A 72,089-nucleotide genomic window follows, 5' to 3' on the forward strand; every position below is an offset into this window, starting at 1 on the left:
GCCTACAATCTAATGTCCTATTTAATTGATGATGAAGTCAGAAAAGAAAGGAGGCCTTAAAAATAAATCATGCAGGGAGTTTCAAGATGGCGGAAGAGTAAGAAGTGGAGATCACCTTCCTCCCCACAAATACAGCAGAAATACATCTACATGTGGAACAACTCCTACAGAACACCTACTGAACGCTGGCAGAAGACCTCAGACCTCCCAAAAGGCAAAAAACTCCCCACGTACCTGGGTAGGGCAAAAGAAAAAAGAAAAAACAGGGACAAAAGAATAGGGACTGGACCTGCACCAGTGGGAGGGAGCTGTGAAGGAGGAAAGGTGTCCACACACTAGAAGCCCCTTCGCGGGCGGAGACTGCGGGTGGCGGAGAGGGGAAGCTTCAGAGCCACGGAGGAGAGCGCAGCAACAGGGGTGCAGAGGGCAAAGTGGAGAGATTCCCGCACAGAGGATCGGTGCCGCACCAGCCCGAGAGGCTTGTCTGCTCACCCGCCGGGGCGGGCGGGGCTGGGAGCTGAGGCTCAGGCTTTGGTTGGAGCGCAGGGAGAGGACTGGAGTTGGCGCCGCGAACACAGCCTGAAGGGGGCTAGTGCACCACGGCTAGCTGGGAGGGAGTCCGGGAAAAAGTCTGGAGCTGTCTCTTTTTGAATTATGGTTTTCTCAGGGTATATGCCCAGTAGTGGGATTGCTGGATCGTATGTTAGTTCTATTTGTAGTTTTTTAAGGAGCCTTCATACTGTTCTCCATAGTGGCTGTATCAATTTACATTCCCACCAACAATTCAAGAGGGTTCCCTTTCAGAGCCCATATTCTTAAATGTGACATGACACCACCTCGCCACCTTAACCCAGGTTATCTTATTAAATCAGTGTTAACTACTGCAACAGTCTTAACCAGTCTATGTGCCTCATGTAGCTACAACTCACCTTGTATACCCCTCCAAATTGATCTTCTTTCAGTACCCTTGATTCTACACAAAACCGCAATGGCTTTCCCAACATCCTCAAATTAAAATTACGTCCAAATTCCCCAGCCTTTTTCAAGGATTCCACAATCTGCATCTCAGCTCAAAACCATTTCCCCAGACTCTGAACTTAATGCTATGTTATATGAACTTCATGCTCCATTCAAACTGTACTACTTGCCATTCATTGTGTATGTCTTCTGCTTTTTTCCTGTCTGCATTTTTATTCATGCTATTTCTTCCAACTAAAATGCCCCGTGCCTCTTCTTCTAAGTAGAAAACTTTCTTTCTTTTGAAATCAGTAACTCTCATTGCACTTATTACAAACCTCCTTGCATTAATTTCTGTAGTTATTTATGTTCACACCTTACTGTAAATGGTACATTCCTTGAAGGTTGGTACCAAGCCTTCTTCATCACTGTCATCTTTATAGGACTTGCTACACTGTGTTATACATAATAGATGTACAATAAACAGTTAAAGAATGAACACTGCATTTTAACAAAATATTAATTACAAAATTTATTTTGTAAAATTACAAGTATGAAACCTCCCATACACAGAAAATAACCAATTTTCTGTTTAAATTTGAGATCCACCCAAGGTAAGAAAAAAGCACCTCAGATCTTTAAAGTCATACAGTTAATTTAAGAACCAAGCACACAACTGTGTTTGACAATAGTGAGGTAAAAATCAAATTAAATTCTCATCTTTACAAATCCTTTTCATTACTATAAAAATTTTTAGTACAGGTTAATACCTAAATATAGTTTATTAGAATCTTCTAATGCCCTGAATTTAGTAATATTTTAAAAATAGCACTAATATATTTTAAAAATGGAATCAAACTTTCCTCTGCCTATGAGCTATTTGTCTATCGTCCACATACTCCACATATGTCACTTTCAATATTAATTTACTCAACAAATATTTATGGAATGCCTATCATGTGCCAGGCACTATTCAATGCCCAGCAAAGGTCTGGCATAGCTCAGTATCTGAACTACACACATTCTAGTGAGAAGATATAGACAATAAACAAGAGGGTGAAATACACAATATACAACACATTGAACAGTAAAAAGCTGCCATGAAGTAAAAACAAAGCAAGAAAGGGAAGAGAGGGAGTGCTGGGGGTGGGGCCTGGGGAAAGGATGCTACTTTATTATTATTACTTTTTATTTTTATTTTATTTTTTGCAGTACACGGGCCTCTCACTGTTGTGGCCTCTCCCGTTGCGGAGCACAGGCTCCGGACGCGCAGGCTCAGTGGCCATGGCTCACAGGCCTAGCCGCTCTGCGGCATGGGGGATCCTCCCAGACTGGGGCACGAACCCGTGTCCCCTGCATCGGCAGGTGGACTCTCAACCACTGCGCCACCAGGGAAGGCCGGATGCTACTTTAAATGGGGCGGTCCAGGTAAGGCTCACTCATTGGAGGAGAGACCTAAAGGAGCTACCTAAAGGTAGCTACCATGGGAGCTAGCTACCCATACAGATATCTGGGGAAGAGGAAATGAGGCGAAAGGAATAATAAAATACAAAGCTCCTGAGACACAGCATTCCCTCTTCTACTTTTCCACTAACCCAAAGCATCAAAACAACTATTGGCTAAACTTAAGTCTATGTCTTAGCCTCCTGCTACAAAGATCTTGACACTGGTATTTCAAATAGCAATGAGAACACGAACAAAATAATTAAACAAAGGAATATAGAGTGAAAAGGAATTAGAAGAATGTGAAAAAAATGGTTCTTAGTGGATTCTGAGCTAAGTGTGTGTGGTATAACCAAAATGAATTATCAATGCCTTTAGAAATGTTCACAATTCCTCTGAACAGTAAACAAGTTGTATACTTTTATTTCAAAAATAAAAAAGCCCCAAGGATTATGAAGGCTATATACTGATCACAACCAAAGTAGTGTTAGTCACTTTACTAGGTATCTTAAAAGTCTTAAATTTTCAAATATTGCTGGAGAGCCTTATTTTTTTAATTTTATAATGCAAATTCATGGAAGTTTCACCTTAATGCCTGACATCACTGAAACAAGTTTAGCTAGAGAATACAGGCAATCCCCTCTTTGAGGTAAGGATATAAAGTACAGAACTCTATTATGTCTAGTAGCAATCACTTCATTTTCCAAACTAGGCACTCCAGCATTAGGTTAAAAAGCTACTATAATTTTTCAGTAGAGAGAATGGAAAAAGATCGAGTAGGGCTTCCCTGGTGGCGCAGTGGTTGAGAGTCCGCCTGCCGATGCAGGGGACACGGGTTCGTGCTCTGGTCCGGGAAGATCCCACAAGCTGCGGAGCGGCTGGGCCCATGAGCCATGGCCGCTGAGCCTGCGCATCCAGAGCCTGTGCTCCGCAACGGGAGAGGCCACAACAGTGAGAGGCCCGCGTACCGCAAAAAAAAAAAAAAAAGATCGAGTAGTTACCTGAGAGTTCCAGAATGCTTCTTAAAAAGATAAAACCGTTTAGTTGGCTGGTTGCTATGAGAGCTGGAGAGACAAAAGACAAATGAGATTTTATTATACAATAAGTCATTAATTTTATGATCAGTTTTCAAGCCTATGCTTAGTTTTGAATAAAAGACCATGATTTAAATTATAAAACTCTATTAGCATCTCTGTTTAATTCAAGATTTTTATCTTACATTTCATTTTCCCTGTGTGTTTTCGAACAACATATTTCCCTGAGAATAATCTTAAATGATCATACGTCACCATTATAAAAAAAAAAACCTTTAGAGTTAAAAATGCAAAGAGCATCAAGTTAAGTTTTTCAACTGTTAAGAGTTGAGAACAACTTAAAAGGTATTGGCTAATAATGTATTTTGCTATAATATAAATTGTTATGAATAATAATTATTACTTTCTAATCTTGATATACTTAGCCCAGGGGACCAATCTGAATGATCCTGGAAGTAAATGTTTCTTGGGCTAAATGACATTACTTACCATCAGTAAAATGAAACATTTAAAGAATCTTTTGCAATTACTAGGAGAGCTTTTAAAGAACGCGAATTAAAAACAGAGCTCATGAGTTAAAACAATACTTTCTCTCCGCACAGAACAGAAAACCACTAACCAAATTTTGCAGCCAATGCTAATAGCTTTTATACCCCCTTTTAAACTGATAAGGAAAGCTTTCCTGTATTAGAAAGTCAGGCAGAATTAGCTGGGATTAGTGTAGCACAGTATTACTCAAACTGTGGTCCATAGACCAGCAGCATCCGTATCACCTGGGAGCTTATTAGGAATACAAAGTCAGCTCCCACTCCAGACTTACTGAATTAATCTCTGGTGGTGGAGCCCAGAAATCATTTTCAACAAGTTTTTCAGATGATTCTTATGCAAGATAAAGTCTGAAAAGTACTAGCCCTAGCTTGCACTGACAGACCCAAACCAGACAACACATCAAGTCAATGGTTACCCTTAGACACACAGTAACTATCATCAGCATACCATGTATACATGGGAAAAGAATGGCTACCTATAATGCCAAGAAAAAATCCTCAGAATAGGTGCTATGGTGAATACAAAGAACTGCTCTCTCAAGTAGGTAAGACAGACACGTATTTAATATGAGGCAGAATAGCTGAATAGTACAGAACTCAAAGAAACAACTGATTCCTACGAGTGGCTGTGGTGATCAGATACTTCACAGAAGGTAAAATGAAAGGGAAGGAGAAGGGCATTCCAAAGAATTAAGGAAAAGTCACTTTAGATATTGAATATGGGACAAACTATACATTGGGGAAGATTAATTAATCTGGGAGGCTTGACTTCTGTATGATTACAGAGTTGGTATGGGCTGAGAATAAAGATACTCAACCTCTGAGAAAAATGAAGCTTCTGTACGTACAGAGCTTAATCCTATGACAAAAGTCCACACGGGTCGGAGTGAGGGTATCCAATTAACGGAGAGGTACTTGAGGCAACCAGGGAAGCAAGGCACCAATGAAGTAGGGGAAACAGAAGAGAGAGCTTCAAGGCCCTTAGAAGAGTAAAAGTGGAAGATTTCAGTTCTGTATGAGGCTAACGATGAGTAAGCAATCAGTGTGTGTGATGACAATGCAGTGCAGGGTTGGGGCTAACTGGAAATTAGAAAAAGGCTATGAAGGAAGCCTGGAGCCAATTGGGAATATTTTGGGATAGAATGGGGTTAGAGGTCCTACAGGACAGTTGAGGAGCCTATGGAAAATGGGAAAGGAGAGGACAGAATGATCCATGGGTTTAAGAAACACCAAAGATAACTTCCAATTTAATCTCTTGGAAATTAGGGGCAGAATTAAAGCCCCACTGGGGCAGCCATGTGTTAGGCACAGAATAAGAGACCAGCATTCTCCCCAGCAGTATACTGAGAGAAAGGTTGGCTGTGGTCTGGTTTGGAACAACTGAGGTATGGGTGCAGAACCACTGCAGTAGTTGTGAGGCAGAGTGGTAAATTACAGAAGATGGACTTTCAGGAAGGCATGATGAATGGTGGCAGATCAAGAGAACTCCATAGGCTTCAGAAACTTAAAGTCTATTATTTCCAGGTGATGCTCCACATTTATGGAAATAATGCGTGGAAACAGACTGAGCTTAAAAGGTATTGGGGTGATAAGAGTTTGGATCCTAGACAGACAAAAATGTTTGACTTATTTGTGTCCTGTATAAATGCCAGTGAGTTAAAGGTGAAAATATGTATCAAATAGTTAGAGATGAAGAGTTGGATCTCAGGAAAACTCAGCACTGAAATTGGAGGATTTACAGTTGAAAGGTAAAAGATAAAACTCTGAGAGTGGTTGAAGTACCAAGAAAAGAAACGTAAAGAGGCAAGAAGAGCTGAAGAAAGAAAAGGTAATGAAATAGAGGAGTAGCAAACAAGAAAAAAATGGTGGTAATAGTTTAAGAGAAGTTGAGAAGAGTTTCAAAAGTGAGTGATCAAAAGTATCAAATACTCTAAAGAAGTCATGGAGGAGTAAGAATGAAAAGCAGTGAGTACACTGAGTGATTAGGACATGACTGATAACCTTCAAAGGGGCAGCTTGAACTGACAGATGGGGGTGATACTCAAATTACAAAGGGTAAAGAAACGACAAACAAGATAGTAAAGAACACTCTTTACAAATGTTGACAGTAAAAGGAAGATAAGAAAATATGCAAAGTAAAGGCAAATCTCCCTCATCCTAAAAAAAAAGAATACCTGAAAATATTTGCAGGCAGAAGGAATGTGGTAGAGAGAAAAATGAAATGAAGGTGCATAAGATTATGGAGGAAATGGAGGAGATGAGGGGCAGGATTAACTTTGAAAAAGAGGACATATCTTTTTCTGAGATTAATGTTTGGATGAAGGAAAACAAAAACGAGGTAGAAAGAGGTTAACCTTGGGAAAAATGAAAAGGATGACCTCTGAGTAATTAGTAGGCAAGGTTAACAACTGAGAGACTAGAATAAAATCTTGAAGGTACTGAAAAGGATTTAAACATGTTGTAGACAAAAACAAAGAGGTATTTTTTAAAAGACAGGACCACATTAAAGTTAAAGATCAGAAATTCAGAGCTGACTGAATCAAGCACAGTTTGGTGGTCTAGAATTGAGCATAGAAAAAGATCAAAAAGGATAAGAGAGTCAAGGATAGCAAGGTTAAGCATGATTGAAGATGTAAAGGATTCTAGAACAAAAAACAAAGCAACATTCAAAACAGATGAACTTGAGGGTGAAGTTGACTATACAATTGGATTGGTGATGCTGGACTGGAAAGAGGGGTCAAGACTGAAAGTCCTGGGGTAATGAGATTTCAAAACGAATGAATATTGTATATGATGAGGTAAAATTGGATGGTGGTAAAGAAGGGGGTACAACACCTCAGAGGTAGATGTGAAGTGCTGGCATTAAAGAAGTCAAGGCAACATGATGACAGGCTGATCATCAAGGGGAAACAAAAAAACTGAGAGCTAAGTTCTGAAGGCATTAAAAAATGTGGGCAAATCCTTGAAAGTGGTAGTTAACTATGACCATAAAGTAATGTAGAGGTCTTGTTATGATTTGCAAGAGAACCACTTTTATTGGTTATACCTTATTTCTGACTGAAAATAAATGGAACTACCTCAATCTGAATAATCAACTTAGTATATTTATATCTGAATAATTTTTGTCTATTAAAAAAAATCTATCCCGAAGGCATAAAGTACCAATGAGGTTCAAATGAAAGTAATGAGGGCTCTGAAGTCTTTCTCTAGCAATAGAGTACATGGTAGGTGCTCAAATAATGTAAATAGAATTGATATATGAAAAGAAATTCCAACAGTAGCATCATGACCGGAATATCCCTGTACTCTCTCATTTCACATTCATCAAATGAATGCAAAGATAGATGGCTTGAAAGACAAATGGACAGACAGATGGATGAGAGAGAGAGAGAGAGAGTGCGAGAGAGTGAGCATGTGAGCACCGATGATGTTCCTAGCGTCTTTGACAAAGCTGAAGTCTCTAAAAGTTGACTGCTTTGAAGTGGATAACACTCACGTGGTTCCATGTATTTATTTGATAAATATTTTGGAAAAATTTTAATTTTATGGACCACTTTTTGAAAGACTTTGAAAAATAATTTCCCTAACAAACCTATTCTAATTTCATTAGTCTAACTGTTCTTAAAATTTTTGTTCCACTAATTTCATGAGTTATTATGCTGGAAAACAGTATTGGGTAATATCCTAGAAGTTCCCTGTTGCTAGATCTTTTTAGATCCTTGATGTGACAAACTGGCTTTGTTTTCAAAAACCAAATATCTAAATATTAAAAACGCATGAGAAATATTTTTAAAAAATAAAACAAACAAATAAAAAAAAACCCCCAAACCAAATATCTTGAATGGCAGTTTTGACTGGCAGTGTACATGTTTAACTCACCTCACCGTATGATTTATAAAGGCTTTGTTACAGTTTGTTTTGTATCTGCAAAAATTACAGTGGATATATATTGAAAAGTGGCTTGCAAAATCTTTTATTTTGGAACGACACTCAATGCACTTGTGAACTCCCCGAAGACACCTTATGGAGACAGGAAAAAATATATTGTAAAACAAAATAATATGGTAAAGCCTTATTAATGTTTTATTAATTGAAGCCAAGGTGTTTAAATTAAATCTTTAAATAGAGACTTATAATTTGAAAATCTGCTTGGAAACAACAAGCTAGAATAAGTAAAAAAGTCTAATACCAGTTAATGTTTCCTTGGAATAAAAAGGATCACGTTAACAATTCAACTATCACAAGATATAAGCATAAAATATAAGATTAGTGTAAAAGATGACAATTATACAATAAACTCAGTAATTCAAGTTCTGTTCAGCAGTTGTAGAAAGTACCTTTTTATTATCTTCTTGGCCTACATGCCAGATAAGTGATTATCATGTAAATGTGCATACCTAGTGATATGCTAAGCTATATTAAAATAACCTTTAATATTTAATATTAAATTAGGATTGTATATCAGGAATAAAAGATATTACCTTAAGTTCTTCAAAACTATGCCGATTTTATTCTTCTTGTTGCACTCTTTCTTTTGCTTGTGATAGGTTTTTGCTTTATATTCAAATACATCTCCACCTTGACTACTTGCAGTGGACGTAGTTGCATAAGACTTTCTTGTCTTGTATTTACTTTCATAAGGTTTTGTAGGATCTTCAGCAGTTTCACTTGTAGACTTTGAAGGTGAGACCTGAAGAGAAGAAGTGCTTGGAGTATCCTTGGAAGATGTAGTTGATAGACTTGAACGAACAGGTCCAACTGAAGCTCGAATAGTAACCTATAAAAATGAAGGCAATATATATTTTTAGAAAATTAAGCATCACATTAATATTAAAAAGATCAAACATTATGCAGGCCATAATTGGTTTTTGACAAGGATGCCAAAACAATTCAGTGAGGGAAACAATAGTATTATCAACAAATGGTGCTGGGACAACTGGATATCTACATGCAAAAGAATGAATTTGGACCCCTACCTCATACTAAATACAAAAATTAACTCAAAATGTATCAAAGACCAGACTGTAAGAGCTCAAACTATAAAACTCTTAGAAGAAAACATAGGAGTAAATCTTCATGACCTTGGGTTAGGCAATGATTTCTTAAATATGATACTGAAAGCACAAGCAACCAAAGAAGAATAGATAAATGGACTTGGTAAAAATTAAAACTTTTGTGCTTTGAAGGACACTATTAAGAAAGATAAAAGATAACCACAGAATGAGAGAAAATATTTGCAAATCATATCTCTAATAAGGGACTTGTATACAGAATATATAAAGAACTCTTACAACTCAATAAAAAGACAAATAACCCAATTAACAAATGGGCAAATGATCTGAATAGACATTTCTTCAAAGAAGATATACACATGAAATAAGCACATGAAAAGATGCTCAACATCATCAGTCATTAAGGAAATGTAAATCAAAACTCCAGTAATGTATCACCTCAGACCAACTAAATGACTATAATGAAAAAGACAGGTAGCAGCACGTGTTGACAGGATGTGGAGAAACTGCAGCCCTCATATATTGCTGGTGGGAATGTACAGTGGTGCAGTAGCTTTGGAAAACAGTTTGGCAGTTCTTCAAAATGTTAAACATAAGAGTTATTATATAATCCTAGGTGTTCCACTCCTAGCAATTCCACTCAAGAGAAATGTACACACAAAAACTTGTACATGGGCTTCCCTGGTGGTGCAGTGGTTAAGAATCCGCCTGCCAATGCAGGGGACATGGGTTCAAGCCCCGGTCCGGGAAGATCCCACATGGCACGGAGCAACTAAGCCCGTGCATCACAACTACTGAGCCTGCACTCTAGAGCCCGCGAGCCACAACTACTGAAGCCCGCATGCCTAGAGCCTGTGCTCCGCAACAAGAGAAGCCACCGCAATGAGAAGCCCGCGCACCGCAACGAAGAGTAGCACCCGTTCACCACAACTGAAAGCCCGCGCACAGCAACAAATACCCAACAGAGCCAAAAATAAATAAATAAAAATAAATAAAAATTAAAAAAAAAAAACTTGTACATGAATTTTCATGAGAGCATTATTCATTACAGCCAAAAAGTGGAAACAACCCAAATGCTCATCAACCTATGAGTGAATAAATAAAATATGGTATATCCATACAATGGAATAATATTCAGCCATAAAAAAGAATAAAGTACTGATACCCAAGTACTAATACAGCCTTAAAAAGGAACAAAGTACTGATACAAGCTACAATATGGATGAACCTCAGAAACATTATGCTAAGTGAAAGAAACCAGTCATAAAAGACCGCATATTGTATGATTCCATTTGTATGAAATGTCCAGAAGAGGAAAACCCACAGGGATGGAAAACAGATTAAAGTTTGCCTGTTGCTGGTGGAGGGGAAATTGGGAGTGACTACTAATGGTTATGGGGTCTCTTTAGGGGGTGATAAAATGTTCTAAAATAGATTGTAGTGATGTTTTCACAACTCTGTGAATATGCTAAAAATGCTAAAAACCCCTGAATTGTATACTTTAAATGGGTGAATCGTATGGTAAATGAATTACATGTCAATAAAGCTGTTACCAAAAAAAAAATCACTGCAATACAAAAAGTTAAACATCAGGGTATAAACTACAATCAGGTAAGTCTCGCATTTATTCTAAATGGTCATACCAATTAAATGAAATTTACCCTCAGTATTTATTTACTGTTGTAATACTAGTTTTGTATTGATAGCATTTATATGTTAACACAGATAGTAATGGGTCAGAAGAGCACATTCCATGGCTATTTTATGCTCTGATATAACTAAATAGCTTTGGTAAATATAGAGGTCAAAATTTAAATCTCAAATCCTGAAATAACTCTTTGGTAACTATAAGACAGATCTCCAGAATCACTGTTAACACCTGAAACTTATATAATATTGTACATCAACTATACCTCAATTAAAAACAATAATGCACCCCCCCAAAAAAACCAGATCTCCAGTAAATGTGACCTCTCTCTGGGGGTTCTTTGGGCAAAGGTTACTGCGGAGGTTACATCAATTCATCATACAGCATGGAGAATTTAATAATATTCAGAATTTTCTTAGAGGGAACTAATATAAAATTTCTAATTTAATATTCAGAAAAAGAAATGTTTGATTATACCCATTGGTTGATAACGAAAAACAGTCACCTATATGTTTGGTATCATACAAAAAGCACTGAAGTAGGAGTCAAAAGACCTGAGGTTAATTTCAGTACTACCTCTTCCTAGCCATGTGACCTTGAGTAAGTAACTTATCCTCTCTAAGCCTCATCTGTAATATGGGAATAATACCTGCCTTCTCTACCTCACTGGTTTGCTACAGGGATTAAATAACAGAATGTATGAAAAAGCACATGGAAAGCTTAATTCTGAAGTGCTAACAAGACATTTAGTCTCATTTATTAATAATATCATAATTATAGTATATAATTATTACCATTATTATTAATAAGGGAAGATACGAGAGAGGATTGCACTGCTTATGTTAGTATTCTGCGTGTCTTGTTCCAGCATGGAATGAATGGACTACAGGGAAGGATACTGGATAGCTTCTCTCCCTCTAGAGCTTCAGAGCATTGCTTTACATTATTTTAATGAACTCAAATAGCAGACATACTCACATCAAAGTTTAGTACTCAAATATAAGTACTAAATGTTTGGGAATTATTTCACTTTGGATTGTGCATCCCTCTACTGGAGCAAATAGTCAAAAGCTGACTTTACATAGAAGAAGTCAAAGAAAACAGATGTACATAAGGCAGAGGGAAAATGAAATTTGTCGTCAGATGTGTGTTTGCTCACTTAACAGTGCAATGCTAATTAAGAGAATTTGCTTCTCTAAGAGTTGACTCAGTAATACCAACTTCAACAAACTACGGCATTCAAGGCATTATGACAGATGTTGGAGACACAAAGATAAACATGATTCCTCACCAGCTGAAGCAGACATGTACGCTGCCAACTGGAAAAGCTCAAAAACAGACTATAGAATATTTTTTTAAAGTATTTTTTTAAATTAATTAATTAATTAATTATTTTGCTGCGTTGGGTCTTTGCTGCTGTGCGGGCTTTCTCTAGTTGCGGCGAGCGGGGGCTACTCTTCGTTGCGGTGAGTGGGCTTCTCATTGCGGTGGCTTCTCTTGTTGTGGAGCACGGGCTCTTAGGTGTGTGGGCTTCAGTAATTGTGGCTCACGGGCTCTAGAGCGTGGGGTCAGTAGCTGTGGCGCATAGGCTTAGCTGCTCCGCGGCATGTGGGATCTTCCCGGACCAGGGCTTGAACCCGTGTCCCCTGCATTGGCAGGCAGATTCTTAACCACTGCGTCACCAGGGAAGTCCCCAGACTATAGAATATTGGAACAACACAATGACTCAGTCTACAGTTAATATAGTTGCACTCACTGCAAAGGAATATGCTCCAATATAGCACATTTCAATCAACTCAAAAAACAATGGATAGGGCTTCTGCCTGCCAATGCAGGGGACACGGGTTCGAGCCCTGGTCCGGGAAGATCCCACATGCCGCGGAGCAACTGGGCCCGTGAGCCACAGCTACTGAGCCTGAGCGTCTGGAGCCTGTGCTCCGCAACAGGAGAGGCTCCGACAGTGAGAGGCCCGCGCACCGCGATGAAGAGTGGCCCCTGCTCACTGCAACTAGAGAAAGCCCTCACACAGAAATGAAGACCCAACACAGCCAAATAAATAAATTAATTAATTAATTTAAAAAAAATGGATAAAAGATTTTCTTTCCAAGCATAAGAATGATAAAACCTAAAATTAAAATTTTAATGACAACCAGAAGTCAATTTTTAATATTATATTGAATAGATTAAAACAGGCAGGGGTTTATTTCTATTATCATACAATGTTAAAACACAACATATTTAAAACTCACTTTTGTACCAGGAGGCAATCCTTCTAGCTCTTTAGGCTTTATAAATGTCCGATGCTGGGTCCTGTGATCCAGTTTCTCTTTGTAGGTCAAAAATTGTAGTCTGCATTTTGTACAACGATGAACTCCTTTCTTCTGTTTACAATAAATATTAGAAATAATATTAGAAAATAATTTCTGCCACCACAAATCCAGAGGCCTGAAATTGCTCTTAATAGCTAAAGAATTTTAAAACCAGAATTTTACCACATCCTATCATAAATAATTCCAAAATATTTCATTTTTTACAAGTACTTCTTGCATTAGTATTTGAGTTTCAAAAGTATTTGTTATCATACAGGCAATCAATATGATAATTATATCAATTAGATTACAATGGGACAAGTCCTATACTATTTGTAGTGTGAGTTTACTTAATTATTAATTTGAAGTATAAACTATTCAAACATATGATATCATGAAAATGAGCTATATTATACTTTTATTCTTGGAAAGATCAAATAATTTTTGTTATTTCCATTTGTTTCACAAGTTGGTAACATAAATTGAACTTTCTAAAACCAAACAAATTTAACCAGACACTCCCAAGAAAGTTATGCTATAGAAATGGTTGTATATGTCAGTGTTTGTCCAACAGAACTTTAAACAGTGATGATAATGTGCTATACTGCACTGTCTGATATGGTATCCACTGCCACATGTGGTTACTGAGTGCTTGAAATGTGGCAAGTGCAACAGAGAAATCGATTTTAAAATTTCATTTAATTTTAATTTTAAATTAATTTAAATTTGAATAGACGCATGTGGCTAGTGACTGATATTGGACGGCATGGTTACAGAAGCATAAATCAGAACAACTGATCTGAATTTACTATTTGAGAACCCCTTGACTATGTTCCTTCTGAAACCTGGTCATATTATTACTTTACCAATAGGAAACAGGACCGAAGAGAGATGTAAGGCACTTGGCTCATAGCTAGTTAGTGTTCTTTCTACTACATACTAGCAACTGCAGTTTTTTTGTATATGCTGTCATCAATTAAAATATGTATTGTACATTCATCGGTAAATTTGGAACAACGTACAAATATAAAAATGTTTTCTCTAAAGCTGTATCTCCACAGGTTCATCACTATTTGCATTTAAAACACAAATAAACATTTAGGAAAAATCAAATGAGGTAACATACATTAAAGTACCTAGCCATTACTGGTGCACAGCAGGCATTTGATAAATAAAAATTCCTTACAAAGTTCAAAGCAATAGGTAAATATAATGTACTTGTATTACTATTTAAGTTTCATCTTAAGAAGTATGGTTAATTGGATCATATCATAGGTACAGCCAACATAAACAGATTCACCTATATGTACTCAAGAGAGGGGAAAGAGGGGGGGAAAAAAACTCAGTCAAGAAGCTGATAGCAAGGTAACATGACAGAAAGTTCCCCAGATATAGGTCCCAGAAATCTTTTCTCTACCTGTACCTATATCTCATCCAGTTTCATGACTTTAAATAGTATTCATCCAACTGCCTACTCAACATCATTACTTGATATCTAACATGCACTTCAAATCAACATGGACAAAATTAAACTCTAGATTTTCCCCCATCCACCCTTAAAAAAAATCTGTTCCTTCCATAGTCTTCCCAATATCTCAATATATGGGAACATCATTCTTGCAGCTGCTCAGGATGAAGGAATTTGGTCACTCTTAACTCTTTCTCTCACACCCCACTGATAAAACCTTTCAGCTCTACCTTCAAAAGCATAATCTTTCCACTTGTCATCACCTCCGACCACTGCCACCAGATGAGTCCAAGTCACTCACCCGCACTCTCTCACAATAGCCTCCTACCTTCTTGCTTCCACTCTTTCCTCCCAACAGTCTATTCTCTCCATAGCAGCCAGAATAATCTCTCACATGCCTAAACACTCCAATGGCTTCCCATAACACTCCAAAATCCTGACTCTGGCTTACAAGGCCATATACTATCTTCCCCGCATTCTATTGCTACAACCTCATCTCCTACTACTCTTTCTCCCACTTGTTTACCATGCTCCAGCCACACTGGCCTCCTTGTTGCTTCTTGAACATCTAGATATATGCTCACCTCACTGCCTACTTACTGTTCCCTCTGCCTGGAACATTCACTCCCAGATAGCCACATGGCTTAATCCCTTATTTCCTCTGGAGAGACTTCTTTGACCACCCCACATAAAAAAACAGAAGCTACTCTTTCACCTCCTAAGCCCTGGCATTCCCTATCCTCATGTATTTCCTCCCTATGGTACTTATTACCAGCTGGCATACAGATACATTCAGACATAATACATATTCTCATTCTCTCTCCCACCTGCCACTATAATGCAAATTCCAGAGAGCACAAACTTTGTTTTGCTCACTTCTGTAAAACAGTCCCTGGCATATATTAAACAGTAAATAAGTATCTGTTTAATAACCAGTAAGGCAGGCAGCAAGAGACTGACAGAGAGTGCACATGAGAAGCAAGCACAATTAAACTAGTTCAAAATGTCTGCCATTCCATTCAATGAGCATTTGCCCAGAGCCCTGAGATGGGGACATTAACCTACTATTCCCTTAGATGGACTCAAGTCTTTCATATCTCTCTTATGCATGTATACCTGTGATGTGCTGAGAATAATACAGTACGTTTTTAAAATAACATGATGTTCAACCAAAAAAATGGTGACCTATTCCAAGGATAGAGACAAAAATTGTGTTGAACTTTTTGACAAGGATACTATATCTTTTGGGCGATTTGAAGGTTTTCAAGGCTAATTCTGACTCTCTGTAATATCTGCCTTTAGACCTAATGTCAGTGAAGAATGACTCTGAGGTAAAAGCTTGGGCCCTAGGTCAATTTTTGGCTCTGCCAACTATCAGAGAATGTGACACTCGGCAAGGTAACTTACTTTCTATAAAGCTTTGTTTCCTTATCTATGAAATGGAAATGATCGCATACCTGCTTTGTAGAGTGGTTGTAAGGATCAGACAAGATAATGCAAGTAAAAGCACTAGTGGCTGTCGTACAGCAAGTGATTAGTATATGTTAACTGCTTGTTATTACTATAAAGATCTAATGAGGCTATTTAACACATCTGAAATCCTTCATCCTTTCTTAAAAGTTGTACAAACTGTCCTGTTAGCGCTGAAATCACTCAATACATAATAATCTATTCTTTTAAGGAAAAGGTTACAACCAAAGTCTTTAAAAAGAATAAAATGAGCCATAGACTCAACAATTCTTATGGTCTAAAATTGCCCTAATATCATCTCAATTACAAGCTTATAATCTTGCTCAGCTATGGTTTTTGAGTCTTTTGTGAACAATTATATTCAAACTGAGAGTCTTTCCTCTATTGATTGCTGACTGCCTACCTCTTAGGTACTCCAAGCTTACAAAAAAATTGGGCACCCATGGTGTGTCAGTAGTCCCAAGACTACTCTCTGGTTTGATGATTCGATAGAAGGACTTATAGGGCTTAAAAGCTGTTATACTCACAGCTCTGATTTATTACAGTGACAGGATACAGAACAGGATTAATAAAGGAAAAAAGTGCATTGGGTGAAGTCTGGAGGATACTGGCACCAGTTTCCAAGTGCCCTCTCCCAGTGGAGTTGCATAGGACATGCTCATCAATCCCCCAGCAACTAACTGCAGCAACAGGTATGAAGTTTTTTGGTTTTGTTTTGTGTTGTTTTATTTGGTTTTCCAGGGAAGCTCTCTTTGAGTCTTAGAGCCCAGGTTTTTCATGGGGTTCAGTCACCAAACCTTCAGACTCCAGAAGAAAAGCAGGCATTCACCATAAACATATTTTTGCACAAGACCTAGAAAAGCTGGTACCACATGGCTCAAGGTTCCAGGCGTGTAAAACACTCATCAATTAATAACAAAGGCTCAGTTTCCAGAGTTAGCCAAGGGCTAGTTATGCAAGTAGACTCTTCTGAAAACGTGCATATTTGAGCAACTCAGACCTGCTGGGTTAACGCTTTCCTATATATGTGGCAAGTTAAGACATACAACTCACGGTATGAAGAGTGACTACAGATCAGGTTAAACCATTTAGGAGACACAGTCCACATAGCAAGCCCATCCATCTCTTTCTTACCTTTCTAAGCATCTATTACTCCCTCCACATCTACAACTCACTCTGGAGCTTAGTAAAGCACAAGAGAAAGAATTACGTTAAAAGCTTCATAATAAAATAGAGCTACTGCTTTATATCTCATTCTTTCTTTCAAAATCAAAGGTCAAAGGATGAAATACAGAGTACCAAGATCAGTGTTTCAAAAACTCTATTCCTAAAGAAATGTTAGTATGTGTTGTGCAAATAAAGGATTCAATGGTCAAATAAGTTTTGGGAACAACATATACAATATCACTTGCTTGGAGATTTATGATCTTTAAAGCATTTTTTAGCATGTTAAAAGCTCTGAAAAATCCTATCAAAAAATAAACAAAAAACTATTCATTTTGTAAGTGCAGCCATTTACTGAATTTCTTTTTCCAGGAACAATTTTAGAGTAGAACATCTATTTGACGTCTGATGGAACATGGGGGAAACTCTAGAATAGAAAGATTTTGCCAGAGTTTAACAGTGAGGTGACATACCAGGATAAAAAAATAAGCATGTTGCCATAACACAGGTGATCTTGAATGCATCTGCATATTCTATATTTATGATTTTTTCCAATTAACAACTATAAGTTGATTTCATGATTATCTAATGACTGGAACTGAAAGCAATGTTAGCACAAGTGCTGAATAAAATGGCCATGATAACGCATTCAATAATAAGGAAATGTAATGAGCTGATCAGTGAGGAGGCAACACCTCATTACATAATCAGATTCAGTAAATTCATTGACTTCTGATTTTGGCAAATGTATGACTGCTCTTTCAAGCACTCAAGAATAGGCTCACTGTTATCAAGTTTTCAGCCCAAATAAAGGATGGTCTAATTGTGTCAGGAAAAGAACCAGCAAGCATAAAATGAAAATTCAAGGGAAAGGTGCAAGCACTAGTACTGATATTCCAGAAATTACAAAAGCAGAACTGGTAAAAGTCATCTAAGAAACAAGTTATAACCTAAACACTGTTCTTTGGCATAGTTCACATATCTAGAAATGTGTCATTGCTGTTTCCTTTGTCACTGGCTGCTACAAGAGACCATCCTGGATCACTGATGACAACCACATGTCTTCTCATAATAAAAAGTAGGCTAGGGAATTCCCTGGAGGGCCACTGGTTAGGACTCTGCGCTTCCACTACAGGGGCCTCTGGTTTGATCCCTGGTCAGGGAACTGGGATCCACAAGCCGTGGAGCGCAGGGGTGGGGGGGGGGAAGGTGGACTAGAAAGTGGAGATAAAGTTTGAAGAGAAAGAGGAAAACAGAAGATTGTGAATCCTCAATCTTATCTTCCTTAGTTCAAACTTATTCTTTTCCCTGCTCTTTAAAATCATTCCCATTCTCACCACTCTTAAACCCTTGAAATGTCCAATATAAATATTCCACTCATCTTTCCTCTTCCCCTCCACACTAGGCTCCTATTTGTACCTACCTTTCAGAATTTTCACTATCCATGAGCCTCATCATCACCAGGAAGCAGACAAGGAGAAGAAGTGGAAGTTTCACAAGTATTTCAGCATAAATTATGAATTAATGGTGTCATTTGGAAAAACTTTGCTTTCCTTCTAGAACAAATCTAACCAATGTTCTAAGTTTATATATATAACCTTTTCACTAAGACAAAATGAACAAATAAGAACTGCTAAACCTCACCTGATGCTTCATGTAATGATTCATGTAGGGGGTTGCCATTCTACTAACTTTGAGGCAAAATGGACATAGCAAGTTCTTAGTATTTTCATGGGATGCTCTAAAATGAGTTTCTACATCAGAAAATGTTGATGATCTAAACTGGCAAACCTAGAAATATAAAGAAGATTTAATTTAACTTGAAAATTTGTAACCGATACGCAATTATATCAAAGTAGCCACAATAAGTCATTTGTTTAGAGTAACACGATGTAGTACTAATTCAGCTCTGCTGCCTATACAACCAAGGATCCTGATACTGCAAGTAATACAGATAATCTCTGAAGCAGAAAAGTTGTCTTTCAAACTTTAGGGATATTCCTAAACATCAGTAGATTCCCTTCTTTTCAGATCTACTACCCCCCATCCCCATCCTGACTTGAATTTTCAAAGTCTGACACCTCTTGACCGATAAAGTTTTTCCTGTTACATCAAATGAGGATCCTCTTCTTTGGATTTTTAAATAGCATCCAGGCTGTAACAGAGGCAATTTATCTTTATCTTGCTATCTTACTGGGGACCCTTGAAATTCTGGAAAAATACTGGCCCCAAAGCCTTTAGTTGAGTTCCCCGTAACTAACAGTATTTCCGATTTCTCTAACACGTCTATATTCTTCCCTACAGGGTAAGAAAGTCAATATGTTTGTCTTTCTCCAGCAGGGCTTTTTGTTTGTCTAGCAGAGGGGTCAGCAAACTATGGCCCACAGGTCAAATCCAACCCACCACCCACACATACATGAGTTAAACCAAGAGTTTCAACTATTGAAGAGGGTCTTCATTTTAGTAATTCATTTTTATTTAAAAAAAAAAAGAACAATACTATTTCATGGCATGTGAAAATTAAACACCTAAATACACAATAAAATGTGTGTGTACCTGGCAAACATACGGCATTTCACCGGGTTTATGAGTGTCCTTCATATGTTGTAAAAGAGTATGTTCTGTTTCAAATGATAATTCACAGATTTTACAAATAGCTGAAAGTGGAAAAAAACACATTACATCATTTTAAGGATGTATAAATCAAAGATTCAGTTTGCACATCCATAACAACAGCAGCAACAAGTAATAATAATAATAGTGGTGATGGTGGTTCCAACAATTCTAGTGTGGTTAACTTTGTAACGCTGTTCTAAGGACTTTACTTAGTATTAGCTTGTTTCATTCTCATACCATCACTGAGAGCTGTACTGTTAATTTTTATCCCCATTTTTTCAGATGAGGAACCTGAGGCACAGAAAGATTAATTAAGTTGACTGACATCTCACAGCTGTATTAAGAGGCAGAGCTGGGATTTGAATCCAAGCTAACTCCAGACTCTGTGATTTTAACTATCACTGCAGTTACTTTTCTTATTAGAGTGTAAATGAAGACCATTAATTTTATATTTGCAAACCAGGGAATCTGAGTTTTGTAATTTACTTCCTACATACAATGCGTAAGCTATGCCAAGGAAGTTTCAATTTACAAGAGGGACTTCAATTTTAGTAAGTAATTTTATTGAAAAGTTTATACAAGTTAAAATATGCTTTCAACTTTGCCCCCAAATTACAAAATCTATTTCTTATTCTTATTTTTCCATCAGAATTCTTAAGGATTCCTCATAGGTTAGATAATCAAAATCATTAATGTTCAGGATTTTAATAAAATTGTGACTTACTAGAAAACTCATGGGGAGTGTGTGTGCTCTCAATGTGACACTGCAGCTGGAATGGTGTGGGATACTGACGGTAGCAGTGCTGGCAGGTGGTGTGGTTTTCCCAGCTCTCAGTGTTCTGCTTCTCAAGTTCCAAATGATGTTTCATGTGGTTCATAAACCTATAAATGATTGTGAACAGGTTCAAATATTCAAATTTATAACCAAAGACAAATCTCACAAATAAGTACCTGAACCTAAATGTTAAAAATGCAGTTGTATTACTCAAAATAACACCTCTAAAGCCATATAGTCCTCTGGAAAAGTGTGCAATTCAAATGATCACTTTCATTAAGTGCATCAGTGAACATTCTTCTTTGCATCTTTGTTTTAAAATAATCCATTAATATAGTTAATACGAAATACTGCTAATTTGCTTCCTCACCATTATTTCAGATTAAAATTTTTTTGTAAAGAAAAACAGCAGGCTTCTTTTCCATACATGAAATACTATTTACATTTTAAAATAAAATACTTAAAGGAAACTCTACCACCAAGAGCAGCTACAGAATCATGAGAGAAATCTTTTGACGGCCTTGCGATATACAATAGCTTTCAGCTGCTTAAAAGACAAATTGTTAGTATTTTTATTTGTGTCTTGGTTTCTACATGCATGTAATAGCAATTTTAATACATATAATTACAAGAATCTTTTATTTAATGATACAGGTTTACCGTTAGCACAAACAGTTCATTTTAACTCACAGACTGTGCCCTTTGTAGCACAGTCCATTTTTCAGTTCTACATTCTGCTATGTCAGATTCCCTAAAAGGCTTCTTATGAGAAGGAACTATGACCTTTAATGGCAGAGAGTACAATATAAACAGGCATATCTATTTCAAACGGCTTACTGAAATGTTTTACTGAATTTCAAAGTAAAGTTATTTAATCAAAATTACAATCTCAAGTCTGGGTCAAATATTAATAGCTAGTCACTATGAGTCCCTAAAGGAAATAATCTTGAAATGAAGTAATAATGTCAGCAACCTAGGCAGCACTTATTACAGAGGTTTTAACATTTATCTCTTCACACCTCCAAAACACCACTTATCTTTAGAGCTGCTTATGGTACACTTTGAAATATCTTTTTCCCCCTTTCATTTTAATATCATCTCTATTAAAATCTATTTAAAAATCCTAGTCTTGCCTAAATATTTACATATAAAGGTCATGAGCCATTAACTTTCAGCTCACAACTTTAGTAAAATGTATTTGTATAAAATAATCTGTTAACTACCTATCTCTCAGTTATTACCCTGCCCCCATCAGCAGCTCACACCTCTTAAACCAGTAGATGGAGATGTGGAAAAAAGGAAACCCCTCACAAGGCTATTCTCAGAATAAAATAACCCTAACTGGTTTTGGTGACACTCGATGTAGGGAAAAATATACTACAATATGTTGACAGGGCTGAGAGGAGAAATCTTGAGCTATTAGGGTCTACCATCCCTTAAAACCACCACCTTTATCACATCAGATAATTATAATTTCTTTTTTTATGGTAGGAATAATTAAGATCTAGTCTCTTAGCAACTTCGAAGTTTATAACACAGTATTGTTGTCTATAACCATTATGCTGTGCATTAGATCTCCAGGACTTATTTATCTATAAAAAGTTCCAAGTTTGTGCCCCTAAATAACATATCCCCAATTCCCCCATCCCTGGTAACCACTGTTCTACTCTGTTTTTATGAGTCACAGAGTTTTTTGTGGTTTTTTTTGCGGTACGCGGGCCTCACACTGTTGTGGCCTCTCCCGTTGTGGAGCACAGGCTCCGGATGCACAGGTTCAACGGCCGTGGCTCACGGGCCCAGCCGCTCCGCGGCATGTGGGATCCTCCTGGACCGGGGCACGAACCCGTGTCCCCTGCATCGGCAGACGGACTCTCAACCACTGCGCCACCAGGGAAGTCCTGAGTCACAGAGTTTTATCGTAACATTGTTTCAGTGTTACACAGCAAATAACAATTTCTCTTCTGTTAAGCTACTGGGACCATTAGCAATTGATGGCTGGTAGGGCTTGATAAAAGGAGGTAATGAAGTGTGAAAACTCATATGAATAATATAAGTGAAAGGTCTTTGAAAACTATAAAACGCTACCATAAATGTAGCATTCACAAGTGTTTTAGGCTTATATTACAGAGTATTTCAGTGTTTTTCTATGTACTTCATTTTGGACCCAAGAATTCACCAGGAAAAGTAAATGCTGAGCTTAGAAATGACCTACCTATAGAATGTTTAAGAATGCTAGTTATAAATGATGGTTTTCAAGGGTAAATATTTTTAAAAGTTTATAAGCGTGTTATGTGTCACAATATAGGTACAGATATACATATGCATATATGTATCTGACCTAAGGGAAATGCATTGATGTCTGCAATTTACTCTGGAAAGTATAAAAAACTCAGATGGATCTATGGATAAATAGATATGTAGTAATGCAAGTAGAGTAAAATATTAATGCTGGAATTGAGGTGGTAAATATATAGAGATGTTCACTGTAAAATTTTCTCAACTTTGCTGACTATTTGAAATTTTTTATAATAAAATATTGGAAAAGCAATGTCAGGCTATATAGCCAATTAAAAAATACCAATCAATATATCCCGTTACTTTGTTCTTGTTATATTTCACTTAGGATGATAGATATGTAATATGCCATATAACTCAAAGACTGCAAAGTATAAGCTCCTAAAATTTGAAGCATACATGTATAACTCCTCAGAATTCCATTGAGAATTGAATCTCTACTTTGAAAATCTGTTAAATTATAAAATCAAAGCAGACATGTTGCACAGAACTGGTACTTCTGGGCTTCCCTGGTGGCGCAGTGGTTAAGAATCTGCCTGTCAATGCAGGGGACACGGGTTCGAGCCCTGGTCCAGGAAGATCCCATATGCCACAGAGCAACTAAGCCCGTGTGCCCCAACTACTGAGCCTGCGCTCTAGAGCCCGTGAGCCACAACTACAGAGCCCACGTGCCACAACCACTGAAGCCCGCGTGCCTAGAGCCAGTGCTCTGCAACAAGAGAAGCCACCGCAATGAGAAGCCCGTGCACCGCAACGAAGAGTAGACCCTGCTCGCCGCAACTAGAGAAAGCCCGCGTGCAGCAACAAAAACCCAACACAGCCAAAAATAAATAATAAATTAAAAAAAAAAAGAACTGGTACTTCTCTAGATGATCCAAAAAAATCACTTCTTCTGTAAGGAAAATGTACTAAAATTATAAATATGAACTGTAAAAGAGAACATTAAATAAAACAAACATGGAGGAGGTAGAATTGGATAAAGTGGTTCTTCTTGTGATAGGAAAAATAAGATTCAGAAGCAGTTAAAATTTTAATAAAAATATCTCACAGAAATTCCTAGTTCAATGATAAATACAGAGAAAAGAATGATTTTCCCCTAGCTTAAAATAAATTTTGTCCTTTCTTAAGCTATCTGAAAGAAATACAACTAAAGTGGATCCAAGTGTCAAACTCCTAAAAATACAAGAAAAGATAAAAGCTTTTCAACATGAAAATCTGCCTTTATTCTTAGTAGAAAGTTAAAATTGCTTATCTAGGATGGCACAGAAAAAGAAATACAATATTTACATCTGTAGCATCCCAATTTTCAAATAGAAATAGAAATAAGTATTTACATACCTAAGATTATTTTTAAGAACTTTCAAGCAACTGAAGCATTTAAATGTTGTATAAGTCTTCTCTTCCTCATCAACAGCTCCTTCATGTCTTCCATAGTAAAAGTCACTAACTAACATAATCAATTTTCCTTTCTCTGCACCAGTCTCATTTTTATCTTCAGTACTGGAAAGTTCCACTTTAATCATTCCCAAAAATGCATTTACCATGTCTGGACAACAACGCTGAAAGAGAAAAAAATATATAAGCCTTATTTATATTTCTTTAAAAAAATTAGACACCAAAAAATGATTCTGTGTTTATAACTAGGGCCAGCTCATGTGGAAAGACAGTCTCACATAGTTTTAATCACAAACAATAAATAAAAGCTACATTTTAGAAAAAGTCTGTCACTTTCTCCAGGTGCAGAAGTATATATAACATGCTATGATTTGTGTATATTAATAGATGGAAAATAAGAACATTCATGTGTGCTGGTATACGCAGGAAGAAAATCAAAGAGGATACAAAACAAGTTAATAAAAAATGATTCCTTTGTGAGTTGTATTGAAAACTAGGCAAACAGGAGTCGGGGTGAGATTTTTTCACTGTATTCCTTCTTATACTTTTTGAATCATGTGACTATAAGTACCCCAAAATTAAATAAACTAAAGATAACAAACTCATTCCTTTCTTTTCTCTATCTATGATGCAAAACATAAAAATATCACTTGATTGTGTATCTCTACACAATATTACATAAATAGGAAACCTGAAAGCATTGTAGAAGTTACTTCTTACTTTTAAAACCAAAGCCCAAAGTCCAGTTAACAGAAGTCACACTCAGGGAGACGGAAATAGTGATAGATCAAATACAGTTCTGCCCAAGAATAAAGAGATTGTAATTGGAATTCCAGGATGCTCCTTTTCTTTCTACATTTTTTTGTAAAATGCTGAATTTCAATGAAAAAATTGCCAATCTTTGAAATAGTGAGCAATAACTTTTACTAAATAGTTTTCTTTACTTTGTATTCTTCTCATCCCTTCTTTTCTGCATATATCCTACACTACCTTTTTTCTTGCCTCCTTCCCCTCTTCCTGCCATTTATACTAGGCATACAAAAAGAATATGGACTATCTTTCCACAGACACAAAGGACACTGTAGTATCTACTAAAATATTTTAAAATATTTTCATTAGTACTTTGAAAATTACCTAAAACCTAATTACAAGAGCTTCTTACACCAATATAAATCTAGAATTAATTTATAACAACTACACATACTATATTCTGGATTGAGTTAAAACTATCATTTCATATGAAATGCTCCACCATTAGGAGTTTATGTCTAAGTGCTAAAAATTAAAATGCAAGGCTAAGATTTTCATTGAGTAATGTGACATGCATATATCACCATGGACAAAAAATAACATAAAAAAAGGAATTAAGTTACATGAAAGATTAAGCACCTAATAAAATGCCTGCTTTACAAGAAGTTTGAAGAATGGCATGACCTAGTCAATAAAATATCCTGATTAATATATTATTTCATTAAAAATTAAAATATAATATGTAGTGTTTGTAAACTTAATTTTAATAATTTAATGATTGGGAAGGATTTTAAAATCTCTTATAAAGTTAATCATTATGAGTATCAATTTTTACTTAAGTTATATGAAAATACCAATGAGAAGATTTCTTATCTAAATATCTGGATAAACTAGCATTTACTATATATCAATCCTTAATATTTTAATATTAATATTTTCAGAGATTTGTGAATATTTTTAAAAATCAAATTTTGAAAAAGTTTTACCTTCATGTGAAATTTCAAAGGATCCAAAAGATTGAACTGAACATTGCACTTTGGACAAGATCTTACAAGAGGTGTTGCAGTTTTATGGAGAGTTGGTGAGGTATTTGTACCTAAAATAAATTAAGGAGTTTTATGAGTCAAATTCTCCTTTTTTAACCTTAAACCCAACCAGTAATAACAGTTTTAAACTTCATCACAATTTCTGAAATTTATGTATAAATAATACCATTTCTTTTTTATACACCAGATTCATATTTACCTTTCGATAGCAAGACAGGGGAGGATGTCACTGAAGGAGTGTTCATTAAAGACAATGAAGCACAAGGACTTATGTCAGAAACTCCTTCGGTGATCTTTGGCTTTTTTGGACTAACAACGTTTTGTTGAGAAAGAGAACAATATTCCATTATTATAGGCGGAGACTCTTCTAGATCTACAATGATTAAAATAGTGGGAAAGATATTTGAAATTGCTTTAGTATAGAATATTGTTTACAAATGCTACTAAAATGGCCTTACATTTAAAATTCAGTAAGAATACTTTGGAGATAAAGGTAATATAATTGAATTACCATATCATACAACTGACAATAAAGAATGACCAAAATTTATATGATCAATAGGTAGAAAGAAACCGCACAAATAACCATTATGGACAACACAGTTTGAACAATTCATGAAATAAACTTTTTATGCAAGAAAATTCTAAAGATGCTTTCAAATTAATATATAAATAGGTATCATGAAAGAAGTCGGACCAAAAAAACCCAAGCCACCCCCCCACCAAAAAAAAGGCAGAAGAGAGAATACTCTAAAAGCTCAGTTCCAAAAAATGAATTTCTCTTCAGATGCTTCAATGCATTTGAGCTTGTAAACAAAAACAATTTATATTCTAATCTAAAAACTTAGAGAAACTCCTTAAGATACTTGAAAAAAAGTCCTAAGACAACTAATGGAAAACCAAGTTGGTTCTTTTCCCACTTAACAACCTGATGGGTAGTTTAAATTATCTATTTAATTCCTACATGCAAAGTAGAAACAACTAATCTTAAATATCTTGAATGACAATACCTCACTTATTCATATGAAAAGGTTTGGAGTTAGTATGATGGCTTTCAAACTATGTTCCCCTGAGCCTAATGGTTCTGTTTTAGGGAATTCAGTGGGCATGTCAGACAGAGAAATTCTCATTTTACTTTAAAAAAAAAAATGAGACTTTTACATAAAATTCTGTTTGAATAGAGATTTCATTGCTGAAAATAGTTTTGAGTTTGAAAACCATCACTTAAAGGCTAAAGAATTATGCAATTCAGGGTATTTGCAAGAGAAGTGGGGCTATTTAGGCTATAACCAGACCCAGAAAAAGTCCCTTTTGAAAATAACACACAATTGTACTTTGTGATAAAGATTCTAAAACTGCACATGTTTTAATGCTCCCAACTGTATACTAATAGGAGAAGCAGAATAGATATATGTCAGGAAAATAAGAGTATTACACCAGTGGGCTCCTCTGTCAAATCTGCGTTTCATTCTTTGAGATAACACAGAAATGATTTTTTTCCATCTTCAAGCACATGATTACTGACAGCTATATTGCAGACACTTAGGACTGATTTCTGTGTAATCACACTAACATTCTTCTCAGTTGCTTAGGTTCACTGAACAACCAATGAGTGCTGGTATTTTGGACTAGGCAACTAGTTATCTAATAGGCTGTTTTATATATAATTTTTAAAGCATGCATAAATCTCCAAGTTAAATAAAATCACTCTGAGCTCAATAGTTTTAAATTCTGATTCTTCAACTTATTTATCTGTGTTGCCTTTGGCTTGTGCTGTTCGCTATCCTCAACAGTGCCAATAAAAATCCCATTCTCCTTCTTTAAAATCAAGTTCAAATCCAGCCATCTCCAATATCCTATGATCATCCTAGACAGGAGTCCATTAATCATGCTTCTGAACATATAGTCCATATTACTATTCATAATTATCATGCTAACAATGTTTATTGTCAAGTCTTTTAATGCTTTAATGAATTTTTCACTTCTCACTTATCTCATTTGAGCCTCAAAAAAGCCCTGAGATAAACAGAGCAAGAATCAAAATTATATAGCTAAATGGCTGATTTCAGGTCTAGAAAATGAATGCATTATGTGAGAAAAATAAAAATATCTATTTTAATAATATGAGAAAATTGAGGTGTAAAGAGGTTAGGTGATTTAATAAAGGCTACAAAAATATTTAGAATAGAGGCTCAAGCCTATATCTTCCTAATCAACTATAACCCTATTTACCATTAGGGCAAAGTTCCACTCTTTGCAGTATAACAACTTAGAGAGAGAGGGAGAGTGGAAGCTTCAAGAATTCACAGATTTTTTCTATGAATAAAGACTGTGTGCATTATAAAATCAGATTTCAGACATCTATTTCATCTTATTTATTTTGGTTCTTGGTTATTTTACTCACTAGATAAGTGGCACCTAGATAAGTGATTATCAAACCAAATATTATCAAGGGAAAATGTTTTTGGCGCACATATTACTATAAATTTCTTTCTATTTTGGTTTTGTAAATATATACTAATTTGTGAGTAAACAATTTAAATATTCACAAAAATTTTTGTGTACCTTTCTCCAGTTAGTGAAATACATCAAATTTGCTAACATAGAAACAATAATTGCTTTGATAACAGGGAATTTTTCAACTAGATAAAACTTCATGGCATACTATTTCAGGTTAATGAAGAACTTTGTTATGGTATACAATCAAAGAACTGTAATTCTTCTTTAACTGGAAATTTTCATTATTCCTTCAATGGATATTTACTGAGTAGTTACTATGTGCAAATCACTTATTTCTTTAGTATTGCCATTTTATACTACTACCCTATAACCATATTTAACTATCACATCTACAACATTAATTTTGATAGAAAGACTCTAGCCTATTAAGAAATCAACTATAACCATGCATTTTTTCTCATACTAATTACCAAGTAATTAATACTTTTTTTTTAAACCATAGTATTAGGGTATCAGGGGACTTCCCTGACTCACAGAAATTATATTAAGATTTTTCAGTGCATGGCTGGCTCCAAGTGAGAATGAGCTCAAAGAATATGTTAGCCAACTTAATAAAAAGAAATAAAATATTCTATCATTAAATACGATTTTATATAAAATCACCCAAGAAAGACATTCAGGAATGATTAGCTTCCATTTTACAATATATGAAAAACATAGCATGAAGATACAGGCTTCAAAATAGAAATCCATCGTATATATATATTCATCAAGTCTCTTTTTATTATATTTATAAAAACTGCCAAACCAAACCTATATAAACTGTTGTTCCATGTTTGCGTAGTGGTGTTGAATCCTGGGTCAAGTCTAACACCAGATCTGAAGAATCATCCGATTCATCTTGTGATGAAGTCTTTATAAAATCCTGTAATAAGTTACAATTATTTTGTTTTACAAAGTTTTATAAAGGTAAATTTAACTGTATGTCAATACTATAAAGATAACCTTAATGATTCAATTACTAATAAGTTATAAAACACAAAGATATTTATTACTTGCTGTCAAAATCAGCATCTACTAGGTAAAGGGTACATGAGAACTCTCTGGATTATTTTTGTAATTTTTCTGAAAATCTAAAGTTAGTTTTAAATAAACAGTTAACATTTAAAAATAATGATAATATTACTAGCAAAGTAGAGGTTATATTTTGGTACAACTTTTCTGCAAGAAAATTTTGGGAGTATCTATCAAGGGCTTTAAAAAGTTCATATCCTTTGATCCAATTATTCTAAATAGTCCATTTCCAAGACTTTATGCTAAGGAAATGAAAATATTTAATGGAGAATTATTTATAATAGCAAAAATTAAAAACCTGTATGTCCAACAATGGTGGAACGGTTAAATAAATTAAATAATAGACTATCATGCAACATTAAGTTTTTCAGAAACAGCGAATGACAAAGAAATGTTTCTAATATAAAGTTCAGTGGAAAAAAGAGGACCAGACACCTGTGTATAAAATATAGTCCTGATTGATGTACTCTATATACCACACTAACCATCTGCAGAAAACAAAATTCTCTTCCGTTTCTTTTCAACCCCTGTCCCGCTCTGCACCAAACCCCATACATATTACCTTTATCATGGGAATATAAGGATCCTGCTTGCGTGTTTTGTGCTTACAAGTTGAGAGAGACAATCACGTATTAAGAATTTTACTTTGCTGCTAAGTTTTCTGTTGACAGAGACTTGTTATGGAGACAGATATTGAAGTGACACAAACCATTCTATTCCTAGAATTTGAGGCATAACAGGCAGATTTCTGCATTTGAGCTTTACCATGTATTATATAAAATCAATAATAGCTATATGACTTAATTGTAACCAAGCACAATCTAACTACAAGGTAAATATTTTCTCCAAATATTTGCACTTAAAAATGGAAAATATTTACTAGCAATTCCCAAAATAGTTCTTTAACAGAAGTTCCTCCAAACAAACTTAACACTTTACTTTAAATCCTTTCCTAGGTGATAACTCTGGTCAATTAAGTACCACCGTTTCAGAGAGCAGATATATTATTAAACAAATAACTTGTTAAAATAATTCTCCAATTGGGATTTTTTAATATCTCATAAAGTAGTTCAGAAAGATACCAAATACAATGGTAAGGTACAAAAGGTGATAGACTAGGATTCGGAAGACTTGTCCATTTATTTAACTATGGAACCTTGGGTAAGTCACTTATGAGATTCAAGTTATTCCTTTGCAACTGAAATAGTAGCCACCAATTATTGTCTGTTTAAAATGTACTTGCCTCTTTCACAGTACACATGGTCCCAGACTTTCGATGGTTCAACTTACGATTTTCCATATTACGATGTTGTGAAAGCGATACGCATTCGGCAGAAACCATACTTCGAATTTTGATCTTTTCTCAGGCTAGTGATATGTGGTTTGATACTGGGCAGTGGCAGCAAGCCACAGCTCCCAGTCAGCCACGTGATCACGAGGGTAAGCAATCAATATACTTACAACCATTCTGTTTTTCACTTTCAGTACAGTATTCAATAAATTACATGAGATATTCAACATGTTATTATAACATAGGCTTTGTATTAGATGATTTTGCCCAACTACAGGCTAATGTAAGTGTTCTGAGCACGTTTAACATAGGCTAGGCTAAGTTATGATGCTTGGTAGGTTAAGTGTATTAAATGCATTTTTTTTTTTTTTTTGGCGGTATGTGGGCCTCTCACTGTTGTGGCCTCTCCGGTTGCGGAGCACAGGCTCCAGATGCGCAGGCTCAACGGCCATGGCTCACGGGCCCAGCCGCTCTGCGGCATGTGGGATCTTCCCGGACCGGGGCACGAACCCACGTCCCCTGCATCGGCAGGCGGACTCTCAACCACGGCGCCACCAGGGAAGCCCCAAAATGCATTTTTAACTCAGGATATTTTCAACTTACGATGTGTTTATCAGGATGTAACCCCATCAAAGAAGTCAAAGAAGATCTGTACTACATGTATTCTGTTAAGAAGTTGTCACAGCAGTACTAATGAAGACCTAATACGATCTCCCATTTTATAAACAGGTAAGCTAAAGTTAAGTATGGTTAAGTAAGGTTCCCAGTACAACCCAGCTTTTTACTGATGATGAAGCTGGAATTAGAACAAAGGTCGGCCTTATTACGAAGCCTGTGCCTTAAGCTATATCAGACTTACTTTAAAATGGATAATAATAATTATGTCCCTGCCTACTGAAAAGAGTTATTGAGGTTAAAGAGAATGAAAAAGTTTAAGAATTTCAGAGAAAATTCCCTAACATAGGATTCTCAATTCATTTGAGAATATATGTCATCCTCAACTGTGGCTGCATAACAGAATCACCTGGAGATTTTTCTGTTTTAATCTATTATGCCCAGGTCTCACCCAAGACCAACTGACAAAAATCTCTATTTTTAAAAAACTCTCTAGGATTGGGAACCTGATTGAGTAACTTTGATTAAACAACCATGCCCACAGAAACAAAAAATTCTGAGTTTGGATGAGCTCTAGTTTCTAACTTTTCTAACACGAAAGATATCCCTCCTCCTTATTATTCTTCTTCCCTGGGTCCAACATAGAAATGATTTTCATCTATCTGTATTTAAATAATGATGTTTCCTTTATTGTTTTTCCTTTTTCCCCCCCTTTTTTTTGGCCTCACCACATGGCTTGTGGGATCTTAGTTCCCCGACCAGGGATTGAACCCAGGCCCACTGCAGTGAAAGCGCCGAGTCCTAACCACTGGACTGCCAGGGAATTCCCTGGTTTGTTTTTCCTAAATGCCAGACAGCTTATTACAGTATGAGGAAACCACTGAGTTAATCTGATGCCAGCTAAAATCAAATAATTTTTGCATTTCTTGTAGCCTGCAATTATCAGGTGCACCTATTAAGTTTATAAAAACATTAAGAACAGCCTGTGGATACTTAGAGAATCCAAGTTTGAGAGCCAGCGGTCTGGGTAAAGGTTGTCATTTTAGAAATGAAGAAAGTGAGGCCCACAGAGGTTATGAAAATGCTCTACTTAGGAACAAAGACAGAATCAGCATTCAAGTCTCATTTTCAATCCAGGTTTCTTGGACCATTAGTCCAGGGCTATGATTGATAATAATCTCGGAATACAGATATAGGTTTTCCAAAATTGAATTTTTTGCTTGAAAGCTCAAATTTTATCATTGGCAAGAATAGTATCAGTTTTCTTCCATGATAGGCATGCTTTGTATATTTCTGAGTACTGAAAAACTGTGTGTGGCAGATAGACTCTAAAGGTGGCCCCCATAACTTCCTCCTGATATTAAGACTTGTATAATCTCCCCTTGAGTGTGGGCGGGACCTGTGATTGCTTCTAACCAAGAGAATATGGCAAAAGTGACGGGATGTACATGATTATGTTACATAGGCCATCTTTCCCTTGCTGGCTTTGAGGAAGCAAGCAAGTCATGTTAGGAAGGCCTACACAGCAAGGAACTGAGGACGGTCTCCAGCGGACAGCAACAAGAACTGACACCTTCAGTCTGACAACCCACAAAGAACTGGATACTGCCAACAACAATGTGAGCTTGGGAGCAGTATTAACTGATACTGCAGCTCTGCCTGACACCTTGATTGCAGCCTGGCCCAGCAGAGGACCCAGTTAAGCCATACCCTGACTCCAGACTCATAGAAACCATGAAATAATAAGTATATATTGCTTTAACCTTCTAAGTTTGTGGTACTATTGTTAAGCAGCAATAAATAATTACTCCATGGTGCTTTATCAGTCATCCTTTCAAGTAAGAATGGCATTCTATTTAAAAAAAACAGCTAGTTCAGCTTGCAATTCAATCTCACAAGTGCTTTTCCTCAAGAAAAACTCTATACTGCAGATAGAGAAATGCTTTATGATGCATACTACCCATTTCGTCACACAGAATATTTAAAAAGAAGTGTATTCAAGGGTTGAAAGTTAATAAAATTAGAAACAATTTATTATTTCCTCAAGAATATTCTTAAGTGAAAGTGAAATTTTTCTACTGTGAGTGCTTGGTGGCCACCGATACAAAAACTACTAGTAGGGTTGGGTGGCACTGCCTTGACTCATATTAAGGCACCAGCAGTTTCACCCTCCATTGCCTTTGTACCACTAGTGCAAATGTTAACAGAGTGAAAAGGGCAAATGTCTTAGTGTTAGTATGACAATGGTTTTGACCTCACAGACTACTGAGAGTCTCAGGGAACCCCAATGGTCTGTGAAATACACCACTGCTCCAAGGCAATGCTTCTATTTTTAAAAGCACATACTTAAATGTATGTATGATGTGTGTATGTGCATATTTTAAAAACTCTGGGCTAACCTGGATTGAAATCCCAGATCCATCATTACCAGCTGTGTGGCCTTGAGTGGATCATTTAGACTCTCTGAGCCTCAGTTTCCTCAACTATAAAATGGGGGAAATAACTGCGCTTACCTCATAAGAAAGTCATAAGAATTAAAAGAGATTAATTTATATATAGCATCTAGAACTAAGACTTACCCATGTTGACAGACTAACAAATGTTAAATATTACCATTATATATTATTTCTGTTAAAAGTTTTAAAAACTAAACTATGAAAGTATGTTTTCAAAATAAACAGCAATAATGACCTTGGAAAAATCTTCCCAATTAAGAATGCCTGGTTTAAGGGCTTCCCTGGTGGCGCAGTGGTTGAGAATCCGCTTGCCGATGCAGGGGACACGGGTTCATGCCCCGGTCCCAGAAGATCCCACGTGCCGCGGAGCGGCTGGGCCCGTGAGCCATGGCCGCTGAGCCTGCGCGTCCAGAGCCTGTACCCCACAACGGGAAAGGCCACAACAGTGAGAGGCCCGTGTACCGCAAAAAAAAAAAAAAAAAAAGAATGCCTGGTTCAGTTTACTGTCTTAAGAATTTTGCCATTATGCAATTTTCATTACTGATTATACTTTTTTACTCACCTTTCAATAGCATAGTTTTCAATATTACACCTATTTAATTTAAGCATATTACCTGATTTATTGACAGGTTGGATAGTTAGTTCCTGCAGCTATTATTTTGGGTATTGGCTGAGCCATCATAAAGATGGTGACGTTTTCTTTTTTTATACTCTAATAAAGTTGTTAAAAAAATGGTATATATGTGTTAATCCCATTCTCCCAATCACAGACTCCTTGTTTATAATAGCCCTTCCACTTTCCCTTGCTCCTTTTTTTTTTAACATCTTTATTAGAGTATAATTGCTTTACAATGGTGTGCCAGTTTCTGCTTTATAACAAAGTGAATCAGTTATACATATACATATGTCCCCATATCTCTTCCCTCTTGCATCTCCCTCCCTCCCACCCTCCCTATCCCACCCCTCTAGGTGGTCACAAAGCACCGAGCTGATCTCCCTGTGCTATGCGGCTGCTTCCCACTAGCTATCTATTTTACATTTGGTAGTGTATATATGTCCATGTCACTCTCTCACTTTGAAGATGGTGACATTTTCTGATAGTGATTATGTTTCTACTGGGATGGTGACTAACTATGATAGTCCGCAATTCTGACTGGGTATTATAATATCCACTGTGTCCCTGATCTAATTCTGTAGTTTTAGAAACACTTACAGGTTTAGACATGCTCTGAACAGTATCAGAGCTATGTGAAGATTTAGATTCAGGATGAAGTCTAGGCAAGGCAGCCACTGGATCTGATGTCGGGTGTTTGTAGTATTCACTTGTAGGCTTGAAAACATCAGTAACACCTGTATTTTAAAATTACAAAAATATTGAATATTTCTCTACACAACCAATTTTGTCAAAATATTTCACTTTAAAATTAAAATAATACAATAATACTATACCTTGACTGACTGTCTTTAATTCCTTTGAAGATGAGCTGGGAGTACCTCTGTTCAAAATATCTGTAAAAATTATATTTATTAAAAAAATTTTTATTTGAATGAAATATATATTAAGATAATAGAAAAAACTTTCCAAAAATATATCCATATATAACCAATAGTTGAAGTATATTTTTTTCTCTTAATGGTGACAGGGTTGTATATAGACCTGGGTTATTGTGACTGGAAATCAAGCCCTTCCCCAATCTCCATGCCACATTCACACCCCTAAAAGCCTGGAAGCTTCATTATGGGCAAGCTGATGGATTATCTGTACCGTTACTCTTGACTTCTGAAAGGGATACCATCAGAGACTGCAGACTAAATTGAATCTAGAGTTTACAAAAGTATCTCATATCCACCTACTACACCAAAAGTCAATTTGAGCCTGACATGACCTTCTTTCTGTATCAGTTTAATATTGCTCACTCGTATACCCATGTGAACCCATAACTTCTAGGTTATTGAGAAATCAAATGAAAATTTAGAAAACTGCTAATCAGGAGAAGATACAAAGCAGACCAAAAAATCCCATAAGACATCAAAAAATTTCCTTTATCCCCTCCTAGTAGAAAAGAACCAGATCTCATAAAATAATTCTATAAAGGGTCACACAAAAGTAGGGTTTCTGACTAAGCACTACAGAAGTCTTCTAGGAGAAAAATCTGCTCATTCAAACAACCTGGTATTGTTTTTGTTCAGAAATTCAAGGTAAGTATTTACCCAAACCAGTAAAGAGCTATTCCTATAGTACTTTTTGGTGACTGCAGTGTATCAAACACAAGTTTTTATCCCCCCTCTTACAGTGGTTCTTTTTAAATATTTAGCTCATGTTCCATATGCTAAAATATTTTATGGCTCACACATAAAACATCAATAAAATCATTTAAATTCTGAGTTATTTAGAAAAGAAATTTCACTGGGGTCAATTTTCTTTCTGACAGAATCACTTAAAACTAATACAGGACTTTCTTGGTGGTGCAGTGGTTAAGAATCCGCCTGCCAATGCAGGGGATAAGGGTTCGAGCCCTGGTCCCGGAAGATCCCACATGCTGCGGAGCAACTAAGCCCGTGCACCACAACTATGGAACCTGCACTCTAGAGCCCATGAGCCACAACTACTGAGTCTGTGTGCCACAACTACTGAAGCCCGCACGCCTAGAGCCCGTGCTGCACAACAAGAGAAGCCACTGCAATGAGAAGCCTGTACACCGCAATGAAGAGCAGCCCCTGCTTGCTGCAACTAGAGAAAGCCCACACGCAGCAATGAAGACCCAATGCAGCCAAAAATAAATAAATTAATTTTAAAAAACGGATATTAAAAAAAATACGAATACACATTATTCTAGTTGAGTACTAGTCATCTATAACTGATATAAATCCAATGTGAACTGTCATGCTTTCAATAAGATGATTTGAATAATATTGAAATATGGCAATATTTCAGTATAAAAATAATCACAGTGACTAGGGAACATTAAGAGAATATTCTGTTCCTCTATCGGCAGCAAATATGCCAACATGCCTACTTCTTTGAAGTTGCACTCCACTTAACATCTCTCAATTTGCCACAGGAAGTGATACCGAGAATTAAACTAAATTAAATTATTCTACCTTTTATAAAACTGAATAGAAGTGCTATTCTAAGTTCAGAGTCAAGAGAAGTAAGAACTAGGCTTTCAGAAAGTTACAAACTTTTCTCTAAACTACACTATTATGCACTGCCATAGTAAGTAAGAAAACACTGGTATGCTGGCTACATTCTTTGGTAAATTCTCCTGGCTTAACAAAAGTAAGTATAAAGAGAAAGAATCTGTTTCCTCATTCTCCACTGAAACTCAGTATGTTGTTCCTCTGCATTTTACACATTTCTGATTGGACATCTTAACAAGTATCATTAATATCTTCACTTTAACATTATAACAATGTCAAGTCTAATTACTCTACCAGAAATCCACAAAGGTACTGGACATATTCTCCTAGAAAGTGTGGATTAAGGATTAAGTGTGCTGACTGCCTGCATCATCCCAATATAGCAGCTGAAGATCAGGCCACTGTATATTCTTCATGAATATACAGTAATCAGGAGTTGCTGAAAGATGGGTGTGGCCAGAAGCTAATGGCCATGTTGGTACACAGACCAGCACCTTTTAATTTTTGTAGCCATGAATCAAGATGACTCTGATGAGGCACTTGCCTGGGTGTAAGAAACTCCATCAGAGACTAACACAAACTTATTTAGTAGTCTGATATTTTAAGCAAAGCATTCCAACACTTCCTTTTCCGGGTACATTTGGGCTTAAGGGAAAAAAAGAAAAATTAACAAATAAACAAGTAAATAGGCTACTTGGCTCCAATAAAATTATGATTTCTAATCTCAAAAGGCCTACAATGTTGTTAGGTAATCTTAACCTTTAGGTAATTTAGTTAACATTTTCCTTTTCTCTCATATGATATTTTTACCTCTCACATCTCCTTATTCAAGTACCCAACCACATTCTCCCTCTGATTCTCACAAATTCTTATTGACCTCTATGCTCTCTCTCTCTCACCTCCAGCTCCTTATAGAGTAACAAGGACATATAAGACAGCCCCAGGTTTTCCATTAGAAGCAACATCTTATAAAACTTTGCTTCACTGAAAGTGAATGCTTACTTGAAATGGCTGGTTTTGAACTTTGTATCTCTCCAACAAAGATCAGCTCATCATCATCTTCATCCTCAATTCCTTCTACTTTCTTCTGCCATGGTTCCAGATCTTCTTCTTCACATTCCATGAACAGTTCTGCCATTTTGGAATTATCTAATTTTTCAAAAAGAGAGAATCAAATTTTATTTTTTAAATACGTTTTTTTGCAATACATAGTATGATATTTAAGATGTACTTTAATATTCTGATAGCAATTACTGAACTGATATTTGTCAGTAAATGGTAACAGCAGTATGAAACTTGGAACTCAACCTCTAATATCTAAACTAGTAAAATTAATCTAGCTAGATAGATAATGGATGACAGTAGTTATTTACAGTGGCTAATAAATGTTAGGAACAATCAAATCCAATCAAAGTGAGTTTCAGTTTTATGACTAGAATATGATTATATCCATGAAAGGATTGTACCTATTATCTGAAAACCCCCCACAAACTTCTGTATTAACAAAAGGGAGATAAACTGAGAATAAGAAGCAACAGGTGGGAGATATGCTAGAAAAACTGAACCAGATTCAGGGATACCAGGCACAGGACAAGGCAGGGATGAAATGCTGGAACGAAAATAGGATAATTAAGTGAGGTTTATTCCATCCCAGAGCAGATTACGCATTTCTCACCTGAAGAAACTAAGTAAAGAACATACTGTGGATACCACCAGCCTACAAGTGCTGACCAATCACACAGAGCTACCAGGAAGCATTTTAGTGCCTCATTCTTAAATATGGATAGACACCCAATAAGCCCCAGAAATATGACTAAAATCTCCAATGTGAAAGACCAAAGTAATAAAATGGACCAAAAGATATTAAAGAAAACACAGATAATACAGAGAACAAGAGAAAACATTAGAGACTGTAATTAGCATTTTTAAAGAGATAAGAATGTTATAAAAAGTAATATTCTCAAAGCAAAAAGATTAAAAATAAAATAGCCAAAATTCAGTAAAGAAAAATAAAATGCCAAAATTGAGTAAACAGCCCGTAAGTGGAACTAAAAGTCAAAAAGTATACATATACTAAATAGAGAAGACAAGTTTGTTATAAAATCAATTTCAAAAGTACAACTCACGTAATAACGGCCCAGAAAAGAACAGAGAAAAAAGGGGATATAATCAAAGGAAAAATACAAGAAAAATTCCCAGTTCTAAAGGACATAAATCTCTAGATGGAAAGGATCCACCAGCACCTAGCACAATGATCAAGAAAAAAACCTACAGTAGATGGACAAATCATGAAATTTCAGAATGCTGGAAATAAAGAGAATATCCTAAAATCTGAGAGAGAGAGAGAGAGAGAGAGAGAGAGAGAGAGAGAGAGAGAGAGAGAAGAAAGTTGGAATAATGATTTCAAAAGTCTTAGTAAAAATAATTTTCAATTTAGAATTCTATACCCAGCCAAGATTTTCGTCAAGCATGAAGTTACACATTCTTTCATCAAGAATAAAGATCCGGGCTTGCCTGGTGGCGCAGTGGTTGCGAGTCCGCCTGCCGATGCAGGGGACACGGGTTCGTGCCCTGGTCCGGGAAGATCCCATATGCCGCGGAGCGGCTGGGCCCGTGAGCCATGGCCGCTGAGCGTGCGCGTCCGGAGCCTGTGCTCCGCAACGGGAGAGGCCACAACAGTGAAAGGCCCGCGTACCGCTAAGAAAGAAAAAAAAAAAAAAAAAAAAGAATAAAGATCCATGGGACTTCCCTGGCGGTGCAGTGGTTAAGAATCCGCCTGCCAATGCAAGGGACACAGGCTTGAGCCCTGGTCCGGGAAGATCCCACATGCCACGGAGCAAATAAGCCCGTGCACCACAACTACTGAGACTGCGTGCCACAACTACTGAAGCCAGTGTGCCTAGAGCCTGTGCTCCGCAATAAGAGAAGCCACCACAGTGAGAAGCCAGCGCACTGCAATGAAGCATAGCCCCCGCTCGCCGTAACTAGAGAAAGCCCATGCACAGCAACAAAGACCCAACACAGCCAAAAATAAATAATGAATAAAATAAATAAAAACGCAACCTTTAAAAAGAAAAAAGAATAAAGACCAGCAACATCACACAAAATTTACCTCCCATTCACCCTTTCTATCTTAGGAAGACCCCCATCAAAATATGAGACTTAAGGAGGAAGACAGAATGCAGAAAACATGACATTCAACACAATACAAAGACAAAGGGAAGTCCCAGGACAATAGCCGTTCAACAGGTCTAGAGAGCAACCAGCCAGAGTAGAGACGACCATTACTCCCAGGAGGAATGTCTCTAGGAGACCAAACACACACACACACACACACACACACACACACACACACACACACACAAATTAACAATCAAATTGTTAGATTACCTGACAAGTTTTACCATATAGAAAATCAACTTAAGAGGCTACAGAAGGGTGTGAGAAGACTTGGCTATAAATTTTAATAAAATTTAGCAAATTTTAAAAACCAAAAAATTTAAATTGCTGGATATAAAAAAAAAAGAAAAAGGAAATGTATCCATAATATATTATTACCATCGTATCAATACTATGCTCATCAGCAAACAGTATTTGTTATAGTCATCACAATAAAAACATCAAATATGATTTAACCAAAAATTGAGATATAACTACATTGGGAGGTGCTTGGGGGTGGTGGTTAAGTGTACGAAAACTAAAATCCTCCTATTTCTTAATGGAAAAATCATTAGATAATGGCAAAAACTGATGATTCAAGAGACAGCAGTACATATTTCAAAAATTTAGAAATATGAAACTAATTATTAGAAAAACAGCTAAACTATTCAAAGTGGATGCCTTGAAAAAATAGGGAGTACGTAGGCCCAAAACACACGCACACCTCTCTCTTGCTTGCTTTCTTACTTTTCAAGAATCTGTGGGTATGCAACCTATAAATTTCTGATTGTCTTTTTTAAACTATGTATTATTTTTAAAAATGCACCCAAATTAAAATAATAGCAATGAAGATGGATATAAGTGGCACTAGATATATGGAGTAAGATGTGGATGGGGTAACAACTTTGAAAAAATAAAAACAAAACAAAATAATAGCTCTAGAGTTCTGGCTTAGACAATGATATCCTTTTTTTATTAGACAATGATATCTAAAATTTATCTTTTAAATTAAATAATTTCTAAAGGTAATTTTACTAGATTAAAACAATGTCATTTCTACTTTTGACTCAAAATTAAAAGGTACTATGTGAATATAATGATTTGGGGATGGCATACAAAAGAAACACGTTAATAAATTGGTGCTATTTTCTAACAAATTTTTAAAATGTAGTTTCCCCTTCTATACAAATAATTTCTTAGCATAGTGTTGTTTAATGCTTAGTAGTTCACCTACCATAAAAGAAAATAAAAAAATCTTCCACCCTCCCAAATGTAACCAATTTTAAGAACATATCTCTTTTCTAAACCTTACTTAAAAAAATATATACAGAATGCTCTAAGTGAAATAATTAAGAGTGTAATTCATAGTTTAGCATTTGCATATTGTGTCCCTCAGAGCCCTCATTTGTACTGTTTTTTCCATCTAAAATACCCTTCCTCCTTACCTTATACTGTCCATATTATTCAAGTATAGTAGAAAGAGCATGGACTTGACATCAAATTGAATAGCTCAAATCTTCATTGCACCATTTCTAATGTAACTCTGGAGAAATTACTTGAATCTGTTTCCTCACCTAAAATATGGGTGTAATATCTACCTAATAGAAGTGGTAATGTAGATTTAGGGAAAAGCTATATAAGTATCTAACTTCAAGCAATACTCAACAAAATATTAATTCCCTACTCCTTCCCAACTCTTGGTTCAATTGTAACTCCTCGATAAACTATTAGACCCTGTTTTTCTTCCACCTTTTACTACACTGACAGCCTATGCCAGGCAACTCAGAATATACTATATATAATCTCAAACTGCTATTTCTTAATGTGTCTTAACTGTGCATGTCTAACTCCAAAGTAAGCTCCTTGAGAGTAAAGAACATATTTTCTTCTTCCTTTACATTTCCTTTTACACACAGTAGTCTACTGGATATGCAGTATGCACTTAACATATGGTAATCTAAGGGCTAAGGAACTAGGCAAAGTCAGGCAATGCCAAACTAAAAAAAATGAGAGACCCACGTATACTGATAATAAAGAAATTTATATCTACGTTAATACCATGGTCTTAATGCCATGTTGATACATAGGTCTTCCTCATTCTTTTTAACTGGGTACCGACACTGTCAATATATTCAAGATAGATGGTTGAGTAAAAAATTGTAAGGGCACATAATAGCATATATAGTATCATCTTATTTAGAAATAATTTATTTTTTGTCTATGCATAGAAAAAAGTCTGTGATTATGTATACCAACCCAGTAATAGTAGTTATCTCTGGAAATGAGGAAGAAACACTTCATTTCTACTTTACTGACATTTTTATTGTATGTATTTCTTTTATACTATGGTATTACTTTAATAAATTTAAGTGTTTTTGTGTGTTTTTTTAACGTGCCCACCTCTGTCTCTCTCACCTTTCCTAATGAAGTAAGGTTATCAGTACAAGACCCAAGTACACTAGTATCACTTGCAGCAGCAATACTTACTTTTTGGTTGAGAAGGGTTGTCGTTGTCCATCAAGTTGCAGAGTCACCTAAGCATTAACACATGACATCAATCAATTTTATGAGTCACTTTAAGTAACACCAAATATACTGAAACATGATACTTGGGATTCAGAAATCTTGGGTCTAATTTCAATCTCCAGAAACTCACCATGTGACTCCAGACAAGGTAGCAAGGTAGCTCTTAGTTTTCTGCCCTATAAAATAAAGATACTTACTATTAGGGTGGATTTATTAAATTAAATGTACACACATTAAATATTTTTCTCTACAAAAAGTTTACCTTTTGAGTTTGATATACACATGCTACTCACTTTCCATAATTGGTTCATTCCTGAATGAATGCAAATTTTGTAAATAAAATGCTGAATGTAATAAGCATTTATTATTTGAAGAAATCTGAAACTATTAAACTACAAATAATTTTTGAAAGACACCCTTCTGTAAATGAGTAATCACCCTGTAATACATACTTTAGTAAATCTGAATTTTGAAATGCTAAGTAACATTGACCTTTAATTGTTGCTCTTTACATTTCAGAAATAAATTAATATTATAAAAAAACACATTCAAAGAAATTTTTAGGTTTTGTTTCTTATCAACGCTAACTGAAAGGAACAGAAAATTAGTTGGATACACTTTATCATAGATTAACTCATTAAAAATAATTACTCATTGCCTCTGTACTCAATGTAATGTGCTCAGTTCTAGGGAAAAAATTAAGATGAATAAATCATAGTCCTTGCCTTCAGAAGTTTACAATCTAATGTCTACGTTTCTTTGGGCTTTTTAAAAAGCTGTTACATTAAACATTTTCAAAAAAACATTTAAATTGCTTTTTTTAAAACAGAAATTTCTGTTCTGAATTCTCATGCACATACACATTTTTTTACATACAAGATAAACATGCTTAAAAACTATTTCAGCTATTTTAAAAAGTTAAAACTTAAACATCAATACTCTAAAGTATTAAGATAAATAGAGTTAACCGAGTTTCCACATTTGTCATAATCCTCAGAGTAGCAAAAGCAAGCTTTCTTGCTTTTTCCAATTCCAAATCATTTAGACTGAATTAGGTCAAAGGAAAAAAACGACTTTAACTCCGGAAGAACTTACTGGTATAAATGTTTGAATTACTATTACAAGAATCTAGTGAATTCTGTACTTAAGTAAATTCCCCTATTTCTGAGGTTTGGCTAATTAAAACCTCTGAACTTAATTATCTGAATAGTTATTGCTTGTCCCTAACCGAGAATTAAGGTAATGCATATGTCAAGTAGATAAATACACAATTCTTGCTCAGCATTAAGGACCTACTGCTACGAAGAATATAGAACATTTTTTAAGTCACAACTGTACAGCATTTGAGACTCATATAGAATCCTTTTATTAAATGATCATATACAATATCTATTGGTACAAATACCCTAAATTGGTACTAAATGTACGAGTAGTCTATATAAACAAGTCATATCCACTGCCCATGACTACAGCAGTACCTTTTGAGGCTGATAGCAGCCACCAAGGAGCCTCAGTTGGTACATTCATAAACACTCTCAGATGCCATTAGATCCATAACTTCAGTCTAAAGCTGTGCTATCCAATAAGGTAGTTGAGCCCCCCCAAAACTAACAGTTTTGGTGGCAAGGCAAGGAATTCCATGGGACATTAAATCATCTGTTAGAGAAATGGAATATCTAGCAAAATATGCAAGAAGTAGCTTAGAATCCCTGTAAGGGCAACTCCAAAGGGTCTCTAGGTTCTGCAACTCAGAGTTGGCACCAAAATAAGCGGAAAAGAACTCTCCACCTCAGCTACTGACAAGTAACTGACTAATTCCAAGTAACTGACTAATGAAACACCTCCTCCAGCACAACCCATTCAGGTTTTGGAGACTGCATGTATAAATAATTATAATTATAATTTACATACATATATTTTGTTTCAGCTTTTATACATCTAAAATTCAACTATCTTTTAAGAGTTAATTCTACAAAAATTAAAAAAAACATTAGTGGATTAAAATAGTTACAATAGTAAATTGTATGTTATGTGTATTTTACCACAAAATAAAATATTTTAAAAAGTAATAGATACAATTTCACACCCACTAGGATGGTTATAACCAAAAAGACAAACAATAACAAGTGCTGGCAAGGATACGGAGAAATTGGAACCCACATACACTGCTGGTAGGAGTATAAAATGGTGCAGACACTGTGGAAAACACTTTGGCAATTCCTCGCAAACTTAAAGTTACCATATGACCCAGCAATTCCACTCCTAGCAAGAGAGAATTGAACACGTATGTGTACACAAAAACTTGTAGATGAAAGTTCATAGAAGTATTATTGATAATAGCAAAAAGTAAACAACCCAGGGCTTCCCTGGTGGCGCAGTGGTTGAGAGTCCGCCTGCCGATGCAGGGGACACGGGTTCGTGCCCCGGTCCGGGAAGATCCCACATGCCGCGGAGCGGCTGGGGCCGTGAGCCATGGCTGCTGAGCCTGCGCGTCCAGAGCCTGTGCTCTGCAACGGGAGAGGCCACAGCAGTGAGAGGCCCGCGTACCGCAAAAAAAAAAAAAAAAAAGTAAACAAACCAAATGCCTGATTAATGGAGAAACAAAATGTGATATATCTATACAATGGAATAATATTGTCATAGAAAGGAATGAAGTACTGATATATACTACCAAATGGATGGATGGACCGACCTTGAGAACATTATACTAAATGAAAGAAACCAGTCAAAAAGACCACATATTGTATGATTTCATTTATAGGAAATGTCCAGAAATGGCATATCCATAAAGGCAGAAAATAGAGTAGTGGCTGCTTAGGGCTGGGAGGGTTGGGGGGAAAATAAGGAGTGACTTCTAATGGGTATGGGGTTTCTTTATGGGGTGATTAAAAAAAATGTTTTTTTGTTTTTTTTTAAAAAATAAATTTATTTATTTATTTATGGCTGCACATGGGCTTTCTCTAGTTGCGGTGAGTGGGGGCTACTCTTTGTTGTGGTGTGCAGGCTTCTCACTGTGGTGGCTTCTCTTGCTGCAGAGCTCGGGCTCTAGGCGCTTGGGCTTTCAGTAGTTGTGGCTCATGGGCTCTAGAGCACAGGCTCAGTAGCTGTGGTGCACAGGCTTAGCTGCTCCGTGGCATGTGGGATCTTCCCGGACCAGGGCTCGAACCTGTGTCCCCTGCATTGGCAGGCAGATTCTTAGCCACTGCACCACCAGGGAAGTCCGAAAATGTTTTAAAATGGATTGTGGTGATGGGTGCACAACACTGTGAATGTACTAAAATCACTGAATTGTACATTGAATGGGTGAATTGTATGTTATGTGAATTATAGCTCAATAAAGCTGTTAAGCATATAATAAGCTGGTAGGATATAAGCCTGGTGGTGATGGAAGTCCCTATGTGGAGAAAGACTACCTAAGAAAGACGCCAACAAAGAGAATAGCAAAACCATAAGATTATGGAGTAGAGAAAAAGAGGGTAGGACAGGGAGACATTCAAGTTCTTTTACTACCATTTAAACACCTAAGCCATGCTTGGAGGCAAAGTACCTACTAGAACTTTTCAGTTAAGAGAGGGAGTAATTGTTCATTTCTGGTCAAACTACTTTGAGTTAAGTTTCTGGTACTTACATTCAATTCAAGATTAATAATACACTTTCCAACAAATTACCCCAACATTTTTGAAACTAACAGACCTCTGGGAAAATACTTATATTCCAGATGGTACAAGAAAGCTCTAAAACAATACATTGTTTTGCTATCTAAAATATTAACATAAGCATACTCCAAGGATCATCTGAATGACTACCTTATAACGAAGCTCAGTTACATAATTTCAGTACTCACATTTTTAAAAACTGAGATATAACTGACATACATTATATTAGTTTCAGGTGTACAACACAATGATTTGATATATGTGCATATGCAAAATTATCACCACAGTAAGTCTAGTTAACATCCATCACCACATATAGTTACAATTTTTTTTCTTGTGATGAGAACTTTTAAGATCTACTCTCTTAGCAACCTTCAAATATACAATAGTCTTATTAACTGTAGTCACCACACTGTATTACATCCCCAGGACTTACAACTGGAAGCTTGTACCTTTTGACCACGTTCACCCAATTTTGTCCCCCCTCCCCCAACCACCAATCTGTTCTCTGTATCTATGAGGGGTGTGTGTGTGTGTGTGTGTGTGTGTGTGTGTGTGTGTTTTTAAAGATTCCACATACCAGTGAGATTATATGTTATTTGTCTTTCTTTGTCTGGCTTAGCATAATGCCCTAAAGGTCCATCCATGTTGTCGCAAATGGCAGGATTTCCTTCTTTTTTATGGCTGAATAGTATTCTGCATTTTCTTTATTTGTTCATCCAAAGATGGACACTTAGGTTCTCCCATGTCTTGGCTATTACAATAATATTATAACATTATATTACAATAATGCTGCAATGAACATGGGAGTGCAGATATCTTTTTGAGTTAGTGTTTTTGTTTCCTCTGGATAAATACTCAGAAGAGGAACTGTTGGATCATACCAGTACTCATTTTTTTGTCTGTATTTACTACTGCATTGTCATCAAGTACTATCACTTTTACTGCTGCTGGCTAATAATAAAAGAACAGAGGGAGGGAATATCTAAATGATGCATTTATACTAAATGCAAGGAAAATGACAGTATTTATGGTTAGCTAGAGAAATGAAGGTATTGAAAACGTTTAAACAGAAAAATCTTGCTACTGTTTAGACAGATATGAATCATGGATATGAAAAACTCAAAAAAGTAGTCAGTGACTTTGTTTCACCAAAATACATTATTCAATGTATTAAAGTTGATTCGAATGGCATTGATTTTGCAGTTTTGATTATTTTATGATTGTACAAGAACTCGAATAATATTTAAACATTTTAAGTAAGAGGGTGTCTGTGAAAATGTTTTCCTTATAATAGGAATTAATTGGTACCGTACTCAAATCCAAGAAACACTGGATTATACCTTGGTTTCTTAGACAATTTCACTGGCACCTAAACAATTCAAACTCTCAAACCAGGTTTTGGGAATAAATCACATATAATTTAGAAGGAAAATATAGACTCATCATCTTTTCTTTGTCCAAGAAGCTTTTATATTGTGGAAATGATTTATTTTTTTGAAAACCTGAACACACGAAGTCCAGGTACATTTTGGGCAGATTTTTAATAACTCTACTATTTCCCCCCTAATTTAAGTTCTCAACTTTTGTCTGTTGACTTTCATACTTCATCTATATGTAGAAAATAGCTAGTTGACGCTAAGGTTTAAAATTCATTAGCATAATACTTTGCAAAGATTGTCTATATTTTAAAACATTTTAAAATTAGCTCTTGGGATGGACCACCCCTCTAATAAAATTTACTTTCTGCAAAGTAATTTTTAGATCATATTCAGGGTAAAGATTTTATCTATAAGATGTTTTTATTGTAATTGATATGTAAAAGATATAACCTGGAGAAAAGACAAATGCATAATTGGCCTTTCAAAGATGAACTATATAATAAATGTTTTAATAAGTTTCCTAAGCTATTCTTTAAAAAAATTATTTATTTATTTGGTTGCACCATCTCTTAGTTGTGGCAGGTGGGCTCTTTAGTTGCAGCACGTGAACTCTTAGTTGCAGCATGCAGGTGGGATCTAGTTTCCTGACCAGGGGTCGAACCAGGCCCCCTGCATTGGGAGCACAGAGTCTTATCCACTGTGCCACCAGGGAAGTCCCTTTCATAAGATATTCTATAATCATTAATTCCTAAAGTAACTTCAGGGAGTATATATTCTTAATTAATTCACATTTTAGAGAAGTAAAACTGATCCACTGGGAAAATATCAAGTAAAAATATGGAGCACAATTATGGGAATACTGGACATAGGGGCTGAATGACTGAGTGGGAATTTGAAGTCTACCACTTTCTGGTTGCCAAACCTATAGGATATTTAACTGGCCTCTTTGAACTTAGTTTTTCTATCTGTAAAATGAAAACAGTAATACCTTCCTTGCAGCACTACTGGAAGGTTAAATGAAGCACATGAAAAATTACTGTACAATACTTTGCATTATTTTGCTCAACTTTTCCTTCTTTACTGAAAATCATACAAGTTGATGAATATAAGCACTAAGAAGAAACAAAATTCTAGTTCATGTATAGAACTGTTAAATACTGTCACAAATAAAGAACACCAGATCAGCAGTTCTCAAACTTTTTTGGACTCAGGTCCACTCTTCATTCTTAAAACTTATTGAGAACCCCAATGAGCCTTCTGTTTATGTGGATTATATCTATTGATACTTACCATATTAGAAATTGAAACTGAGAAAAAATTTAATATATATTAATTTACTTAAAGTAATAATAATCCCATTACATGTCCATATAAATATTTTTTAATTAAAATAACCAATTTCAAAAACAAAAAATTTAAGGAGAAGAATGACAATGATTTACATTTTTGCAAATGTCTTTAATATCTGTCTTAACAAAAGACAAGTGGAGGGCTTCCCTGGTGGCGCAGTGGTTGAGAGTCTGCCTGCTGATGCAGGGGACACAGGTTCGTGCCCGGTCCGTGCCTGGTCCGGGAAGATCCTACATGCCACGGAGCGGCTGGGCCCGTGAGCCATGGCCGCTGGGCCTGCGTGTCCGGAGCCTGTGCTCCGCAACGGGAGAGGCCACAACAATGAGAGGCCCGCGCAAAAAAAAAAAACCAAAAAAAACAGTGAGAGGCCCGCGCAAGTGGATTCTTTTATCAGCTTCTGGAATGTATTTTTTGTTCTTCTAAGTATATACAAAGAAGTACACCATGTCTAAACACTTATTAAATACCTAATAAAACTGGTTTCACTATTTCTTTATTCTTATGTAAATTATTTCTAAAATGACTTATAAAAGATGAAATAAAAATTGTCCATTGGACCCAGATGGTACATAGGGATGACTACTTTTCCTGATATACTATTATTTAAAACACTCCTTAAAAGAAAACTGCTTTGCAATGAATGAATTTCAAAAGTCTAGACACATGTTTGATACAAATTACTGAGTAAAACAAGTCTTCTGGGGTCATTATTTAAAACAACCTGACTGAAAATCATATATATTTTAAGTCCTTCTCTGAAGCAAGAAGAAAAAATATTCAGGGCTACGTATTTAATTAGTGAATATGTCAAATATTTCTGATCTTTGAAAAGTCACTTTTGAAATAAAATACATTTTCAATATAAATTTCCAATACCCTATCTGTCACTAAAACTATGGGTTACTTTCTATTCACAAAAATTGCTATTCATTTAGGTATTGCCCCTGTCCAACTGGTATAACAAGAACGACAGAAAAATTTCGGTATGGATCTAAATGTCCTCTTGAATAAAGAAAACAAATTGGATAGAAGAGGAGGTACAGAATTATATATCCTTTCCCCTTACTCTCCTCTTCCACTAAGAAAGCTGATGCTGAGAAGTAAAACCCTGGGCTGAAAAAATCAGATTGGACTAGAAAACTTAACTGGGGAAAAGGGGTTGAAGAGAAGAAGCTGAAATTTGGATCCCTTCAACGTAGAACTTTTTTCAACTTTTCAACATGCTTGGAAATAATAACAATATTATTTAAATACTAAAAAAGTTGAAAAGATATGAAGTCTTTAAAAAATATTTTACTGAAGTATAGTTGATTTACAATGTTGTGTTGATATGAAGTCTTAAATATTTTAAATATAAAGGAAAAGAGAATTGAAAAGTGTTACTTATATATTTTAGGTGAGTCTCCATGCTTATTCTCCTTGACCACCTCACTCTCATAAAAAATGGATCACAATATAGTGAATTAAGCACTGGGTGAGGAGTCAGAAGACCTAGGTTCGAGAATTGGTTCTATCACTCCTAGCCACATGACCTCGGTAAAGTCTCCTCCTTGAGGTTGTTTCCTCACCTTCTAAACAGTTCTATCAACACCCCACAGCCCACCTCAAAAGAGGTGATAGCCATGAAATATACAAATGCAAGATACAACTGCAGTGGGACTTGTACAAATGTTAAAACATCAAGGGCACACAGCCTTAATTTTATAAGCAACCCAGTGTCTTCATAGGCTTAGTAAAGCTTCTGCTTAAGGAGACAGTTTGAGTTTTCACTGTAACCCCCCAAAGCAAGACACATCACAAATGCTAAGACCAGACCTCTGTAGTTAAAACTCTACTTCTTGGTTTTAATTTTATGTTTAATGGCACTAAAAGGCATTAAAAATCACAGTTCAAACCTGAAAATAATAAAAGCAAAATTTAAGTTCACAGATTAAAAAATCTTTGCAAACAAAGAGAACTCCTTGGATGTAGACCTCCTGTGCTTGTAGAAGCTGGTTCACTTGACATTTTCTGCTCTGATTTCTCCTTTTTTAAAAAAAGCATTAAAACTTGGGATGAGTTAAGAGGAACTCCCTCCGTGTCTAGAGAAGGATAAAACCTCAGAATGAGATAATTTTTTCCGTCTCATTAAGTAAAACCTGCAAAGATCACTGTTAAAAAACTGTGTCTCTAACTCCACGTTTCTCCTCAGGGCTCTTCTCTAGACAATAACGGAATGGAGCACGATTTCTATGACGGAGGAGCGAAGTCCCTTTGGCAAGAACAAGGGTGTGAGCATTGAATGACCAGTAACCTGGGTGGGGGGGAATCAGGACAGAAAGGAGGGGCCCAAGAGACCAGAAAGTTCGGAACCCTCTCTGGTCTCTATTCCCATGACTGAAGAGCCGTGGGGATGGGCGGGTCTCGCCAAACATCGGCATCATATATACAAAAGACCAAAGGGAGTTGCCTCCAGAAAGAAAAGCCAAAACCAGGCTGGGACCGACCGACACATAGGCCCCGGAAGGTGAGGAGGCAGCAGTGGCAACCGAGTGACCCCGGCCCTCAGGCCGCCAAACGCTGCCGCCAAGCAGCTACCTTTCCGAGACGCCTCCCCCCGCCGGACTGGTGCAAGATGGTGGCCCACCCGCCACCACGCCGCCAAATCCGTCCCCTCCCCCGCGCCCTGGGCCATCCTGGCAACGCACGCCAGCATCCAGACCCTCAACCTGCAGTCCTCACGGCCGGGCCACCTCAGCTGCCCTCAGAGTACGGTGGCCATAGCCTCGCGGGAGAGCCCCTGCCTGCTTCCGCGCGGCGCAGGCGGGGGCGGGGGACACTTACCGCGAGCGGAGCAGGTCGGCCTGACTGGGACTCGGAGGAGGAGAAAGAGGAGGAGGAAAGGGAGGAGCGTGAAAACATTAGGCGGCGTCCACAGCCACAGCCTGGGGCGACTCTCAGCGCGGAATAAGCACCTCAGAAGAGGGTAGAAGTATATAACTACGCGCGCTGACTCATGGGTAGACGCCAGCTTCTCCCCCGCCCCCCAAACATCCGGGTTTCTTTTCTAACTGACCAGGGAGGGCGGGCGCGGACATGTGCGTGGCCTTACACATTCTCGAAGGCAGCGGTGCTCTGCCTGCGGGTGGTGGGCTGTGGGCCGCATTCCGCGGGTCAGGGCGAGGGTCTGGGCTGATGCCTATCTCCTCGGCCAGACCACTGTCTAGCCCGTGTTGCAATCCCGAAATCAGGGCTACACATGAAATGTGAGCACATGGAAACGTGAATTCTGGGTCCTACCAGTGTAGGCTAGAAGGACCAATTAACAAAAAAATACTGTACCCAACAGGTGAAGACATAAATCAGATGAGTAAAAGGAATAAAAATCATGTTATTTTAAATAATTGGTTAATTTTACCAGATTTGTTTTTAAAAATATGATTTTGGTTGCATCTCTGTTATTCCTAACTCAGTCATACAGTCGTCTGTAATAGTTATTAAAATGTTAAGAAAAAAATACATTTACAAGAAAAACACTTGCAAGATACTGCTTACACAAACATATTCTAAACAATGTGTACTAAACAGTATAGAAAATGTTCTCTCCCAATTTTCCTCACAAGGTCTATGGCACTAGTGTTCCTCCTCTCAAGACTTAAAATCTTGCCTCAGTAGTTCCTTAACACACATGTAAGTTCAATCAGCCACTGAACTCTACCAATTCTTCTATTTGAGCTAGTTTCTTCTTTCTCACCTATACTGCTCTTTGCTACTGGCCCTGATAGAGAATGATCAAAATAACAAACTTGGAAAGTTTAAAGTTCCAAAATCTTAAAGTATTCATAGATTGCTCCCCACTTCTGGACAGGCTGATAAGAAAGCCCAGCTCCCTCTTCCATGTTGTCAGTAGCAAACTTAAAACTAGCAAATTTACAGTCCTGGCGCCTTCACCCTCGCGGGAAATTTCTAACTCGCAACTCTCCAGCCTGACTCCTCCTTGGGCGCAGGTGGGAAATTTAAAACTTGCAAACCTACAGCTAATGAGGGAGTGCTTTTCCCCAGTCCCCTGCCTAAAGACTATAAAGGCCCAACGCACTCCCTCTGCTTCTGTCTCAAGACAGTCCTGACCATTTTGGCCCCCCTGCTTTCCGTGGGGGTGTGTCCCTTGAGTAATAAAATTTCTCTCAAATTCTCTGTGTAGTGTCATGAGCCTGCACATCTGAACTAAAATTAGGAGGAGGGAGAGTCAATCTGCCTCAGAGGGAGGACCAGAAATTGTTTATAAAACAAACAAAAATCCCAATCCAATTTATTCTTTCTTCAGGAAAAATATAACAGCCAAGAAGACTGGAAAACTCTGGTCAGCAAATTTTCTTTCAAAAGGAAATGTATATGAGAAGCCAAATTATAATAAAAAGGATGCCTGGTGAGAATGGAATCAGCACAAGGGAAATTGTTTGGATGATTTTGACTACTCTATCCTTAAAACTCCTCTTGACTAACTGTCCACGTGGTCTTTTTTTTTCCCAGGACCACCATTCATCAGGATTTACTCCTGTATAGCCTTTTGTGGGCAATTTTTAATTGAGATAAGTTAACATAAAAATACACCATTTTAAAGTGTAAATACAGTGATTTCTAATATACTCACAATATTGTGTAACTATCTCCACTGTTTAATCAGAACATTTCCATCATCCCCCAAAAGAAACCCCATACTTATTAATAGCCACTCCCAATTCCCTCCTACCCACACACCGTGGCCTTTTTTAACCAGTGGAGGGAAATAGAATCAAGGGTATCCCACAAAAGATGCAACACTCACATGTTTTTCTACTTGAGTTTGGAATAATTTTTTATCAACCAATTTTGTGTCTCTACAGATCTGCCTGTTCTGGACATTGCACATAAATAGGATCACAGTATGCAGCTTTTTGTGTCTAGCTTCTTTCACTTACCATAATGTTTCTGAGGTAGCTTCATCTATGTAGTAGTATGTATCAGTAGTTCATTCCATATTTATGGCTGCATAATATCTTATTGTATAGATATACCAATTTTTGTTTATCCATTCTTCAGCTGATGGATATTTGGGTTATTTCCACTTTTTGGCTATTATAAATAATATATCTGTGAACATTGGTGTACAGACTTAAAAAAACAGCTTTATTGAGATATAATTCTCTATTGAGATATAGACATATATTCAAATGAAAATAAAAAATTATTCCAAACTCAAGTAGAAAAACATGTGAGTGTTGCATCTTTTGTGGGATACCCTTGATTCCATTTCCCTCCACTGGTTAAAAAAGGCCATTTCTAAGCAAAATGGTGATACTGTGAAACAAGTTTGTCTGCTACTCCTTTTCCTTCTTCCCTTTCCATGTTTCTTCCCCTACTGCCAACACACTCCAGTACCCTGGAAATTCATGATGCCTTGGTGTGTTTATGATACCTACCTGAGCTTGCCTTCTCCAGAAAGTGTCTCATTCTATTTCTTTTTATTCTTATCTGTTGCCCTTATTTTTCTCTGAAACCTTACTTATCTCTAGCATAACCCTCAGAGACTTGCTCTTTGCTAGGTAGCTATTGTAACTGACTGACCTGGGCTAATGGACTGGTTTTGCTCCTAAAGAGTGGTTGCACACAGAAAAGTATGGCAAATTTTAACCCTTGAGAGTTGGCCATGGTAGGAAAACTACTAATCAGGGCTCACTGGTTCTAGGAGAACTAATTTACCAACACAATACTGATTAAATTCTGTGGTCTCAATGCCTGTGGCCCAGTGCTTAACTAAGAGGTGCCTCAGGAAGCGCCTCATCTTCTTTTTAACCAAAGGAGCAACTACATGTTTATATTTTGAACTCCTACCTAATACTTATGTGAAGAACAGTTTCCACTGATATAAAATAAATAATAAACATTTGAAAACTACTGTTTTAGGCCAACCAACTAATTTTGAAGATGAGTCAATGGAAAATTAGAACGGTTAAAAAGAGTTGTTCAATATCACACAAAGGACAAGAGAAAAATGGCAGGGCAAGTACTATAACCTAGGTTTCCCTATTCCTAGTCTAATGCTCTTCCTATTTTTACTTAATGGTCCCACATTAAAATTTCCGTTTTGTTTCTCATCCCATGAAAAAAACAAAGATGTCAAGTAGTGTATCTGATAGAATAACCAAAGTTCCCAGTAATGTATGCTGATTATGAGTGGGGCCTTCTAGAGAAAATGCCCCCTCAGAACATTTTAGTGAATGGAAGAAACTGAATGCAAGAAAGAAAGGAGAAGTAGCAGTAGAGGCACTGGGTATACAGTAATGATTACAGTTGTAATTTTAAAAATTATAAAAAATTATATAGCACTTAGTGTGTGCCAAACACTGTTCTCAGTACTTTATAATATTAATTACTCAATACAACAATTCTATCGGGAAAGTACTCTTTTTATCATCCCCATTTACAGATGGCACAAAGATGGTAAGTACTTTGTTTGCAGTCGTACAACTAGAAAGTGATAAAGCCAGGATTTGAACCCAGGCATTCCTGCTCTAGCATCTAGAATCTAAGCCATTAGACTGACTTATCTCTTCAGATGTTCAATAAATATATGTTGAATGAATAAGTGACTGAATAGATAGTACATACTGGGATCAGAGATCCTTGGGGACATATCAAATAACGGGAACATCAAACAATGCTGCCTTCACGTAGAATAAGTGCAACAGAGTAAGTCGAATGAATCTTTTATTAAGAAAAAGTCACTCTTGTCATAAATTTTGGTGGGGAAAAACAGGTTTAATCAGCTAGGCCTCTAGGATTCTAGTTAAGCCTTTCTATGTCCCTCACATTTCTGATTGAACCACTTAGCAGTAGAGGGCTCTTGAACAAGTCTCAAGGATGATCAGCCCACTTATATAATTTCTAGGAAAAGAGTCTTCCCACTCCTCTGGTAACTGTATACAGAGACTGACTTAGCCCTTCAAAGTTGAAAGGTTTAAAATTTTGTAATCAGTACTTTTCATTATGCTATATGTTAAAGGGTGGGGGGGGATAAGGAAGTATACAACATAGACCCTTCTCTTACGGCATTACAATCTAATTGGCAAGCTAGGCTCAACACCCCACAAATGATTAGTGAGCAATGCAAGAACACTTATAATCAAGTGTGTGATTCAGACTGTCAAGCAGAGTGAGAATTTAGAGAAATGGGATATTAGAGCAGATGGAAATAGATGTGGAAGGCCTGGTCTGAAACTGAGTTTAAACTAAGCGGGGTCTTGCAGGATGAACACAACTTGATAAAGCAAGGAAGAGCATTTTAGGTAAGAGGAGAGACATGAAGGAAACCAACCATAGATAATGCTTCTATGACTCAATAAATGGACCACTTTGATTAAAGCAGATATTGTGCATCAGGGATAAGGGAACTGAGGTTGGTTATTTATTCATTTACTCATTCATTCATGGAGCAAATGCTAAGTGAGCACAATGTCATGTGTTGGGAATATTGTGATAAATGGGACCCAATCCTGGCCTTCAAGTTGCTTATATTCAAGTAGTAGAAACAGATTCATAAGCATAATAGTGCTATGATAGAAGTATGCTCCAAGTGGGCTCCTGACTCAGCTTGGCTGTGTCAGGGAAGGCTTCATGGAGGAAGTGATGGCTGAGCTTAAATTATTGATAGGATTCAACCAATCAAAAGTGGGGAGGACAGTTAGAGTGGCAGAGAGAAGCATGGGCAAATCCTACATGAGTAGGATCATGTAGCAGCCATGGCAATAGTCTAATCAGATCTTCCTATGAGAGTACCTGCTGTGGAGATCACTGATGACAGACTCTAGCTACAACACCCTTGAATCCATTGCAGTGTTCCCATCAGGCCATGCTTCCCCCCAGGGAATTCTCAGACAAAGACTGGGCATAGCAGGGTTACTAGTATCAGTCCATTTTTTGCCCATTGTGGGATTCTTTTAATGGGCAACTTTTGCTTGGGTACTCCCCGTCAACCTTGTCCAAGACTTTAGAACTTCATTGCGGTATGAGGCTCTTCCTACTCAATCCTTCTTTCCTCTCTTTCACAAGCGTCAGACCTGCATCATGGTTTCTAAGCTCTTCCCAACTACTGCTGCTCCCTCCCTTTCTATCCTTTACAAATGGTTCTTCCAATAAATATTTTGCATGTCCAATCCTGTCTTGACCTCTTCTTTTCTGAGGAATTAAACTGACACAAAGCATCAAAATATATGCAGGAGAACAAAACATCATGCAGTATTACTTGTGGGTAAGGGCCAGTGGAGGGAAATCAGATGGAGAGGTAGATGCGGGTGGGGGTGGGGCAGATGACTGAGGGCGCTGAATACCTTGCACAGGAACTTGGACTTTAAGCCTGTGGACATAGGGAGCCACTGAAAATTTTTATGGAAGAATGAAGTGCAGATTTGTGATTTAGCTTTGATCTCTCTGGACTCAAAGTGGAAGAGAGACTTGAAGGAGTTAAGGCTAGATGCATGAACAAGAGACCTGATTTTAAATCCAGCCTCTCCTACTTATTATGCATATTTGTAATATGGTAGCATCTGTAGTATTTGTAAGTAATTTACTCTGACCCTTTGTTTCCTCATCTTTAAAATGGGGGGAAGATCTACTCTACAGAATCATTTTAAAATAAAATATGATAATATAGTTAATACATGCCTAGCATAGTACCTGATACAGAGTAGAAGCTCAATAACTGGTATCTTTTTTCTCTTTTATTATTATTTTACACTTGTAACTTAAAAAAATTAAAGTATTGGCTAAGGATAACAGAAAAAAAGGCTAGATGTACGGAGACTAATTAAGATGCCTTTGTGGTGGTTTAGAAAGAAATAAAAACGACAGTGACAATAGGAAGGAAGAGGAGAAGAATTTAATTAATATTTAGGCAGAAAAACTGGGGGGACTTGGTGAATGTCTGGTTGTGGGGATTAAGTGTGAAGGTGGAACCTAAGATGAGGCCCAGTTCTGTAGTGTGGGCTTCTGTGTAGAGAATATGAGAGGAATCGTCAGCTTCAAGTTCCATTTAGGATATGTTTGGGTTGTTGCTCTATGGATCATGTATGGGACATTAAGATGTCCAGCAATTTGTCATATATGGAAGTCTAAAACTCAAGAGATAATTCTGAGTTGGAGATAAAGATTTGGGATAGGTTAGTGGGTATGTGAACTCACCTAGTGGAATGTGTCAAGTAAGAAGAGGAATGAGCTGAAGATGAATTTAAAAGTGGCACCCTTTGTATAAAAATATATGTTACAGAATACTCTTGGAAATATACTCAATGGAATCTGAATTCAACAGGGTTTTATATTCACCACCATCCATTTAAAAAATACCAGGAGACCCAGCCATTCCATTTCTAGATATCTAAGAGCAATGAGTATATACATCCACCATGAGATATGAACAAGAATATCCATAGTATTTTACTCATAATAACCAAAACCTAGAGAAAAACCAATCGTCCATCAGCAGTAAATAAATAATGGCACATACATACACTGGAATATTATACAGCAGTGGTTCTCACAAACCCTTTACACTCTTAAAACTTACTGAAGACACCAAGGAGTGTTTATTTCTGCAAGTTACTTATAATAATTTTTTTGTATTAAAAATTAATGCTGAAAAATTTCAAAATATTTATATATTAATTTTAACAATAAATCTATTATGTTAACATACATTACATAATGCATACACAGCAATGATAATTATGGCTAAAGGTTGTCACCACAGATTCTACAGACGTTAAAGGTTAATAGGAAAGCACTGTGAATGACATCATGTCAACATATTCAACAACATGGATGAAAAGGACAAATTTATTGAAAAATACAACTTACCAAAACAGACACAAGAAGCAGAAAGTCTGAATATTCCTTTATCTATTAAACAAATTGAATAGTTTTTTTGTTAAAAAAACTTTTCCAAAGGAAAACTGCAGGGTGGTCGCTGCGGCGGGAGGCGGGGTCTGCTAGCACTCTAATTGGCACAGAGTTTACAACTTAAAAACTGGTTTATATAAGTCCATGCCTCTCTCTCGCTTTGTCACAGCTTACCCTTCCCGCTTCCCATATCCTCAAGTCCATTCTCTACTAGGTCTGTGTCTTTATTCTTATCTTACCCCTAGGTTCTTCATGACATTTTTTTCCCTTAAATTCCATATATATGTGTTAGCATACGGTATTTGTCTTTCAACTGATTCACTTTGTTATAAAGCAGAAACTAACACACCATTATAAAGCAATTATACTCCAATAAAGATGTAAAAAAAACTGGTTTATACACTGTATAGTTTCTTTAGAGCTGCAAACAACAGCACTAAAATATTTATAAATATTTATAAATAAATCTAATTAAATTCCTCTACGTGGAAATTACAAAACAGAGTTGAGAGAAATTAAAGAATACCTAATACAGAAATATAGCATGATTCAATATTGTTAATGTGATAATTCTCCCCAAATCTATAGGTATAACACAAACAAAACTCCAGCAAGCTTTTTTTTTTTTAATGCTTAAAATACACCATTGAGAAAAAGAAAAGGCAAGCCAGATACTGGGAAAAAATATTCACAATACATACATCAAACAAAGGACTTATATCCAGAATATACACACAGACATACACACACTCAATAATAAGAAGAAAAAAACAGTAATGGGAAAAAGATTTGAACATACACTTGACAAAAAGAAGACATATATATATATATATATATATATATATATATATATATATACACGTATAAATGGTCAATAAGGTCATGAAAAAATACTTGATGTCACTAGTCATCAGGGAAAGGAAATTAAAAGCCACAGAGATACCACCACATACCCATTAGAATAGATAAAAAGTTAAAAACTGACCATATCGGGACCTCCCTGGTGGTGCAATGGATAAGACTCTATGCTCCCAATGCAGGGGGCCTGGGTTCGATCCTTGGTCAGGGAACTAGATCCCATATGCATGCCACAACTAAGGAGCCCGCCTGCCGCAATTATGGAGCCCACGTGCTACAACTAAGGAGCCCTGGAGCTGCAACTAAGGAGCCTGCCTGTGACAACTAAGACCCGGCACAACCAAATAAATTAAAACAACAACAACAATAACAAAACTGACCATATCAAGTGTTAGCAAGGATGTGGAACAACTGGAAATCTTATACTCTGCTGGTGGGAATATAATATGGTACAAACACTTTGGAAAACAGTTTGACAGTTTCTGAAAATTTTAAACATAAACCTACCATATGACCTAGCAATTCCACTTCTAGGTATTCACCTATGAGAGGTGAAAACATGTTCATATTAAGACTTGTACACAAATGTTCATAGTAGTTCTATTTGTAATAGCTAAAACTGGGAACAACCCAAATGTCTATCAACAGATGAATGGATAAACAAATTGTGGTATACAATGGAAATTGGGGTATACCCATAAAATGGAATATAGCAATAAAAAGAACAATTATTAACACAAGGAACAATATAGATGCATCTTAAAATCATCAAGCTTTGTGAAAGAAGCCATTAAAAAATTGCATAGTGTGTGATTCCATTTGTTTAAAATCCTAGAAATGCAAAGTAATCTATAATGACAGAATGCACAGAATCGGTGAGTACTTGAGTTGGGGATGGAAGGAGAGATTCACAAGGTTGAGGCACGAGAAAACTTTTGGGAATGATGGAAATGTTTTATATTTTTCTTTTTTCCCCTTGAACTTATATTTCCATTCTACTTCTCTACAGAATTTTATCTTAATAAAATATATTTCTATTTTTGAAAGTAATTAAACATCCTCGAATACTTCTATGCAATAAAATCAGGGGCATATTCTTAATCTGATAAATTTTAGGGAAGAATTCAAAATGAAGCAGAGAATCTGGAAATACTAGTTTGAAGATGATGGACTATAACATTCATTTGGCATTTACTACATTAAATTACTACATAACTTATTATCTATATGCCTTATTTGACTAATTAGTTCGTTGAAGGCAGGGATGCATCTCAGATCTTCTATAGCACAAGACCTGTATAGCATACAGTAGATGGCTCATTGATTTATTTTCTTATTCATCCATGCAACAAAGATTTCTTGAGCATTTGTATATAAGGCGCTTACCAGGCCTTGGGCATATAATGAAGGGTACATGCAGGGCTCAGTAAATTCCTCTTGATAATTGATTGATAATTATTAGGTGCATCTCAGAAAGGGTGTTCTCTTTTCTTCTGTAAGTACAGGTGCATCACAGGTCCTATTAATCCTGTTGTAAAATCAAGGACTCTAAGACACAGAGATTGAGTGACTCACTTAGGGTCATGTGCTTCGTTGTGAGTGAAGCAAAGATTGAGACCCTTACAGATTCTTTCCTGAAGCAAGGTGCTAGAGGAATTCATTCAGATTGACTGGGGTTCACATTTCATTAAAACGCTCTCATTTCACTTCTGCTACATCCACCTTCTCAGACTCATATTTCTGAATTGCTTTACTTCCACTTTGGACACTGTCAGGATAAATTAGACACCAAGGGTCCATGATATCCTCGGAAGCAGAACTGCTATAAAACAAGGGAGTTTTGTATTTCTATATAGTGTAGCACTTTTTTGGAGATTTTTTCCCTAAGAGCAAAAAGGGAAAAGACAACTTGGGTGAATTTTGAAGCATAAAAAAAGAAAATAAAATTTTACTTTACTACATATCCTCCAGCAAGTGTAGCCAAAGGAGTGTAAGTAATAGTAAATATTTTATCGCCTGACAGTGCATCTACAAATCGTTCTGCTGAATAATCTGATAGATTTCTGACGATGAGCAGAGAAAGGAGAATGACTCTGATGATACATAAACTTGGATCAGATATAGGCTCCGTTTTTGCTGTTATCATCCATCCATGGCCTAGCCCACTCAGTTGACATGGCATATTGTTAATAAAGCATTAGTACCACAAGTACATTGCCCTACACTGTGTTTATCTTGTTGGAAGCTGTAACTGTGTGAAACACTGGCCTCAGTGAAAAATGTAATATGTTATGAATTATATAAAGATCAAAATAATTTAGACTAATAATAGTAGTTGTTCGTGAAGGATAAAAACATGGGTTATATACTGTGTAGAGTTTACAACTCAGCATTGCTCTTAGGTTTTGTTTCCATTCTAGTCCCTTGAGAGAGCCATGAATTTCAAGCCGAGCCTTGTGGGAGAAACAAAGTTCCCCGACCAGAATGTGAGCTCCATGAAGGTGGGGAACCTGATTTATTTAGCAATATCTTCCTAGCACATTGTTCTTAGAACAGAGTTTACTATTTGTTGAATGAATAATGCATAAATGGGAGTGTAAAAAGAAAAACAACTTTCAGTTTCAAGCTAAGTCATTCTCTGATTTCCTCCAGGATGAGACACAGAAAATTAGAGTGAACCCAATCTCCAGGGGACTGTGGCTGGTGGGGGTGCAAGGGAGCTGAGGATACCACGTGGCACTCCTACATCCCAGAGTGGGACAGAGAATCCTTGCGTATAGAATCTTGGTAGGAAACAATAAAGCATGCTCTTGGCCCTTGCCTCCCTGCCCCCACTCCTGCCCCACCTCATAGAGTTTGAAAGAGTTCTTGCATCTTTAAATTCGGATTCCTCTGGGACTAAGAAAAGGGCTTCAGATCTCGCCTGATTCTCACTAATTAGTGCCAGGTGGGAAAGCCTGCAGGTGTGGTTCAGGGATCACTGTAACGGGCTAGAATAAGAGCAAGGTCAAGGATCAATCAGGTAGACTGATAGAGGGTCAGGCTTTGAAATGGATGGAAATTACCTCTCTGAGATAGTTCAGAATCTGGGTGAAGATAGAACAATTCAGAGGTGATTAAAAGGGAGCAGATACAGAAACATTTTGCAGTAGAAGGGAGTATGTACAAACATTTTGAAGTACAGGAGAGGGAAGGTGAAGGAACTTGTTGGGACCTAAGCCACAGACACCTTTCCTTATTTCTTTCTGGTAAAATTTCACGTTTGAGCCTACTGTGCCACATGTTCTGGGAAGGTGATTTTCCTCCTCAGCATGAGGGATGGATTATGAGTATTGTCATTACCTTGACAAGGAATGAGTTTAGGGTGGGTGTGTGACACAATTTTGTCCAGTGGAACCCAGGGGCAATTCTGCTACAGAGGTCCTGAAAGGATTTTTCTTCCTTTGGGGGTGGGGGGGGAGACAGAGAGGAGAGAGAGGAGAGAGAGGAGAGAGAGGAGAGAGAGGAGAGAGAGGAGAGAGAGGAGAGAGAGGAGAGAGAGGAGAGAGAGGAGAGAGAGGAAGGGAGAGAGAGGAAGGGGGAGGGGGAGGGGAGAGGAGGAGAGGGGGAGAGGGGAGGGGGAGGGGGAGAGGGGAGGGGGGAGAGGGGGAGAGGGGGAGGGAGAGGGGGAGAGGGGGGAGGGAGAGGGGGAGAGGGGGAGGGAGAGGGGGAGGGAGAGGGGGAAGGAGAGGGGGAGGGAGAGGGGGAGGGAGAGGGGGAGGGAGAGGGGGAGGGAGAGGGGGAGGGAGAAGGGGAGGGAGAGGGGGAGGGAGAGGGGGAGGGAATATCCCCAGTCTTTGCTGGATGCCTTCATTTGCATGTGACATCAAGGAATGCTGAAGCCATGGTGTAGCCTTGCCAGGAACTGATAGGAAATATACCATCATTCTGAGGATGGCAGAGCAGGAAGAAGAAATCCACTTGCGTCTTCGATGACATACTTGAGCTACCCAATTAACCAATCTTGGAACCATCTTCCCCCAAACTTATTTTATGAGCTAATACATTTCTTTATTTTTAAAAAGTCACTTCTGGGGACTTCCCTGGTGGTCCAGTGGTTAAGAATCCACCTTCCAATGCAGGGGACGCGGGTTGGATCCCTGGTCGGGGAACTAAGATCTCACATGCCTCGGGGCAACTAAGCCTGTGCACTCTGGAGCCTGTGCATCACAACGAGAGAGAAGATCGCTGTGCCAGAAGGAAAAGATTCCGCATGCCACAACAGAGATCCCACGTGCCGCAACTAAGACCTGACAAGGCCAAATAAATAAATAACTATTTAAAAAAACATTTATCAGAACATAGCCATTAAAAAAAAGTCACTTCTACTCAGGTATTCTGCTGCACTTGTACTGATGCCTTCCTTGATCCCTTGGAGTAAAGTAAGAAGTGAGAGTATGTGTGATAACTATGAGGTGTGGGATTTGAAAAGTTTGAAACAGATATTTCAGCTTTCACCTTGGCCCCCCTTTCCTCACACCATAGCTACACCACCTCCCACTGGACTCAGACAAGGGCCAGGAAACACAGGACTGGAGTCAGAGGATCGCTCTCTTCTGATGAGGATCTCTCTCTTCTGGGCTCTGCTTTTGGCTCAAGCTTATTGTGTATGGCTCCTTCTTCCTTGAGGACATGTTCTCTCCCAGGAGGCTCCTCAGTCACTGAGGTAATCGGACATGTCTGAACCCCAAATCACAGCTTAGGCTCAAGTGGGGGACCCCAAATTCAGCACCATTTTCTGCATTATGTAGAATGCTCTGCTGCCTTTGAGCATGAAGAGAGTGAATGAAAACAGCCCAGACTCAGGGTTGGGAACTGGCACAGCCTTGGGAGAAGGTCAGAGTACGCAGGAATCAGCGTGGCTCCACTAGATTATAACGTCTATGAAGGCCACATACCACACAGCCCAAAATGCTGCATATACAGAGTTAGTGCTCAACAGATGTGGACTGAATTTATTTGAAGTTGACTGGTTTCTAAACTGAAGGTCAAAAGGCTTCTTTCTACTGAATCTTCATTCAGAGTGCCTTTTACCTGCCACTCCTTTCCCTCCCAAAAAAGAAACCTTCAATATTTTCACGTCACATATGTTTATTTTATGACATATTTGTGAGATACGGAAGGATAAGAATAGTCTAATTTAATTTACGAGAAAGCAGCAAAGACACAAAGACTTGATCTAACTTGGCCAAGGTCCCAGAGGGTGTCTGTGGCCAAGCTGGAATCGCCCACTAAGTCCTGAGGCTCTCAAGCCATTGTACTGATGTCCCTGTACGTAGTTCATTTTTTTCCTTTTGTACTTTATTGGAGTATAGTTGACTTACAATGTTTTGTTAATTTCAGTTGTATAGCAAAGTGATTCAATTACACATATACATATAATTTCCTTCTTTTTTTTCAGATTCTTTTCCCATATGGGTTATTATAGGATACTGAGTAGAATTCCCTGTGCTATCTAATAGGTTCATGCTGGTTATCTACTATATATACAGTAGTGTGTGTATGTTAATCCCAAGCTCCTAATTTATCGCTCCAACCCACAATTTCCCTTTGGTAACTATAAGTCTGTTTTTCAATTCTCTGCAGACAAGCACACTGAAGTTTTACTGAGCTCTGCCCACCAGACCAACCCCAGCTATACCCACCAACACACCTTCCCATCAGGAAACTTCCGCAAGCCTCTGAGATAACCTCATACACGAGAGAGTAGACACCAGTAGCAAGAAGAACTACAATCCTGCAGGCTCTGGAACAAAAGGCACATTAAAGGACCTAGAAGAACTAAATAGCAAACAAACACTGAGGAACAACACAATAGGTGAAATTAAAAATTCTCTAGAAGCAATCAACAGCAGAATAACTCAGACAAAAACGAATGAGTAACCTAGAAGATACAATAGTGGAAATAATGACTGCAGAGCAGAATAAAGAAAAAAGAATGAAAAGAATCGAGGACAGTCTCAGAGACCTCTGGGACAACATTAAACGCCCCAACATTCGAATTATAGGGGTCCCAGAGGAGGAAGAGCAAAAGAAAGGGACGGAGAAAATATCCAAAGAGATTATAGATGAAAACTTCCCTAATATGGGAAAGGAAATAGTTAATCAAAGCCAGGAAGCGCAGACAGTCGCATACAGGATGAATCCAAGGAGAAACACGCCAAGACACATATTAATCAAACTATCAAAATTTAAATACACAGAAAATATATTAAATGCAGCAAGGGAAAAACAATAAATAACACACAAGGGAATCCCCATAAGCTGAACAGCTCATCTTCCAGCAGAAATTCTGCAAGCCAGAAGGGAGTGGCAGGACATAGTTAAAGTGATTCAGGAGAAAAACCTACAACCAAGATTACTCTACCCAGCAAGCTACCACCTTTTAATTCATTGTTTGCAAGCCCCTCTCTAGAAGCAGACATCTCTAACAGGTGAATGACGCACACCAGTTAAACGCCACAACATTGGAATTATAGGGGTCCCGGAAGAGGAAGAGCAAAAGAAAGGGACGGAGAACATATCCAAAGAGATTATAGCTGAAAACTTCCCTAATATGGGAAAGGAAATAGTTAATCAAGGCCAGGAAGTGCAGACAGTCGCATACAGGATGAATCCAAGGAGAAACACGCCAAGACACATATTAATCAAACTATCAGAATTTAAATACACAGAAAATATATTAAATGCAGCAAGGGAAAAACAATAAATAACACACAAGGGAATCCCCATAAGCTGAACAGCTCATCTTTCAGCAGAAATTCTGCAAGCCAGAAGGGAGTGGCAGGACACAGTTAAAGGGATTCAGGAGAAAAACCTACAACCAAGATTACTCTACCCAGCAAGCTACCACCTTTTAATTCATTGTTTGCAAGCCCCTCTCTAGAAGCAGACATCTCTAACAGGTGAATGACGCACACCAGTTTATGCGTCACGCCCTAGCTGGGTCAACTGACTAGGCTTTTAAAAAATATTAAATAATAGAGAAAACAATTATAAGGGCATCATCACTCACTTATATATACTATTTCTATAAAACATCTCAGTATTTAATTTATACTACAGAAGAGTTACAGAAACTTTCTAAACTCTTTCCCTCCAAATAGTGGACCGGCTAAATGAGAACTGGTACATCCAGAAGATGCAGCCATTAAAAATAATCTTTGCCAGCTCTTTTCGGAGATATAGCTGACTCTAGGATTGGAGCAGAAAATTACAATATGATTCTGGAACATCCTGTCATATCAGAAGTTAAATATCAAAGATGACTGGATCACGCTGAAAAGGACTCAGGAAGCAGAAAAGTTACCTGGGCTAGGCCGGGAGGCCAGGCGCGCCGCGGCGCGGGGAACGGGCTCCGGGGCGCGTCCTCTGCTCGCTGCGCGGAGGCTGGGGCGTGGAGTGGAAGCCGCAGACGCGGGCCGCTCGCCGAGCTCCCCGCTCCCTTTTGCAGGAGCCACGGGCACTCCTCAGAGAACGCGCCCAGGGATGGCGCCCGGCCAGGCTCGGCCGCCTCGGGACTTCAGGACCGTTACTCGCCGCCAGGGAGGGAGCGCCGCGGGAATCCAGGACCGACCCGCCGCGGCTACCTTCTCTATCCCGGCGCAGAGGCGCGCTAAGACTCCGGGCGTCCTGTGCTCGCTGCGCGGAGGCTCGGGCGTGGAGAGGAAGCCGCAGACGCGGGCCGCTCGCCGAGCTCCCCGCCCCCTTTGGCAGGAGCCGGGGGCGCTCCTCAGAGAACTCGCCCAGGAATGGCGCCCGCCCAGGCTCGGCCGCGGGACTTCAGGACCCTCGTGCCGCGGCTGCCTCCTCTACCCGGGCGCTGAGGCGCGCTCCGAGTCCACGCCCCCAGACCCTTGCCAATCTCGTGAGCCTTTAGATTTCCACTGAGATTTCCGCCTGGCTGTCTATCCCCCGCCCCTCCCAGACGCAGCGCCCCCCCCCCCGACCCCGCCCCCCGCCGCCCAGGTCGGGGCACGGTGTTCCCGGCCTTCAGCCGCGTGGCTGGCAGGGTCTAGGGGCTTCCGCCAGGTGTCACGCCTGTGCCTCTGAGGTGGGAGAGCCGAGTTCAGGACACTGGTCCACCAGAGACCTCCCGGCTCCACTCCACGTACTATCAGACGGCGAAAGCTCTCCCAGAGATCTCCATCTCAACGCTAAGACACAGCTCCACTCACCGACCAGCAAGCTACGGTGCTGGACACCCTAGGCCAAACAACTAGCAAGACAGGAACACAACCCCACCCATTAGCAGAGAGGCTGCCTAAAATCATAGTAAGGTCACAGACACCCCCAAAACACAACAGCAGATGCGGTCCTGCCCACCAGCAAGACAAGATTCAAGCCTCATCCAGCAGAACACAGGCACTACGAGTCCCCTCCACCGGGAAGCCTACACGACCCACTGAACCAACCTTAGCCACTGGGGGCAGACACCAAAAACAAAGGGAGCTCCGAACCTGCAGTCTGTGAAAAGCAGACCCGCAAACACAGTAAGTTTAGCAAAATGAAAACACAGAGAAACACACAGCAGATGAAGGAGCAAGGTAAAAACCCACCACACCAAACAAAGGAAGAGGAAATAGGCAGTCTCCCTGAAAAAGAATTCACAGTAATGAGAGGAAAGATGATCCAAAATCTTGGAAATAGGATGGAGAAAATACAAGAAACGTTTAACAAGGACCCAGAAGAACTAAAGAGCAAACAAACACTGAGGAACAACACAATAGACGAAATTAAAAATCCTCTAGAAGGAATCAACAGCAGAATAACTGAGGCAGAAGAACAGATAAGTGACCCGGAAGATGAAATAATGGAAATAACGACTGCAGAGCAGAATGAAGAAAAAAGAATGAAAAGAATCGAGGACAGTCTCAGGGACCTCTGGGACAACATTAAACGCCCCAACATTCGAATTATAGGGGTCCCGGAAGGGGAAGAGCAAAAGAAAGGGACGGAGAACATATCCAAAGAGATTATAGCTGAAAACTTCCCTAATATGGGAAAGGAAATAGTTAATCAAGGCCAGGAAGTGCAGACAGTCGCATACAGGATGAATCCAAGGAGAAACACGCCAAGACACATATTAATCAAACTATCAGAATTTAAATACACAGAAAATATATTAAATGCAGCAAGGGAAAAACAATAAATAACACACAAGGGAATCCCCATAAGCTGAACAGCTCATCTTTCAGCAGAAATTCTGCAAGCCAGAAGGGAGTGGCAGGACACAGTTAAAGGGATTCAGGAGAAAAACCTACAACCAAGATTACTCTACCCAGCAAGCTACCACCTTTTAATTCATTGTTTGCAAGCCCCTCTCTAGAAGCAGACATCTCTAACAGGTGAATGACGCACACCAGTTTATGCGTCACGCCCTAGCTGGGTCAACTGACTAGGCTTTTAAAAAATATTAAATAATAGAGAAAACAATTATAAGGGCATCATCACTCACTTATATATACTATTTCTATAAAACATCTCAGTATTTAATTTATACTACAGAAGAGTTACAGAAACTTTCTAAACTCTTTCCCTCCAAATAGTGGACCGGCTAAATGAGAACTGGTACATCCAGAAGATGCAGCCATTAAAAATAATCTTTGCCAGCTCTTTTCGGTGACTCTAGGATTGGAGCAGAAAATTACAATATGATTCTGGAACATCCTGTCATATCAGAAGTTAAATATCAAAGATGACTGGATCACGCTGAAAAGGACTCAGGAAGCAGAAAAGTTACCTGGGCTAGGCCGGGAGGCCAGGCGCGCCGCGACGCGGGGAACGGGCTCCGGGGCGCGTCCTCTGCTCGCTGCGCGGAGGCTGGGGCGTGGAGTGGAAGCCGCAGACGCGGGCCGCTCGCCGAGCTCCCCGCTCCCTTTTGCAGGAGCCACGGGCACTCCTCAGAGAACGCGCCCAGGGATGGCGCCCGGCCAGGCTCGGCCGCCTCGGGACTTCAGGACCGTTACTCGCCGCCAGGGAGGGAGCGCCGCGGGAATCCAGGACCGACCCGCCGCGGCTACCTTCTCTATCCCGGCGCAGAGGCGCGCTAAGACTCCGGGCGTCCTGTGCTCGCTGCGCGGAGGCTCGGGCGTGGAGAGGAAGCCGCAGACGCGGGCCGCTCGCCGAGCTCCCCGCCCCCTTTGGCAGGAGCCGGGGGCGCTCCTCAGAGAACTCGCCCAGGAATGGCGCCCGCCCAGGCTCGGCCGCGGGACTTCAGGACCCTCGTGCCGCGGCTGCCTCCTCTACCCGGGCGCTGAGGCGCGCTCCGAGTCCACGCCCCCAGACCCTTGCCAATCTCGTGAGCCTTTAGATTTCCACTGAGATTTCCGCCTGGCTGTCTATCCCCCGCCCCTCCCAGACGCACCGCCCCCCCCCCCGACCCCGCCCCCCGCCGCCCAGGTCGGGGCACGGTGTTCCCGGCCTTCAGCCGCGTGGCTGGCAGGGTCTAGGGGCTTCCGCCAGGTGTCACGCCTGTGCCTCTGAGGTGGGAGAGCCGAGTTCAGGACACTGGTCCACCAGAGACCTCCCGGCTCCACTCCACGTACTATCAGACGGCGAAAGCTCTCCCAGAGATCTCCATCTCAACGCTAAGACACAGCTCCACTCACCGACCAGCAAGCTACGGTGCTGGACACCCTAGGCCAAACAACTAGCAAGACAGGAACACAACCCCACCCATTAGCAGAGAGGCTGCCTAAAATCATAGTAAGGTCACAGACACCCCCAAAACACAACAGCAGATGCGGTCCTGCCCACCAGCAAGACAAGATTCAAGCCTCATCCAGCAGAACACAGGCACTACGAGTCCCCTCCACCGGGAAGCCTACACGACCCACTGAACCAACCTTAGCCACTGGGGGCAGACACCAAAAACAAAGGGAGCTCCGAACCTGCAGTCTGTGAAAAGCAGACCCGCAAACACAGTAAGTTTAGCAAAATGAAAACACAGAGAAACACACAGCAGATGAAGGAGCAAGGTAAAAACCCACCACACCAAACAAAGGAAGAGGAAATAGGCAGTCTCCCTGAAAAAGAATTCACAGTAATGAGAGGAAAGATGATCCAAAATCTTGGAAATAGGATGGAGAAAATACAAGAAACGTTTAACAAGGACCCAGAAGAACTAAAGAGCAAACAAACACTGAGGAACAACACAATAGACGAAATTAAAAATCCTCTAGAAGGAATCAACAGCAGAATAACTGAGGCAGAAGAACAGATAAGTGACCCGGAAGATGAAATAATGGAAATAACGACTGCAGAGCAGAATGAAGAAAAAAGAATGAAAAGAATCGAGGACAGTCTCAGGGACCTCTGGGACAACATTAAACGCCCCAACATTCGAATTATAGGGGTCCCGGAAGGGGAAGAGCAAAAGAAAGGGACGGAGAACATATCCAAAGAGATTATAGCTGAAAACTTCCCTAATATGGGAAAGGAAATAGTTAATCAAGGCCAGGAAGTGCAGACAGTCGCATACAGGATGAATCCAAGGAGAAACACGCCAAGACACATATTAATCAAACTATCAGAATTTAAATACACAGAAAATATATTAAATGCAGCAAGGGAAAAACAATAAATAACACACAAGGGAATCCCCATAAGCTGAACAGCTCATCTTTCAGCAGAAATTCTGCAAGCCAGAAGGGAGTGGCAGGACACAGTTAAAGGGATTCAGGAGAAAAACCTACAACCAAGATTACTCTACCCAGCAAGCTACCACCTTTTAATTCATTGTTTGCAAGCCCCTCTCTAGAAGCAGACATCTCTAACAGGTGAATGACGCACACCAGTTTATGCGTCACGCCCTAGCTGGGTCAACTGACTAGGCTTTTAAAAAATATTAAATAATAGAGAAAACAATTATAAGGGCATCATCACTCACTTATATATACTATTTCTATAAAACATCTCAGTATTTAATTTATACTACAGAAGAGTTACAGAAACTTTCTAAACTCTTTCCCTCCAAATAGTGGACCGGCTAAATGAGAACTGGTACATCCAGAAGATGCAGCCATTAAAAATAATCTTTGCCAGCTCTTTTCGGAGATATAGCTGACTCTAGGATTGGAGCAGAAAATTACAATATGATTCTGGAACATCCTGTCATATCAGAAGTTAAATATCAAAGATGACTGGATCACGCTGAAAAGGACTCAGGAAGCAGAAAAGTTACCTGGGCTAGGCCGGGAGGCCAGGCGCGCCGCGGCGCGGGGAACGGGCTCCGGGGCGCGT

General features: G+C 38.2%; 1 protein-coding gene across 1 annotated transcript; it reads right to left on the reverse strand.

Annotated features, from left to right (window-relative positions):
* Window positions 1-12,445: 12,445 nt before the first annotated feature.
* On the reverse strand, window positions 12,446-42,824 carry ZNF280C (zinc finger protein 280C). The gene is made up of 13 exons (XM_082865315.1): window positions 42,783-42,824; window positions 42,614-42,660; window positions 37,970-38,116; window positions 35,276-35,335; window positions 35,040-35,176; window positions 29,204-29,315; window positions 26,130-26,303; window positions 25,871-25,980; window positions 24,078-24,298; window positions 20,394-20,551; window positions 19,610-19,710; window positions 18,698-18,844; window positions 12,446-13,023 (listed from the first exon to the last, which is right to left on the reverse strand). The coding sequence occupies exons 2-13, from the start codon at window positions 42,642-42,644 to the stop codon at window positions 12,865-12,867; spliced, it is 1,557 nt and encodes a 518-aa protein (XP_082721441.1). The 5' UTR covers window positions 42,645-42,660; window positions 42,783-42,824; the 3' UTR covers window positions 12,446-12,864.
* Between the last annotated feature and the right edge of the window lie 29,265 nt (window positions 42,825-72,089).

This window comes from Leucopleurus acutus, assembly GCF_964270905.1.
Source record: "Leucopleurus acutus genome assembly, chromosome: X".
NCBI classification, from domain to species: Eukaryota; Metazoa; Chordata; class Mammalia; order Artiodactyla; family Delphinidae; genus Leucopleurus; species Leucopleurus acutus.

Bases quoted from the DNA above. Each gene is read 5' to 3' on its own strand.
- ZNF280C (XM_082865315.1), bottom strand. From the start codon at position 42,644: ATGGACAACGACAACCCTTCTCAACCAAAAA. The intron at 38,117-42,613 runs GTAAGTATTGCT...TTGAAAAATTAG, and splicing joins CAACCCTTCTCAACCAAAAA to ATAATTCCAAAATGGCAGAA. The intron at 20,552-24,077 runs GTATGTAAATAC...AATCATTTATAG, and splicing joins GTTCTTAAAAATAATCTTAG to GTTTATGAACCACATGAAAC.